The sequence below is a fragment of the Pimephales promelas genome, chromosome 24 (genome assembly GCF_988280905.1).
Source record: "Pimephales promelas chromosome 24, fPimPro1.hap1.1, whole genome shotgun sequence".
NCBI classification, from domain to species: domain Eukaryota; kingdom Metazoa; phylum Chordata; class Actinopteri; order Cypriniformes; family Leuciscidae; genus Pimephales; species Pimephales promelas.
In genome coordinates this window covers 3,023,358-3,089,843 of record NC_142792.1, presented here as the reverse complement: position 1 = coordinate 3,089,843, position 66,486 = coordinate 3,023,358, and the positions used below count along the sequence as shown (strand labels likewise).

The window sequence follows — 66,486 nt, the reverse complement described above, 5'->3', positions numbered from 1 at the left end:
ACCAAGGCATTTATTTTTGTTTAAAAATGCAGCCGGATTTTTTTGTGTGTGTGTGAAACATTATTACAATATAAAACTGTTTTCTATTTAAATATAGGCTATTATGAAATCAAAGTTGAATTTTCACCATCATTACGCCATCTTCCAGAAATCATTCTATGCTCATTTGATTTATTTAAATTAAATGCATGTTTTTTTTTTAAAATGATGTAACGCATCAACTTTAACACCCCTAAAAAATAAAGGTAACACTTTACAATAAGGTTCATTTATTTAACATTTGTTAATGTATTAACTAACCATGAGCAATACATTTGTTACTCTTTTTGTTAATCTTTGTTAACGTTAGTTAATACAAATCAATGTTAGTTCACGGTGCATTAACTAATGTTAACAAGATTTTAATAAAGTATTAGTAAATGTTGAAATTAACATTAACAAAGATTATCAAATGCTGTAGAAGTATTGTTCATTCTTAGCTAATGTAGTTAACCAATGAACCTTACTGTAAAATGTTACCATAAAATACAATAAATTTAAATTTAGAACGATTTCTGAAGGATAATGTGACAATGAAGAATGATGCTGAACATTCAGCTTTGATCCCTGGAATAAATTACATTTTAACATCTATTCACATAGAAAACAGTTATTTTAAATAGTAGTAATATTTCACAATAATTCAGTTTTTACTGTAATTTCTGATCAAATAAATCTTTCAAAAACAGAACGTCCATGCTACAACAATGCATATTTTGCATTTCCATATTGTATATTGTTCAAAAGAGTTGCATATTTGCATCCATTTTCTTTTCACCGAGTTGCATGCTTGTTTGCTAGGCTTTCATTATGTATTTACAGTAAACATCTTGCATTTTGTTTGTGGCAAATCAAAAGCACGGCACCGGTAGACAAACTCCTGATTATCTAATCATCGTCAGCGTGTCGTGCAGAGACTCCAGTCTCACAGAGAGATTTCATTAGCAAATATTTGAAGAAAAGCCACCCTGTAGATTCCTCCAGCGCTTGTGTACACACTCGCTTCAGTCTCGACAGCATTAGTGTGCGAGCGCACTTCCCATATCAGCAGCTGGAGTAACGTATCCGCCTGCCACTGAGGTATCCAACATTAAAAAAGTCTTAAACTCTTCAATAATGCAGAGCACTCGGTCTCAGAGCGAGAAGTGGAAAATCCGATGTGACAAATTATGTAAAGTAACACACATGGACCTTTTTATAGCTTTGACTGACTGTGTCACTATGGCAACCGACCGCCGTAATCGGCCTTGACTTATAGCAGCGGGAAAATGCATTCATTGAGTTTTTAATGTGACGTGGGACGTATGGATTTTCACACATACATTTGAGTAACCAAATATAGTTCAGTTTAAACCACTTTGGAACCATAAAATTGGAACCATTTATAATGTATAGAAGTTGGATGTAGTTGAAGGTTCTATCAGCGCTACGTATTTGGAACCCCTAAAAGGTTCTATACACTCTTAAAAAGGGGTTCCATATAGAACCCTGGTGTTCCATACTTGGCCAATAGAACCTCTTACGTGTACCAAAAAAAAAAAGGTTCTATATAGAACCATTTTGGAGTTCCATATATGAAGCGGGGGATGGAACCATTTCTGGTTCTAAATTAGAACCATTTCTTCTAAGAGTGAGCATTGATTTAGAGTATGCAACTCATTTTGTCCGCATTTCCATAGGTTCTGGACAGCAGCGAATAACTATACTACCCAAAATTCCCGTCAGTCAAAGAAAACATCCCACCCAGCTTTGATATCCCGCCATTCCTTATATTTAAGCCTCTCGCTCACGATTAATCCATAAGGCATTAACACAACACAACGTAAATACATTTTCAGGTGGAAGTCGACAAACTTTGCATAATAATGAGGATTTGTGAATCCAGGATTTGTGGTCTTGTTTCCGGCCCGGAGAGGCATTATTCAGCTGTAGCACACTGACCTTTAGCCTCTGGAATAAATATTTACAATCACCTCACAGAGACCTCTACACCTGTGCTTTTATCAGAACACACTCATTTCCCATTCCAGACACACACACACCGGATACACAACGACAAAAATAAACAATGTGTGCACTGAAAACTAACCGCAGGGTGAACAATGAACACTATAGCAGATGGAGGAAGAAGTAGGGCTGGACTTTGAAAAATATTTCTCTCAGTACTACTTAGTATTCAAAACACTTAAGCCTTTTGACAATTTTTTATATAAATATAAATCTATATATGTATATTTATATGTTGATATTTATGTATATATGGTTTAAATAAAAATTGTTTTTCTTGTTTCGAAACACAAGCAAATAAATGAAAACAAGATACACTATTTAATCATTTAATCACATTCATTGGTAATATAACATAGTGATTTTATCGACACTATGATGGTGAGATCAGATCACACCGGCTGTTGTCAGACTCCTGGTGCGTACAGAAATCTCACTGGATTATTGCAAATAATGGCCAAATGAATGTTTGGAAATGTAAACTGATATTTCTTACTGACAGACTATAGCAAAATATGCTTAAAACTATTTTTTGGGATGAAATACTAACGGTACTGTGCAAAAGTCTTAGGCACGTTAGTATTTTCATTCCAAAAAGTGGTAGCATAAGCATATATATATGATTTTTTTATGATTGCAAAAATTCATAAAGCATCCAGCCCTTTCAGGGAGATCGATATGAAGACAAGAGGTGTGTGTTCAATAATCTTTGTGCCAGAATAATAATGCTGATGAGCTAGAACGGTTCAGTCTCATAAACTCGTCCCAGCATTCAAATCTCTCCGCAGTGTTGTAGTCGAGACCACCTCACTCGAGTCCGAGTCGACACCGAGACCAGAGAGAGTCGAGTCCGAGTCAAGACCGAGTCCATAGAGAGTCGAGTCCGAGTCGAGTCCGAGACCAGAGACGGTCGAGTCCGAGTCGAGACCGAGACCAGTGAGGGTTGATTACCTAATTTACTTTTATTTACTTAGAGAAATCCTTTTTTTTTTTTTGACTGAATTTACTTAGAGTTTAAAAAATATGATCAGTTTAGGGTAAAAAGGCCACATAGTAGGTGGTGTTAAAAGTAATTTTATTACAATTTGTCATGCGCAGTTGCGCACTAGAAAATCACCAATCACTGGGCGTGTCAATCAATTTAAAGAAATATTTTATTAACATACATTAATAATCATGAAAAATATTTTTAATTGAACTCTAGTGGACTCGGGAATAATTCCGAGACCTAAAAAAAAACATGTTCGAGTACGAGTCAATTCCGAGTCCAAATGGACACGAGTCCATGACAAGACCAAGACCATTAAAATATGGTCTCGAGACCGAGTCCGAGACGAGTCCGAGTCTCAAGTACTACAACACTGTCTCTCCGTATGACCTTCTATCTCAATGATGTGATCCTTCAACAGCTGATCCAGGATCAGTTTGACATGACTGCAAAAGTGACTTTCTTATCGCTACATTTGCGGTATGGAGAGCCGAAAGACTTCTGGGTCTGGAGACGATGACAGCACAGGCGCAATGAGCCGGATCGCTGTCGGACGAACAATTAAAAAACAATTATCATTGATATCAATTAGCCAGCGGCAGACAGAAATGAGGATACGCAAAGAGAACGGCCTCCAGTTAAGTCCAACAAATCTGTCAAATATAAAAATTCTCTAAATGTGAACATCTGTTGTGGAGCTCTCCATATTGAGGTGATAGATGGGAACAGCTTCACTGGCAGGTGTTCCATCCCGTTTTATCTTTGCATCTCCATAGTAACCAGGCTACTTGCTTTACTAAGTACAATACTGAAGCCTTGAGAAGCTGCTAGTTCAGTTTTTATTCCATTGGCTGCTTTGAAAAGACTGTAACCCCATGACTAAACTGAACCCATGAAGGTCAACACATACGCACACACTCTCAGGATTTCCCTGGTTGCCATAGCACTGTGAGTGTGTGTGAAGGACGCAGCTGAATCTGATGGAGACTCGTGTGGTGGAGGTCTCATTCTCTTGGCCATTGTAGTCAAATCCAGAATGTGTTTTACGCTTCTGAATGACTTTAAAATGATTCACTTAATGGGGATTGTATTGACATCATTGAAAACAATCAATATGAATGTCCTTTTACAGACACTGAAAATGAATATAAAGAACTAGGCATTCTGTTGCTATGCGGTTGCTAGGGTGTTGCTAGGGCGTTTTTGGGAACTGTTTGGAATGCTGCCATCCCCCTCCTAATTGCTTGCTATGCAGTTGCCATGGAGTTGTTAGGGGTTCTGAGAACTGTTTGGCTCTTCATACTCCTCTAGGGAGTATTTATGTGGTTGCTAAGGTGTTGCTGTGCAGTTGTTAAGGGTTCTGAATGCCTTATACTCCTCTATAGGGCATTGATATGAAGTTTCTAGGGTGTTGATGTGAAGTTGTTGGGGGTTCTGAGAACATTTTGGCATGCTGATATTCTCCTGCTAGTGCGTTGCCAGGGTGTTGCTATGCAGTTGACTTGCAGTTGTTAGGGATTCGGATAACTTTTTGGCATGATGCCATTCTCCTGCTAGTGCGTTTCTCAGTTATTGTTTGTCTCAGTGCTCAGATTTACCAAGATAACTTTGTAACCAAAGCTCTAATGTCTTAGTATGAACTTCTTATCAAATGAATTGATCTGCTATCTACATCCATTTAGATATGACTTACTGTCCTATCCTTACTGTACCCTTACTGTGCCCTTACTGGATGACAATTATTGACTCATTTGGGTCTATTTTAAGAATTTTGGAGATGAAGGTGAAACTGATACATTCATAAAACATAATTGAGAAAAAGTCGGAGCAACAAATCCTCCTCTGGGGTGTTGTAAATATTTGCTGTGTGATTTTTAGACACCAATTATAACAGCCCCTGAGACCCTCGAAAGCAGCATTTCACAGGCCACCACCAAAGTGAACAAATGCAAATAAAGGCAGAAAACGCCTCAGACACACAGTCAGACTGAAAGTCACCCGGTGTGCCTGAACGCTGGAACTGGGATAGATCTGTGAGGACAGAAATAGTCTTGCAGGCTGTCAGCAAGACTGATGACTTGGACCTGACGGACATACCCAGAAAACAGCCCAGAGGAAAACAGGCCATCCAGAGATCTCACACACACACATTCAAAATACCACACACTCATCTTATCCCTCATTTATGGCTTTTTAGATAGTAATCAGTACAAACTGCGTTCCGGAACAACCACGATTCGACAGAAAAGGTCACTTTAACTTTCATGACTAAAGATTCAACACTGGATTTGCACACCAACATCCTATACAGTGCCCACATGACGGACGATGATCATCAAGAAATATGCTAATTGATAAGTTAAAGGAATAGTTCACTTTTAAAAACTTTTGCTGATAATTTGTCATCCAAGACGTCCATATCTTTCTTTCTTCAGTCGAAAAGAAATTAAGGTTTTTGATGAAAACATTCCAGGATTTTCTCCATATAATGGACTTTACTGGGCACCAAATGGTTCAAGATCCAAAAGACCGTTTCAGTGCAAACTGTTCAAAGGACTTTAAACGATTCCAGACGATGAATAAGGGTCTTATCAAGCGAAAAGATCGCTCATTTTTTTTAAAAAAATAACAAAGTTTAAGTTTTATAAGCTCAAATGGTCGCCTTGCTCTGTTATGTGATGCGCGTTTGTGACTCTCCTGTTTGAACTCGCTCATCAAAATGAACGAATCTTTTTTCATGTCATTTGGTTCATTCAACGAACGAAATCAACTATTTGACTCGGGAAAAGATTTGTTCATTTTGATGTACGAGTTCGAACAGGAGAGTCACGAACATTCATCACAGAACAGAGCAAGGCGAGCATTTGAGCTTATAAAACTTAAACTTTGTTATTTATTTATTAAATGAGCGATCGTTTCGCTTGATAAGACCCTTATTCATCGTCTGGGATCGTGTAAAGCCCTTTGAACAGTTTGCATTTTGCACTGAAACTGTCTTTTTGACCTTGAACCGTTTGGTTACCAGTGAAGTCCATTATATGGAGAAAATCCTGGAATGTTTTCAACAAAAACCTGCATGAGCTGTAAAAATGTAATATATTATCTAACACAAATCCTGGCCATTGACTTCATTTTCATTTTAGGGTGAGCTATCCCTTTAGAGGTAAAGTGTGTAATTTCTTCACCAAATCCTAAATGCAAAAAAAACCCCAAAAAACTTTTTTCCAAATTGATTTCGTAAAACTTTCAATATTTGGGCAAACAAAAGAAAATAAAGTGCAAATAAAGTGTGTGAATCAGAATAGAAATGGGAATCAGTGCTGCTCCCCGTGTAGGATGCAGGTCTACATTAAAATAAAACAGCCGACATTCTAAACACCAGCATCTGCTGTTTTTCGATCGCGTGTGTGTGTGTGACAGGTGTGTGCGCATCGCTGCATAAAGAGTGTTTATCTGTCACTGATTCTGCCATCTGTTTAGCGATATTCTCCTCAAGCAGTGTATTCTCTTCCGTCAGCCTCTGACATTCATATACTATTTTTCATGAATATTTCTTTCTGCGATTCGTTAAATTAGATTCATTAAGATCAATTGCTGGGAGCAAACTAAGTTAACTGTACTATGAAAACAGCCTCCACAGACCAAAAAGAACATTCATGAGCTAACTAAACTACAAAAATAACTCAGAAAATGCAAATAAAAGCATTATTTCACACGTGAAGAGGCGTTTCCACAGAAGTCTTAAAGGTACAGAAGCAAAAAAAAAGAGATCTAACTTCGGTTCAAGATGCTAAAAACGTATGATAGAACCTTGAGCCGTATGCGAACTCATAGAGAGCTTTGAGATAACAGGAGTGATCAGTTTTGATTTAGTCTGTGTGTGTGTGTTTAGACAGTGGTGTGTACTGTCTTATCTCACATGCATTAATGGGTTGGTCACGGCTCAGAAAGCAAACAAACGATTGCCTCGTACACACACCGACCTTCATCATCATATCTGATGCTGAGAGGTGTGATCTCTGGGCAGTGCACTTGTTGAAGTTGTGGCAATATTGTGGGAAAATCCTTAATTAAGCCTGACACACACACAGCCCTGTTCTGACCTAGACGTGTGTTCAGAAATGCAGGCGTGTGGCTGGGGTGACACCATCCACTCTTAGAAGAAAAGGTTCCATCAGTGCTACATATTTGGAACCCCTAAAAGGTTCTATATACTCTTAAAAAGGGTTCCTCTGGGTTCTATATGGAACCCTGGGGTTCCATACTTGGCCAATAGAACCTTTTACCCAAAAAAAAAAATGGTTCTATATAGAACCATTTTGGAGTTCCATATATGAAGCGGGGGATGGAACCATTTTTGGTTCTAAATAGAACCATTTCTTCTAAGAGTGCTGCTCCATCTAAAATAACAGTCTCCTAATCATGTCCTAACCTAACCTTTTTGAAACCCGAATCAAATCACTCATATCAGATGAATTTTGGGCGTTAACACTAACCAGCAATAATGATGGCTGACTCTTCACAGAACACAAATGTCTCTGAATGAAGGAAATAATCCCAGCTAAAGGAGATCCACACACAGACTGAATGTGGAAATGGCATCGAGGAACAAATAAAAGCTGGAAGCGTGTGTTTGCACAGAGAAACGTCGTGCAACAGCGGTTTCAGAGCATTAAACTGGTCCGCCCCCGATTCTCTCTGCTATAAAAAGAAGGTGTTAATGACAGCGAGAGGCAGATGGTGTCCTCCTCAGGCACGGCTCCTCCGTATGGCACAGCTCAAAATGATGCCCGTTGGCATCAGAGGAGACCGTCGCGGTAATGAAGCACAGACACGCTGACCTTAAACCATTAGTGACCACAGGAAGATGAGAGAATATCATATATCAAACTAAAATTCTCATCCCAAGGCGTCATATACTGAGGCTTTCGACATTTCGTCTACATCCAACGCTTCCTTTAGCGTTAGTATGAGACGCAGATATATATGGGCCAGATGGCGCCTCCTAGTGGTCTAACCCTAACACTACCCCAGACCTAAACCTACCCATAACCGAAGCGTGTTATATTGACGCTAAAGGGTGCTATGTGTGTTGGATTTCGAGGAAATTTTTGAGTGTTTCAAAAATGTCAAAAAAAAAATTAAATTAAATAACAAAATAAAATGGACAGAAAAAAGCAAGAAGCCAGATTTGTGGTCAGTTCATATTGAATCCATAAATAATAATTTAATAATAGGCCATTTGTAAGAGGCTGATCTGAGCGTCTGTTCTTGACCTGATGATCTGACACACATGACGTCCATCACTGGACTGATGCCGTTTTCTCTTAAGGCTCCTCTTCAAAAACACTTCAGACCAGACAAATGTGTGCGCGCGAAAAGACAGACGCGCAATTCTTCAAAACTGCCTTTACAAATGGCATGTCAATGAGTGACGCACCTCTGTGTCTGACCTCAATGAATGTGAGACCCGTCCTGATCAATCATCTCTATATTCGTCATCTCACACATTTCCTTTTCTAGACACAGTGGTACCACGTATCAAATGCACATGTTACAGGTCAAGATTAAATACCTGCATGTCTGACCTTAATTAAAAAAAATAAAATACTGCTGGTGAAAATGGAAATCGTGCGGGAAGGGAAAGCCAGGGAAATAAAGAAAGTCCTTTTATGGACTCAGATCAAACACATTAGGAGTCATTAACAGTGATCTCATGTTGAATCAGTACGGATCCGGCATCGCCATCTGTGATGACAAGATGACAGTCAGAACACAAACACGCAGACGCGCCAGCAGCCGGTCGATCTCTGCGACAGAACCGGAAAATCTCTTACCGCTCCATGCACAATGCTTTCGCAAGAAAATACATATAAATGCAGAGCATTGTGCTACATACTGAATAAAATTGTACACTTTATAGTTTACTGCATGGGTGAATCTCACAAGAACATGTTTCCATATATCAAAATTAAATTAAATTATATTTGTTGTTACAAAAATGTTATTATTGTCCCAATTCAAAAAATCTTAATGCAAGATGAATTTCTAAAATACTGGCAAAAACTGGATTTGCAATATATAAACTTTTTTTTAATATAATTTGAATCAATCAAAATCAAAATTCAAATTCAAAAAAGCCTATATATATATATATATATATATATATATATATATATATATATATATTAGGGCTGTGCAAAAGTTAATTGCGATTAATCGCATCCAAAATAAAAGTCTGTGTTTACATAATATATTTGTGTGCACTGTATATAATTATTTTGTATATATAAATACCTATGCATGCATGTATATATTTAAGAATTATTTGCGCTTAAATTCTGTATATATTTATAAATACATAATCTATATTATATAAATATAAATATGTTATATATAACACATTTTCTTAAATATATACATGCATGTGTGTGTATTTATATATACAAAATAATTATATACAGCACACACAAATATATTATGTAAACACAGACTTTTATTTTGGATGCGATTAATCGCAATTAACTTTTGCACAGCCCTAATATATATATATATATATATATATATATATATATATATATTTACAATTTTAGTCATCAAATGTTTGAATTTCTACAAAAAAAGCCTATTTTTTAAATATTTTATATAATTTTAGTCATCAAATGATTGAATTTCTACAAAAAGCCTATTTTTTAAATATTTTATATAATTTTAGTCATCAAATGATTGAATTTCTACAAAAAGCCTATTTTTTTAAATATTTTTACAATTTTAGTCATCAAATGATTGAATTTCTACAAAAAAGCCTATCTTTTATATATATATATTTTTTAATTTTAGTCATCAAATGATTGAATTTCTACAAAAAAGCCAATTTTTTTAATATTGTATACAATTATTGTCAACAAATGATTGAATTTCTACAAAAAAAGCCTATTTTTTAAAATATTTTATACAGTTTTAGTCATCAAATGACACAAGAAATTCTTCCTGTTAATCGTGAAGCGGGCTTTTTCCAATGCTGATAATCTCAAAGTGGGCAGTAAATCAGTCCATGCCACTGATAAAAGGATCATTTGAATGCTCTCCTCTCGAGTGTTTCTCTCTAAAGCCACTTTACTTCTAGTTTCTGCAGAAGCAGGTCCGTGAACTTTATGCTGTATTCGGCAGGTCTGGTGGCACGGGTGAGACTCGTAGGGTGTTTATCCCGTCCCGTGTAAAGATCTCACAGACGTCTGCTCGAGAATTCAGCCGGAAAGGACAGACACACACTTTGAGTCTCTCCTCTCTCACATCCACACGGAGGAAGGTAAAGTATTTAAGAAGCTTCATGAAAGTTTCAGTCTAAGTCTTCTGGAGCGAGCGCGCTCTTTTAAAGCATTTTGACAGAGAGCAGAATCGAGTTGTTCTTCTTCTTCCATTAGGAGATGATCACGTCAGCTCTGATGCAAGAGCTGACTTCTTAGACAACATTTGAAGATAACATTGGCGCACTACAGGCCTGAAGGAACTTTAAGAATCGCATCAAAAATGTATATCAACAAAAACAGTCAGCAAGAGAGTCAGATGTTCGTTCACTAACATCTCTGAAAGTTTCATCAGACTAATTCAAAACAATAACTTGTGTGTATTTTGGATCGATTCCTTAAAAGAACCGCTCGTAAGAATCATTTGTTTATGAATCAGTCTACACAGGTTGAGCTTTGTGTTTATTTTCTTTGGCATTTTCTAATTTTTGTCTTCTCTTTACACTTAATTCAAACTTACAATTCTAAAATATAAAATTGCTTTTGAAAGAAGTCTCTTATGCTCACATAGCCTACATTTATTTCATCAAGAAATTTTTTTTTTTAAATATTTCCGTTTTCACCAAATCAGCATGATTTTTTAGGGATCATGTGACACTGAAAACTGGAGTAATGATGCTGAAAATACAGTATTAATCACAGGAATAAATTAAATTTTGAAATATATTCAAATAGAAAACACTACTCTGTATTTTTGGTCAAATAAATGCAGCCTTGGTGAGCATAAGAGACTTCTGTCAAAAGCATTAAGCTTAATTATTCCAAACTTTTTTAGAGTTTCAAGTTTACAGTCTGAATTGAAAAAAAAAATAATAGAAAATAAAATAAACAAATGAACAGCTCAACTTGTGTAGACTGATTCAAATACTCATGAGTTATTGTTTTGAATCAGTCTAATGAATTACTAACTGAATCTTTCACAGCTGCTAGTGAATGAACAACACTTGTGTAAATGTTTCAAATAAAAACTATAGATTCAGCAACTGGAAGAAACACTGACCTACGTAAAAGCATGTTTACAGTGTCAGAATCATATTTTAATATGCATGAATAAGTGTTTAATTGTCTTTATTCCCATGCATATGCATGAACTGACTCACATCAGGGAATATTCAGCAGCGTCTCGTCCGTTCTTTGAGAAACAGCGAGACCGAGTCAATTCCTCACAGCCGGCGGGGCGGATCGTGCGCTTACCGACCCAGGACGTCAAACACTTTTAGCTCAGGACCGCACAACCGGCTCAGACACTCGCAGAAGACTTCAACTATATGACCTTGCCTGAGATAAGACCCTGTCAGATCACTAGGAGAAGACATCACACATCTGACGGCCTGGATTTAGTAAAAGGTCACTCACAATGCCTAAAATTCCGCCTGACCTTTCCAAATCCCAAAATAAGAGGCTAGAACAAGCTGGGAACACAAACGTGTCTTTTATTCTGTCGTCTTTCTACTTTAATATAAATCGTTATTTCCTTGCATCAGATTGTAAAATTAAATCACTTTGGTTCCTTTAGTCCAATAACAATTAAATAAGCATTTAATAATACATTACTCATTTTTTAAAGATCACACTTTATTTTAGGTCCCAATTCTCACTATTAAGTAACTATTAACTACAACTTTTGCCTCGATAATTGCTGCTTATTAATAGTTTGTAAGATAGTTGTTGGGTGTATATGGTCACGCAAAATAAAGCATTAATAGGTACCAATAATCAGCCAATATACTAGTATATGCATGCTAATAAGCATAATTGGTCTCTAAACTAAAGTGTTAACATGTTACCAAAAGCTGTAAAATGTTATGGGACATTATTATTAACTAGATGTGCATTTCACGCAACAGTAGAAATCTGGCTTGTTTACTGATGTAGATTTTATGGATTCTTTTCAAAAGTCCAATTCAATATTGATTAAGAAATATTTCAAACTTATGCTGTAAAAATGCAGGTAACCTTCTCACATTACTATATTAATATAATACTAAAGGTTAAAACCCAAACTAACCCAAGCTATGTATTTCCAGATATACTATTTAACACTCAAGTATACACAAATTGCACATATATTCAGCCTTCATCTCTCTGTCGTTCACCGCTCCGGGTGATTGTGTTCAGATAGCATCTGAAATGGCACTTAGATTTCCCGTGACTGTGAAAAAAGAAAACGCTTGCAGAAACTCTCGAGCTATACGATTAGACACACTTCCATTGGCTGCCCAAAGATTTGGCTGCTTTCACCAGCACTAAAAATAATGCAAATGCAATATCTTCTTTCTAGACCACTGAACAAATACATTGAGCAGTTTGAAGTGGACTTTTTGAAAACTATGCAAACCTGTGCTGAAATGGAGGTTTAATGACACTTTAAAGTTTCCACACATGATGAGACACCAAACACTCTTCATCATGACCTGTGTGTCCTCTGGTCTGACGGGGACAGGAGTGTGTGGAATAATAAAGTGAAAACGCTGATAAAACTAAGGATATTAGAGAGGCTGAATGAAGCTAATTAAAGTCATTTACCCAGAAGGCTGAGCAGGATGGAGAACAAACATCTTTTAAACAGCTCAAACTTCCACACAATCTAATTACACTTTGACTTGTGAAGAGGAAGGACGGACGCTGCTGTAATATCCCTCATGGGTCAGTTAGTTTCATGTGTTTCACGTGCTTCAGCTCAATTAGCAGAGAATAACACGCCAATGTGTCCGGCCCAGTCAATTCTTTCTCTTTCTTTTGTCATTGCTGCTAATTTACAATCAATAAAACTTCCATCGATTTCTGTGGGGTGTCATTAACGTGATGCATGAGCCGAGATCATTCACTGTTACTGTCAAACACAATACAAGTGTAATACTAAAATTACCTGATCATATCAAGCTTAACTTCTTCTGTAATATCATAAAAGTATATGCATCATCTATGTCTAGTGTCAATCAAAAGTTTGGGGTGTGTATTATGTTTTAATGTTTTTGACAGAAGTCTCTTTTGCTCGTCAAGGTTGTGTTTATTTGGTCAAATGTAAAAACAGCAATTTTGTGAAATATTATTATAATTTAAACAATTTAATAAATATACATATATTTAAAATGTTTTATATATTTTATGTATTATATATTATACATTTATATGTAAATACATATATTTAAAATGTTTTATTATTTTCAGTAAAACTTCCATCAATAGAAATGTCAAAATAACAGCATTTGTTTAATATAGAAACATTATTTACTGTCACTTTTTATCTATTTATTGCATCCACTGAACAGACGTATTATCTTTTAAAAACAAAAAATATGAGCCCAAAATGCTTAATCTAGTCAGTAGTGTATTGCAATTTATACTAAATAAATTTGTTTTTAAATATGTTATGTTTCTAATGCAGTAAACACTAAAGGAAAACTAAAAGTCTTTGTATTTTGCAGGCTCTCAGGAGGATACGGATGGACGGTCAGGACGATTTGTCCTCAACCGGAACGGCACCTCCCTAAACTAATGGACCTGGAGGAGAATCACATCTAAAAGCACAATAAAACATAAAGTGTCGCCCAGTAAGAGCCTGAGGAGATGCTTTATAAAAGACTTCAGCATCCAAACACCATCAGCACAGAAAGCTATTCACCATTAAACCAACATTCACCTCTAAGTGTTTACCAGGGCCTGAAATTAACAGAGGTTTGGGGCAGAATGCCACCAAAAGCAACAAAGCTGTTTACAATTTTAGGGAGGAAATTAATAAACACTGCTAAATAATGATTTGAAAGCTTCTCCACTTGCAACCAGAAAGTGCTGGGTTTCTTCAGAGTACGAGTAACTCTACTGAGGATTTATTGCTGGAGGCAAAGCCACATGAGCTCACGGGCGTATCTGTGCCTGACTCACCCTGTGTGTAAAGAGGCTTATTTTAAAACAGCACATCAAACCAGCACCTCACAGCGAGATGCTGACGCCGACACACGGCCAAAACATCCCGCCTGACAGCATGCGGCGCATTAGGGGGAACCACCCTCCATTAATCCAAAACTCCACATACATATGGCACGCCTGCGGATATTATTATTATCCGGTATGACAAAGTTCAAATCTTAACTTATTAAACAGACAGACAGACAGACGGATAGATAGATAGCTAGATAGACGGACGGACGGACGGACGGACGGACGGACGGACGGCCGGCCGGCCAGACAGACAGACAGACAGACAGACAGACAGACAGACAGACAGACAGACAGACAGACAGACAGACAGACAGACAGATAGATAGATAGATAGATAGATAGATAGATAGATAGATAGATAGATAGATAGATAGATAGATAGACAGACAGATAGACGGATAGACATATAGATAGATAGACAGACAGACAGACAGACAGACAGACAGACAGACAGACAGACAGACAGACAGATAGATAGATAGATAGATAGATAGATAGATAGATAGATAGATAGATAGATAGATAGATAGATAGATAGATAGATAGATAGATAGACAGACAGACAGACAGACAGACAGACAGACAGACAGATAGACGGATAGACATATAGATAGATAGATAGATAGATAGATAGATAGATAGATAGATAGATAGATAGACAGACAGACAGACAGACAGATAGACGGATAGACATATAGATAGATAGATAGACAGACAGACAGACAGACAGACAAACAGACAGACAGATAGATAGATAGATAGATAGATAGACAGACAGACAGACAGACAGACAGACAGACAGACAGACAGACAGACAGACAGACAGACAGACAGACCGATCAATCGATCGATAGACAGATAGACAGACAGACAGACAGACAGATAGACCGATCAATCGATCGATAGACAGACAGACAGACAGACAGACAGACAGACAGACAGACAGACAGACAGACAGATAGTAGATAGATAGATAGATAGATAGATAGATAGATAGATAGATAGATAGATAGATAGATAGATAGATAGATAGATAGATAGATAGATAGATAGATAGATAGATAGATAGATAGATAGATAGATAGACAGATAGACAGATAGACAGATAGATTTTGTGAGCGGACTGATTCCCTGTTTAATCACGTCTGAGTGAAGTGTTAACAGCGGACCGTAATCATGTGAGTTTTAATAACACAGACACACTAACCCTCTCTGCTGGATTCTGTGGTGTTTCCGTCATGAAGCGGTTACCTGATGTGTCTACACTAATGGAGTAACAGCTCTCGTTTTTCACACCAGTCATGCTGTGATATTGCACCATCATTCACATAAAATCACCACACATCATCTCGCTGGCCATAATTGCTGTTACTCACCGCCACAATGGAACAAGCTTTAACCTCTTAGATGACAGACACCAAAATATCATGTGAGGAAAAACAATACTAATTTCGCATATTATTTATGTAGTTTAATCAATTATTCACTTGAATTAATGTTTGTTTATTTATTTATTATTTTAATCAATCATGGAATTATTTTATTTTATTTAATCATATTATTTATAAAAATATATAGCTATATGATTAATTATTTAAAGAAATGTGCATTTATTTCATCATTTAATCACATGCCTTTAGTTTAATATTATTGGTATTATTAACTAAAACATTTGGAAAACCCCTGTGCAAACTCACCGGCACCAGAAGATCAGTGAATGATCTGCACAAAAATACATCAAGAAGTACAGTATTCCTCATGCTAATGCTCTCAATCACCTGAAACTGTAATATACAATTGTTTAAGCCTGTTTTATTACATTAAGACGAGGGCAATTATTTCCTAATCATTTCACCCAGCACGTCATGGCAGCGTTTGCCGGCATTTCAAATGTTAGCGGATGTAAGACCAGATCCGTTTCAATGACTGTTTGATTACAGTAATTAAAGTGCCTATAAAAGTGTTGCGTTATAAAAGACAGCGAGGCAGCCGGCGGTGGCATGAATCAGAGACTCACACGGGGAGATACGTTTCCATATGCAGCAACACAACATCACGTTTATGATTCTGTTCTGAATATATGAGAGCTCTGTTATTCTGAAATCTGTTTCAGATGCAACATTCAATTTCATAATGATGTAATGTAATGCAATCAAGATATAGCTCTGGCTCAATGATTGTGTGTGTGTGCTGACCTTGAGAACTGAGACACAAACACACAAACTGCCTTCATCATGATGCTTCCTGTAATGAAGCAGTCCGTCTCATAGCAACAGATTCAGATTGCCTGTACAGTGTCTGGATCCAAATGTTGCTGTGGGTGAGAGTTTACAATTTATGACACTATATGTGTGTTTTATGTCTTCAGAATTTGAAATTTATCCCTGTTAAGAGTTAATTCATGTAAAAATCTTATTTTCCCCCATTGTATATATATATATATATATGCACATTTTAAATTTGGTTACAATTGTTTATGAAATGATAAGGCATTAAAACGTACTTTATGAATGCCTTTATAATGCATTATACATAAAGGCTTCAAGTGTTACATAACTTTCTTCTGCGAAACACAAATGTCTGAGGATAAGTTGGAAAAAACGACAACAAGAAAGCATAAAACGGGTTCATGATTAAGTCACAAAAACAGATTTGAATAAGAAACAGACCAAAAAAAAAAAATAATTTGTCATTATTCACTAAAATTCATCCCCTCCTCCCTCATACTGAAACATGCCACATTATGATTATTAACAATACACCAAAATATTTGTCTTGACTCACAATATTTTTATCGTTTTTAAGGTTGACTGTGTTTGTTCTGATTTAATTTTCATTTAAAAGGAGTACGAACCTTGATATGAGCAATAACTTTATAGTTTTAGTCACATGTAGATAAACAGATCATATTCAATATATGATTTATATGTACATGTACAGCCAAAATTACCATTTTGTCAGTTTCCCCTCAAGCACAGTCTTAAATGAGTCAAAAAGTGAAGAGTTCAGATGCAAAAGCCTCTAAATGCCATTTGAAATGTTCTTCTTTAATGATGATTTTTATCAAACTTGTATATTTAAGTTCAGTAATTTCACTTAAATAACAATGAATAGGTAATTATCATTGCCATTTAAGTGAAATCACTGAACTTAAATATACAAGCTTGATAAAAAAAAAAAGATCATTCTAGAAGAACATTTCAAATGGCACTTAGAGGCTTTTGCATCTGAACTCTTCAAGTCTTAAATGAGCACAACGAGGGGATAAAAATGTATCTATATTTAATTAATAAATTATGCAGTGAAGACTGTGAAGTGTTTGATAGCTTTATTCAATGTCTGGATATTTCCTACATGTTAGACTAAATATTTAAAAGATACTGTCTTTATGTTGTTTCTACATTCATTTGGATATTAAATGTAAAATATTATTATTATTATTATACTGAAAGAAATGTAGTAACATCTAAATTAGCTAAGTAGATTTATTCAAGTCAAAAATATTTAGCATCTTACACATTAACCTGAGTCAAACCCAAATGCATTCATTTATACCAATAAAAACATTTTTAGAGGTTAAATTAGGTAGATATATCCCTGTAAGGTAATAATTGCACCAAAAAAGTAACTAACTATATTACCGCCCAGCTTATGAAGATATTAAGATATGACATACATTAACATCAGAATTTTCTGTAAAGCTGCTTTTAAACAATTAATGCATATTGTGAATTGGTCTCGACTTAACTTAGCAAAAATCCCTAAACATACGGCTCTGTCATGAACAAGACTAGACAAACAAAATACTTTTTGGGAGCATAAAAACTGCCCTGACCCTGCGGCGGCTATACAGCGAAACATTTAAAGTCTTCGTGTCCCTGTAAAATATTAAATTGGTCTTATAGTTCCATTAAAGTTTCAGATCCGTGTTGCCTGTAGGGATGCCGGCTGTACGTCGAGTCAGGTAAGTGTCTCTGTTTCTCAATAACACATCAATTTGACATCCATTGACATATCGCAGAACAATTCACAGTGGTGCTGAAGTATCATTTGAGTCATGCATATCTGATTTCCATTTGTGAGCAATCAGACTGCAATAGTACAACCTCCTACACGAACACACACACACACAGAGAGAGAGAAAATGCTGCGCTCACTTCAGCCGGCTGTATTCGGAGGGTAATTCAGCTGTTTTTAGTGTGCCGGTTAAACTTCATTAGAAACGATACAGAGTCACTGACTGTCAGTCAGGCGTGAGTGTTCTTATACAGCTAACAGGGTTCTCAGGTTATCTTCCAGTAATGTTAATAGAACGCTCTTTCAAAGTTATCTAATGTTTCCAAAATTTTAGAAAAACTATTTTCCAATAGATTAGATAAATTCTTAGATAAATATAAAATACTTTCTGACAGTCAATATGGATTTAGATCAAATAGTTCAACATCATTGGCATTAATTGATTCAATCGAAGAAATCACAAATGCTTTAGAACACAAACAGTACACAGTTGGAGTTTTCATCGATCTCAAAAAAGCTTTTGACACAATCAATCATAATATATTAATTAATAAATTGGAACGGTATGGGATCAGGGGCGTAGTTTTGCACTGGGTGAAAAGTTATTTAAGAGGTAGGAAACAATTTGTGAAATTGGGGGAATACTCATCGTCATACTTGGACATTACTTGTGGCGTCCCACGGGGGTCAGTTCTGGGTCCAAAATTGTTTTTGTTATATATAAATGATATATGTAAAGTTACAAATACAGTGAAACTAGTGCTATTTGCGGATGACACAAATATTTTTTGTTCTGGGGGGAATATACAGGAACTAGAGGAGATTACTACTTCAGCAATGTATAAATTAAAAAGATGGTTTGATACAAATAAATTATCATTAAACATTAATAAAACTAACTTCATGTTATTTGGTAACTCTAAAAAAAGTATACAAATTCGGATACAGGTAGATGGGGTGGACATAGAAAGGGTTAATGAAAATAAGTTTCTTGGGGTGATAATAGATGATAAAATAAGTTGGAAATCTCACATAAATCATGTATACAATAAACTTTCAAGAAGTATTTCAATATTGAACAAAGCGAAACATGTTCTGAACTACAAATCACTCCACATTCTTTACTGTGCACTGATATTACCATATCTAAACTATTGTGTGGAGGTTTGGGGTAATACTTACAGATGCAGACTATTATCTTTATTTAAGTTGCAAAAAAGAGTCATAAGGATGATTCATGGTGTTGGTTATAGAGATCACACAAATGTATTATTTTTAAAATCCAAGACGTTGAAATTTACTGATCTGGTTTATGTTCAAACAGCACAAATAATGTATAAAGCAAAAAATAACCTACTCCCTGGTAATATTCAACAACTGTTTTTTAATAGAGAAGGGAGATATAATATTAGGGGTGAGAGCAACTTTAAACAATTATGTGTACGTACAACATTAAAAAGCTTTTGTGTTTCGATATGTGGAGTGAAGTTGTGGAACAGATTAAGTTCAGTACTTAAACAATGCCCAAGTATTACTCAGTTTAAAAAGCATTGTAAAAATATGATATTTGAAAGGTATAGAGAGGATGAAGATTATTAGTTAGGTGATAGTTTATTTATATATTTTTCTCTTTTTTTTCTCTCTCTTATTATTATTATTAGTTTTTATTTATTTTCTCTTATGTAATTTTTATTTTATGTTTTGAAGATGTATATACACATAGGTAGATATGTATGTTGTTTTTGTTTTTGGTGTTTAGAGACAAATAGATCAAAATATTCGGTCAACCGGTTAATTAGTTATAATTAGTTGAAGATGGGGTAGGATTGAATAAGCTTATGCTTCTTCCTACTCCTTTTCGGACATGTATAAGTAAAAAAAAAAAAAAATTGTTGTTGTTTTTATTTTTTATTTTTTTTCTCTTTGTTTTATGTATTGTTTGTTTGTTTTTTGTTTTCTACGTGTTCGAAATAAAAACTTTTCATTTCATTTCAAAATGTTCCCAAAACATTTAAAAAAATTTCTCCTGAAATGTTTTAGATGGATGTTTTTTTTTAAATGTCAAAATGTTACAATGTTTTAAATGTTACAACTTGTTTCGGGATGTTCAATGAACATTCAAAAAGAAACATTCCAATAATGTTTGCAACATGATAAAATGGAATGTTCCCTTAACGTTCGAATATATAAGAAAAAAAAATATGTTTGGAATGTATATTTGAACCTCAAATATGTTTGAGAAATATCATTAAATCCTCCTGACATTAAAAATTCAGAAAATGTAAATCAAAAGTATGGCTTTCTGTTTGTCTTTTAGCATTAAACCTCCCTGTATGCTCAAGTACACCTAAAAGTTGACAAAAGAAAAAGGTAAAAAGTTTCCCTTTATGAATATTTATTTGTCGACTAAAATGCTCAATATGTCAATGCAGGAAAGAAAACGGTTACATCCACACACCAGAGGTTGGCGACGAGTGATGTCATTTAACCTTCATTCAAATGACTTGATTAATTCAGGAACGAAACATTTCAAATTCCTGTTTTTAATAAAGGAGTCACTGAATCATTCACTCAACCAATTCGTTTCAAATCACAGATTAGTTCAAGAAGAAAAAGCGCAGTTGTTTTCATTTTTTCATTTTAAACTATTTTGTAGTGGAGCAAAACTGCCTAAAGTGTATGTTCCTTAATTTTAAATTGTTTATTGAACAACTTAACCATAGTATTATTGAAGTGCTGTATAATATCACACTCACGGTTGTGCTGTTGGTACTTAGCATTCTTGCTCATTTTATATTGCTTAATTTATTTGTATTATAATATACAGTACGTAATAGTTAGGATTTTTGTTTTCACATTATATTATTTCTCATTTTAAAACATTAACATCAAAAACATTATAAATACAAAACGGTTTTGCAATATGGCAAATGGAAAAAAAATATTATGGTATCATCAATTCAGACAAAATCAACAACAAGGATCCCAAATTCCTCCAGTCAAACTCATGTTTTGCATGCAACAGTTGATAATGCAAACACTGCACGCTTATGCAAAAGATGGTGATTTCGGAGGGTAAATAAACAAAACTTGATCTTGTCTAGAAGCTGTGCTCGCTTTAAACGCGCTCGTGTGTGTGTGTGTGTGTTGTGGAGCTGTAGATCACACAGTGGTTCATACAGAGAAGAGTAGAGAGACTGTGATGCAATATTCATGCTGTTCAGTTCAGTCTTCTCAGAAGCGGGTTTGTGCAGAGATGGAGTTGTTATGGATACGGAAACTCCCTGGTCGTTATGGATACAGTTGCTCATGGGAGGCCCGCGGCCTAAAAAACACAAACTCACCCTCCTGATGTTTTGCTTCCCCGCAATGGCAACGGTGTCTGTAGTGACGGGACAGAAGAAGACCTACATATTGAGAACTACATCAAGGCTGACAGAGAGATCAGTATCTCGTCTGGTCATCTGAAATCTAGGTCTATTTCGTTCACCTCGGCAGCAGTGAGGATAAAGCCAGATAACAGGGAACGTTCTCTGACAAGGTTCTCTAAACGCTATGAACAAACATTCTTCCAGAAACGTTAATAGAATGTTTGTTCAAAGTGATCGGGTCTATAATAATGTTCTCAAAAGCATTATCTATGCATCGTTCATGGAACGTTTTTTTTTAAATGTTGCTACCCGTTTCGGAATCTTCAGAGAACATTCAAAAGTAACAATTCCATAAAGTTCTAAGAATGCTAAAAATGGAATGTTTCCTAATGCCTTGTTCAGATTACACGATTTTAGCCCGATTTTGGCACGATCCGTTTGACGTAGGGTGTCGTGGGGATTCGTAAACGACAACGGGCGTCGGGACGCAAAATTCGATCGTGTCATCTCGTATAGTGTGCCATAGTGGTCGACAATCTACGTCGCGTCCTCCAAAGAGAACTTGAGGTAAAAATATTGTATTGTTTTCTTATATATTTTTCCTTTTAGTTTTAACGTTAGCACCATCGTCTCTCTTTCGTTTCGCCATTTTTGAAAGTTGTGTACGGAAAAGCTTCTGTGCTCCTATTGGTCAACCTCATACATTTGACGGAACCGTTAAAAAAATTAAACATGCTAGTCTTTTTGTCGTGATATTGTGAAGCATCGCAGACGCGACGTAGGTTGTTGCCCACTATGACACACTATACGAGATGATACGCTCGAATCTTGCGTCCCGACGCCCGTTGTCGTTTACGAATCCACACGACACCCTACGTCAAACGGATCGTGCCAAAATCGGGCTAAAATCGAGTATTAAAAATAGCTATTTTGATGCTATCATAGAAGTGCCCCATGAACATCCCAATCTTAAAAGTGGCGTTTCCCTTATGCTTTGACTCAAAAGTTTGACTCGGGTAGATTAACAAAAAGAGCCAGGTTCAATTTTGCCAAGACGTCCACGTCAGAGAAAATTCAGAAATTAAAACTTTAATGGGAATGTTAGCAAGACGTTTTCAGGACAGAATTTTTGTTAGCTGAATTTAGACTTTTGCTGAAAGTCTCAGATGTTTCACACACTTCTCTCCTCGAGAGGTTCAGAAAGTCTCGTCATCTTTACTGAATGTCAAAAGTCTCCTCGTGAATGTCAGGAGAAACATCTGATTAAAAAGTGAAAGAAAACTCTGAACTATGAAAGAGCAACATACAAACATTGCTGGCTCTTTGATAAATTGCTTGTGTTCCTCTTTGAATAAATGCAGAGATGTAAATCTGAGCGTTATAGTCCAGGTGATGCAGCGTGGTTTAAAGAGAAAGAAAAGAAAGCTGTTTGTTTGTTTTTTAACAATGTTAATATGTTTATCCGACTGTCTCACATGGCATTGAACTATACATATTCTTCAGACGTGGTCTTTACATTTTGACCATGGGTCTTTGCATGCACTACAAAAGGCTGACAAAAGACTCCACAATACATGTTCAAAAGTCGAATCACTGAAACATGAAAACACTCCAGGTTCACAGTCTGCACAGAGTGGACGTACAGGTACAGCGCGGGACAATGAGACTCTTCAAGAGACACAAAAATACAAGATCTAAGTTCAAAAATATATACCTTTACATTTTGTCATTTATATTTGAAACGGTGCCCTGACTTCATAAAGCAGCAGATAATATTAACATGAAGAATACTATCCTCTTAAGTTCTGTGGGTGGTGGGAACACACACACACACACACACACCATCAAGAACATGTCTGGTTCACATTACAGATTCCAAAGAAAGAAAGAAATGCTTATTTTCATTAAAAATAAGATTTCTTGTATTTTTTTAGAGACAATGATTTATTTTCACTATGAAAAAAAACATTTATAATGTTACAAACAATTCCTCCAATAATCCTAAAGAAAGAAGTAAAACTAAGCTGTTTCAACGATAATAACCAGAAATGTAACTTGAGCACCAAATCAGCATATTAAAAATGATCATGACACTGAAGACTAGATTAATGATGCTGAAAATTCAGCTTGGACCTCAGGAATAAATTACATTTTAAAAGATATTTAAGTAGAAAACCGTTCTTATATATTGCAATAATATGTCACAATTTTTACTGTACTTTTAATCCAATAAACGCAGCCTGGCTAAGCAGAAGAGACCCCAAACTATAGTCTATTTATTTTTCATTATATAGAATTCATGTTGGAATTAGCACTGCTTTTAATTTAGAAATAGCCTTGAATATAATAAAGTCTTTCTGGTCTTAAAACAGGCTTCTTTTTGTGACCTGGACATGTTCTTGACAGATTTCTCTCTCTCTCACACACACACACACACAGACTGGCTGATATGACAGCTCTAATCTCTCCATGGCTGAAAGAAATGAAAGGATCTAATTAGAGCGAGTGTGTTCCCGGCGCGTGCGGCTCTGCTGTCACGGACTGAACTCAAATCACAGTGTGAATCGGTGCAGCTTTGTTTCACATCATTATTGCACACCACATCTGATTGTTGCACTGGGCAGATTTTCCAGGAAACGGGGATGGGAAAGAGAACTGCGATAAATCAACACACACATTCAAAGACCCCATGACATTCAAATAGAGAGTTTTGTGGCATCATATATGCTAGTGCACTCTTAAAAGCTGACAAAATCAACTTTTAGAAGATTAAAAATACAAAAATAAAAATTTAGCTTGATATGTAACTTAACTGGGCAACAGACCAATGGCATGTAAACTACACTCTTAGAAGAAAAGGTTCTATCAGTGCTACGTATTTGGAACCCCTAAAATGTTCTATACAGAACCCTATTTAAGGGTTCAATAATAAGAACACTTTAGATTCTTTGTAAGCAGGAAAAAGGTTCTAATGGAACCTTTTGGGTTCATATTATCATTTGATTTTGTCCTTTCTGGATTAAATATTTCATATAATTGACAAACATCGAGACAAAAATGTATTTGTGAATGCATGTGAATACTCACAAAATTTTAAATATGGGGGTTAGGAAATGTATATATTTATATCATTTTATGTAGTTAATCAATATCACACGAAGAGTGCCGTTTCAGTTTTTCTCCTCCAAAAATCAGCATGATTAAAATAAGTTACTAAAACAGTTTAATAAACAATAATTTAATTACAACTACAAAATGTTACAGAATAATGTAATATATGAATGAATAATAGCCTATTCTTGTCATTATAAAACCTTTTTAGCATAAAAGGTTCTTTGGAGTTGAGTAAAGAACCATATGCTTCATATATAGAACCCTTTTTTCCAAGAGTGTATAAGGTATATTGGTTATTTAAAAAAAAAAATGAAAGAAAGAAAACTGCTTTCATGAGGTCTTTAAGTGTCCCATTTGAGATGAACATCTTTCACACACACACACACACACACAGACAACAATGAATCCACCAGAGATACTAGAGCAGATAAAAGCATTAATGACTGGAGGTCACATTTATTAAACGGATCATGTTTACTCTCTCTCTACTCTGTAGTTTAGTATAGTCGATACACCAATACTTCATTTTTAAACACTTGTGCCTCTACACATCTTAATACACTTATTGCAACGACAGAGGCCTTGGAAAGGGGTTCGAGGGGGTGTTGGATTTGCTACCTGACACAGAAGGGAAGCCACGGGTAGATGTGTGTCCTTTATACAAATGCGACATTTAAATGGAGAGCCGACTTGTTTTAAGCAGGAAACGTTTCACTATCCATTTCGTGACTTTTTTGTGTGTGTGTGTGCCAACTGGCTTTAGTCTGTTTCCACACAGAATCGGTCGCGAGGAGTCCGATCGTTCGAGATGTCCGTTCACAGAGCGTCCGCTTTCAGAACCGTCCAATCACAGGCTTATTCTATTCCAGACTGTCCAATCCAATTCATCAAATCCATCCGAGTCTCTGCTGGCCCCGCCTTCCCCGTCTCTGGCCGATATAAACTGTACGTCAGCCAGAGGTGATACAGTAGCTGCGAACGCAACAACACCGGCTGCATCAGTAATGCACTTCAATATGTGCAATTTCTTCTTTTTTGAAAAAAAAAAAGAAACATTTATAGGCAAAATATATTGCATATTTGAACAAGTGAATCTCATAAATAATGTCAAAAAACATCAGGGTCCAATTTCACCCTGAAATAAAAAATAAGAAATCGTATTTTGCATGAAAATAAGGGAAATTATACAATTTTAGGACCGTTAAAAGAGTAGTTTACTTAAAAAACTTTTGCTGATAATTTACGAAAAAAATTACGGAATCACGAAAAGAAATTAAGGTTTTTGATGAAAACATTCCAGGATTTTCTCCATATAATGGACTTCAATGGGAACCAAACGGTTTAAGGTCAAAAAGACAGTTTCAGTGCAAACTGTTCAAAGGGCTTTAAACGATTCCAGACGATGAATAAGGGTCTTATCAAGCGAAACGATTGCTCATTTAATAAATAAATAACAAAGTTTAAGTTTTATAAGCTCAAATGCTCGCCTTGCTCTGAGCTGTGATGCGCGTTCGTGACTCTCCTGTTTGAACTCATTCATCAAAATGAACAAATCTTTTCCAGAGTCAACTCGTTTAATTCGTTTGTTGAATGAACCAAATGACACGAAAAAAAATTCGTTCATTTTGATGAACGAGTTCGAACAGGAGAGTCGTCACAGGACAGAGCAAGGCGAGCATTTGAGCTTATAAAACTTAAACTTAGTTGTTGTTTTTTTTTAAATGAGCGATCGTTTCACTTGATAAGACCCTTATTCATCGTCTGGAATTGTTTAAAACCCTTTGAACAGTTTGCAGTTTGCACTGAAAAGGTCTTTTGGACCTCGCACCGTTTGGACCCCATTGAAGTCCATTATATGGAGAAAATCCTGGAATGTTTTCATCAAAAACCTTAATTTCTGTAAAAAACCTTAAAGACATGGACATCTTGGATGACAAGGGGGTGAGTAAATTATCAGCAATTTTTTTTTTAAAGTGAACTACTCCTTTAAGATTTGAAACTGTTAATTGAAATACATATTAATTACAATTCACGTACTAAAATAACAAAACTGTGCAATGCAAAAATAAATACAGGTTATATATTCTTTATGCAAAATATAATTTCTTTTGATTTGGGGATTAAATGTGACCTGATATTTCTTTGTGAGATTCACCCTAACATCATAACATAATAATTCATCTCCGAGTACATCTCTTATTGCATATATGAGCATATATAAACATTACAGCTTTTCAGTGATTTACAATCAAGCATTCAGGAGTGAGCAAACAGCATTTCAGGTGCACACTTACAGGACTCTGTATTGCTTGCGAAAGCATGTCAGGTAACACACTGCGCAGGGTGTGACACAAAGTGGCAAATGAAGTTTATGCTGAGGATGCGTGACAGAAAATCTCCCTATGCCAGTTGCCTAGCAACCTTCCCTTCTAGATTTACTCACATGATGCTCAGGATAAATCTCGGAATTATCTCTCGATTAAAATCCAGCATAATTAACATTGGCTAAAAATACATATGTATCACACAGAGTTTAGAGGATGCAGATGAATGACTCGGGTGACGTGAGTTGGTTGTCTGGAAACAATGAATGATGAAATATTTTAGATCAGACCATGTATTACATTACTTATGACTACGAATGTGTCTGCAAGCATGAATAGAAATACATGACTCATTGATGCATTTACAGTTCACTAAAGTCAACATGGAATCAGATTTAATAAACACATACTTTCAAAAGTTTGGGCTCATTAAGACTTTTTAAATAATTTTGAAAGAAGCCTCTTTTGATTTTTAATAAAAAATACAGTAAAAATGGTGAAATATTATTACAATCTATATTGAATATATTATATTCCTGTGATCAAAGCTGAATTTTCAGCATCATTACTCCAGTCTTCTCTTCAGTGTCACATGATCCCTCAGAAATCATGTTGATATGCAGATTTGTTCAATTATAATCAATTAAATCATCATATTAGAATGATTTCTGAAGGGTCATGTGACACTGAAGGCTGGAGTGGAAATTCAGCTTTGATCACAGACTGACATCTTACATATTCACAGTTATTTCACATACCATTTTTTCCTGTATTTTTAAATCAAATAAATGCTACCTCACTGGACATAAGAGACTTCTTTCAAAATCATACTGACCCCCTCTGAACCCCTAGTTAGGTAACGCCCACTTTTCACCATCCAATCGATTGTAGTATAAACCGCATTTCATGTTGACTTTGAATGCTTTCCTTTAATAATCCTATCAACATCTGACTGCGATTTGAACAAGTTAGGCCAATTAGAGTCATTCTCTCTCCCCAGTGACATCATCATCATCATCACCACACAGCACGAGAGCGTCTGTTACCTGTGAGTCTCGTCTGGGCCGTTCGCTCCCTTTTAAGACAGAACGTTCCCCTCTGTTCGGCCGAACCCCGTGAACACAAGCTCTGTGCAGTTATCTGTGTGTACAACCAGTGTAATGATGCCGGTTCAGTACGTGCCAAAAGAGGTCATGCATGAGACGGCTCACGGATTCTCCACTGCTTCAATCAGATCAACAACACACACACGTCTCCAGAGCAGTCCATGCACACACCAACAACAGCTCCAAACATGAACATTTATACAGACAAACAGACAATTAAATCCAAACTGACAGTGAGGTCGTGCTTTTCTAAGCTCATTCTGCTCTTGCTTTTGGATGTATCAGTGTGTAAACCTGATGTTTCACATGCTCTATCCCTGAACACATGTTTTGCAATTTAATGCAAGATCAAATCAAATGCATGAAGCTCACGAAAGCAAATGAAGCCAGTTTAAGATCATTTCCATTGTGACATTTTCATATATTGTCATATATTCAAAAGTATCTTATACATATTTATATAATTTAAATTGTAAAGTATGCATCATGGTAGTATTTAAAAAAAATCTGATTACTGTTAAACAATATATATTTAAAATTTAAATTTTGAAACAATTATGCACCATAGTAGATATTTTTGTGATTTAATAACTTACTAATTTATGTTAATTAAACAAATACAAAAAAAAACACTATTTTTTATACTATTATACAAGAATGATTGTGATTAAGGTCCACTTTATATTAAGTGGCTTTAAGTACTATGCACTTACAGTGAAATTAATAATTTGATACAATGGACTTAATGTGTAGCCTACATACGTTTAAACATTGTACTTATATTTCAAAAATACCTGCACGTATTAACAGCTGTAATTATAATTACACAGTTTGTTATAGTATGTATGCTTTGTGTTTTTGGTTCAGTCTTGACTTTACCACTTGATTATGTTCCTTTATTCAACCTTGTATTTATACCATGTGTTCTCCCTCATTCTTTGTCCGCTGTGGTTTATGTATAGTGTGGTTTTTGTGTCTCCTGAGATTTTGTTTATTAAACTCCTGGTATTTCTTGTCTCCTTGTGCTTCTCACAACCATGAACCGTAACACAGTTGACCCTTCCCTTACACCTTAACCCACCCTTATACCGACCCATACCACACACACACCGGTCCTTAACCTTACCCGTATCACACCTCAATAGCAGCAAACGTGATTTACAATACAACATGAAACAGCTTCAAGGCATTGACGATTTGAGAGGAAAATTTGTTTAACTGAAATGTCACAATGCAAAAAAAAAAAACATCTTAAAATAGGCTTCAGTTTTTTACTAAGCAATAAATTATATTCTATTATGATTTTGTGAGATTCACCCAAAAATTTATTTTTTTTACTTTCTCATATCACTCATACAGTTCTATAAACAATAATCATTATATTCACAGAGTATACTGTATAGTGGGCGGAGTCTCATGCGTGAGTAGGCGTGGCCTCAGAAGATGGATGGGATAGGGGAACGGTGAATCGGACAGGGCGAGGTCACTGGAGAGAGATGGAGAGCGGTGCCGGCTATGCTGTTTAAGCTTCGGGATTTCTCAAAGCCTTCAGACGTGAGAGAACGCAACATTAAGAGCACAAAGACACACACACACACACACCACAAATATAAAAGTGACGGGCATGCGCACACAAATAAGACCACATCACATTTACTATGTCCAGCCATCAGAATGATGCCATTTTCACACACTGAAACGTCTAGAACACTTATTTTCATTTATGTTTTTCATTTTGATCGCTGAACATGTTTCGTGTGCAATCATGTGCTCAGTAATTGTGAGAAACCGAATTGTTAAATAATACATAAATAGCGCATTATAATTTTCTAAACAAATTACTATGATACCGATTTTCTCAAAGTTTAATAAAACACAGTTTAATTATGATGATAATGATGAGGAGGAAGATGAGGATGATGATGAAATTCAACACACACAAAAATTCAAAGCCAGTCTGGATGGAAATGCCAACTAAAACTGTACAAAAGTTGCCAAAAAGCTCACAAAGCAAATATACAGAATGCGTCTATTTCTGCCATTCATAGACGGAGTTTCATCAGAGATCAGCAGTTCAGTATGAGAACGCAACATTAAGAGCACAAAGACACACACAACAAAAAAAAAAAGTGTCTCGTGGGACACGGTTACAGACGGGCGTGAGATATGCACACACAAATAAGCAATAATATATATATATATATATATATATATATATATATATATATATATATAGGGAGCAGTGTCCAGTAACAGTCCGTACCATATACGTAATTCTAGAAGGTTGTTTACACATCATGAAACGATGATCAATGCAAGTAAATGATATTGGTAAGCAAGTACAGTATCATGTATATCTGATTGTAATAGTACATTATAAATGGAAGACTCTTGTCCTGATAATATAAACATTGGCCCTGTAATATTTAACTACAGCGTGTAGAGTGACTTGTCATGCACAGCCAGAAAGCAACAATGAGCTTGTTTACATGCAAAGCAAAATGCTCATAACTCACAAAAATCTGCTTATTGAAATAACCTATATAGAAAAACCAATAATCCATAATCGAAATGTAATCTGACTGAGTATTTCACATGTTATGTTTGTTGTGATAAATGAAGCATTAAAAAGCGACTCTTAATCTTACAGACTCATATATTATCCTCTCACGCAGTTTCAGATGCTGCATTTTGACTGTGACACTTCTGCACCAGATGAAAATACATTTTTTATCATTTCTGGGGTCAAGAAAGAGTCAGAGTTTGCAATATACCTCTTCCTCCTCAACGCTCGCTCTGTCTGGATGCAGATTATAAATTCGCCGTGAGGTTGCTTTCCTGTCACGCATCACACACATCAATAAGCCGAAGTTTACATCAGGGTGAGGGGCGAAAATCTAAATGGGACTTTATTCCGATAAAGGAAAACGGGTTAACGTGATTACATGAGTACTGTCGGCTTATTAAGGGTGTAAGGATGTGCATGTAAACAGACTCAATAAGTCTGTTTAGCTGGTGCTAACCTTCTACTGCCCTTTAGCACCGGGAGTGTTGAGGGGACGCCAGGCTTGACCTTACAAACTCGGCCCCCCGGGTGCCTTTGCCCTTGAGCTGGTCCACATTCAACCTCCCAGCAGGGTTATTAGCCTAGCATTTGTGTCTGTCAAACAGTTCAGCCATGTGGTCTTGGGTGCCAACTCAACATCTGCCTTGTTATAGGGTCATATAGTTAAGTATTCATGCAAAATGCAAAAGCAATGCACAGAGCCAGCCAAATAATGATGCATCGGTAGGACGGCAAAACAAATAGACCTTTTGGGCTCTACTATAACAGGTTTCCATGCTTGAATGTTAAAAACTATTTTTTTTTCACATATTCTCCATTGTTGCGGCTCCTCTCTTCCCAGTCTGTCAGTAACGCTCTGTTTAGTTCCTGTCTCTATGAAGCCCCTCCTTCTGAAAAGCACACTGTGCTCTGATTGGTCGGCTGGATCAGTGTGTTGTGATTGGTCGAGCACTTCAAAGTGTGCCCCCCCTTACCATAACCGCCTGTTTCAACACACTTCTAAGTAAGTCGATCAGGCCCCGCCCCTTTATTCAGCGTATTAATTATTTAAATTAAGGAATATTGTGACGTGTTCGTTCCCGGGAGAAATTCAAAACTACAATGGAGGCGTTTCAGAAACACTGACACTGATATAGAGAAAAACTCCCACTGGAGGGACTTTTCAGGCTTAAACAGCAACATTACACACTAAAGAGAGTTGAACATGTAAAAAAAAGCATCATAGCACCTCTTTAAGCAAGCAAGCAAGCAGACTCACATCAAGCATCTGCAGTACACACTTCCGAACAGTTAAAGTTCTTCATTTCCATCCGTGAGTCAATGTTTATGACAATGGATTGACAGATATATGGGATGAAATGGGTTTGAAGTTTAGGAAATGTGATTGGACGTATATGCTAATATGAAGAATGGAAGGCTGTGATTGGACGAGCAGAAATACCTGTTTTTCGAATAGCTGTATCCGCTGTGCAGGTGTAGTCGCTGGCAGCCAATAGGAAGCACGTGCCTTCAGTGTGACGGTCCTGTTCGCGCATGCTGGAGTGACGCATGGGTATCCGCTCCTCTGAAGACATGGTGATGTCACTTCCTGCGCTGCAGTCCGCAGACAACACTGGTGGGAAATGAAGAGCACGAGCGGTGAAAAACAACATCTGCTTATTTGGGACACGGAACAGCTAGAGACAGAGGTGAGAGGTCAATCACAAGACGAAAATAGGAGCGAAATTGGGTTGAACGAATGAGTCATCAGAAGCTGTGTGTGGGTCAGGGTTTATCTACACCGTGGGCATCCAAAACATGAAATTGCCTTGAAAAAAGATCCAAAATAATGTCTTAATGAAAATGTAACAATTCAGACAGACATCTGTGAGAGAGGAGAGAAAATATCATTTACTCGTAATAAAAGCAGCAGAGAAAATAACCGCTATATGAAAGATCTCATAATATTAACAACATAATTGCACAACCATTTCATTAACTTTCAAGACTTTTTTGTATTTGTATGATGCATCATTGACTAACTAATATGTGATATCCATCGGTTCATATCAGTCCATTTGCCATAAATAAAATGAGAATTTAACGTGCATTTTTGCACTTCTCAATCGATCATGAACTACGGAGCCCCTAAAGGGACATGATGGTGAGAAAAATATGAGGTGGGAGGGAAAATTATATATTTCTCTGCTTTCCCTCGACAAAACGTTGTTTTCGCTCATGAAGAAAGTTTTGTGGACGAACGCTAAAGATTCTTGGGGAACGCAAACTTTTGCAAGAGAACGCAAAAGCATTGAAATATACATTTTTTTATAGCATTTATTAATATATTGAATTAGCTTTTTTTGTGTTGTGCTTTTGTCATTTTTATTTTCTTTGGTCATTTATTTACTACTTCACTTTAAACCTATCTTATTTCAGCTCGTGGCCAAAGCAGCATTTTTTTTTTTCAGATTTTATTTACTTTATTTAGTTCTATATTTATTTTATTTCAATTAACGCACACTCAATTTTAATAGTTTTATTTTAGTTTTAGTTAATAATAACAAAACTGATCAGGAAAACATAATGATGACTTTCCCCCCCAACTTGAAAAGTAATATATAGCCTGTATATACTGAAAAAAAATTAATTCGGGTTCACCTGACCCAGATCAGATGCATTTCTACTACATATGTGTTATTTGCTCAAAAACAGTTGGACATCTAATTTAAGGTTCGACTTTTCCCACTGTTAAATCCCGTGAAAACCATCGAACAGCAAAAGCACATCACATGTAAATGACCAACATGCACAGCATCCTAGAATCTGACCAACTGCAGTTTTGTCTCTACATTCAGGCTAAAATATATCGCAGCCCATCTTCAGGCTCCTGAATGCATCTCCGTGGCAACAGGACAGTTCTGCACCCTCTCTTACGCTCCGCTCTGCAAGGAATACTGGATCTCAATCAGCTTTAAGAAAAACACACCTGACTCAGATACTGACTCTTACTTTACAGTATAGTTGAACTTCCTCATGTCGTTCACTTCAGACCCTCCTTCCCACTTGTTTTCAATTCAAAAACAATGATGTCATTGATGTTTCATGCCATTTGGTTATTATGGCCCTGTTTGCGTTTTGGTCGATGGGATCACAAGTAGACGAGGGAGACGGTCCCATTTACACCTGGTGTTTTAATCCATTTCTTTTGTCCACTTTCATCCACTTCTATCCTGTTTTCTTCGAGTGGAGGGTAAGTGTATGGGCTTTTTCAAATCTTTCAATCTAATGGACAAAATAAGCTTGAACAATTGACATGTTTTCATCTATCTCTGGAAGTGGTCGAAAGTGGACAAGCTCAAAACGTTTTAGACCCCGTTTACACCTGTATTTAGTGACATCCACTTGTGATCTGATCCAAAAATGCATTTTAATACCAGGTGTAAACAGGGCATTTGTGGCATATGACTGTAATCACACTGTCGTGCAACAGTTTAACATTCAATAAAATTAACACTTGTAAAAAAAAGTTTTACAAAAATACCATTTCAGTCTATCTACTTCAAATTTCACATTTAATTCAATGTGCTTTTTATTTGTAATTCTTTGTGAAATTTAATAGCATTTTCGGAGTGATTTTATTTATTTATTTATTTATCAGCGAATTAGCTTTTCATCAGCTTACAAACCCCCTGCGGTTTCATTGCCGATCCACATTTGAAAACCCTGTTCTACAGAGTACATCCAGAAAGTGACACTCCACCTTTACATGTGTTATAGACCCTCTGAAGTGCATTGAAACAAAAAGACAGGGTGGGACATATCGATCAGCTCCTTCCCTTTTTAAAAAATAGCCAATGTAGTTTAGTTTATATAAGCTGTTATGCTCGGTAAAGCCACATATCAAAGCGTTTCTCCTCCTAATCTCCATATCACGTATAATGTAGGGGAGGGGGGCGGAGCTTCATATTCTAGAGAGCATTTGATTGGACAGAAAATCTAATGAGAAGCTGAACGTTATTTTTAATTTGATGACCAAGACATTATTTGTTCATGCTTCAAAGATTACCCCCATTTATAAAACTAAAATTTTCAAAATATAGGAAAACTCAGTTATTTAAAAATGTTTTTTTCTTTTAATAAAAAGGTACGTCCTGGCATTTCTTTCTTTTCGTTGTATTGGAAACGCACCGAACAGTGACACCACTGTGTCGTACTACCCAACCAAACCATGAATTTTGGAAAATTGCCAATAATGTCAATATACCGACGATATGAAAGATTATATTGTAATAATTTGGTACAAATTAGCTGAAGTGATGTCATCAAAATCATTGATCCATATCATAAGTGAGAGACTGTGAGTTTTGAATGCTTGCATCTTCTAAATGCGAAATTCGTCATTGTTTTGGACCCCAATGGCTTATAGATGACAGTAAGACTAACATATTCATACTACAAGACAAAAGCCTTAAATGACAGCATGTGTTGAACAGGCTCTCACCTGAGCGGTGGCGCTCTAGTCCTCTGCCCTGCCCGAGGCACAGCTCTCCCTGCGTGCTGTTGCATGCTGTACTCAGATCAGTTTTGCAGTAAGACGGCGAGCCAGTCTGCACAACCTGAGGGATGTGTTTCTTTCTCTTCTTGGGGAGCTTCTGTTTGGCCATGGCTAGCGAGTAGTACATGCCAAAGTTATTGACGATGACGGGCACCGGCATGGCTATCGTGAGCACGCCAGCGAGGGCACACAGCGCGCCCACGACCATGCCAGACCACGTCTGAGGGTACATGTCTCCATAACCTAAAGTGGTCATAGTGACCACGGCCCACCAAAAGCCGATGGGGATGTTCTTGAACATAGTGTGGTGGCTGGCCGTAGGGTCGTTCGGACTGGCCCCGATCCGCTCGGCGTAGTAGATCATGGTGGCGAAGATGAGCACGCCCAACGCCAGGAAGATGATGAGGAGCAGGAACTCGTTCGTGCTCGCGCGGAGAGTGTGTCCCAGTACGCGGAGGCCCACGAAGTGGCGCGTCAGCTTGAAGATCCGCAAGATCCGAACGAAACGCACCACCCGCAAGAAGCCCAAAACATCTTTGGCCGCTTTGGAGGAAAGTCCGCTCAATCCCACCTCCAAGTAAAACGGCAAAATGGCCACGAAGTCTATGATGTTGAGGACGCTCTTGACGAACTCGAGCTTATCCGGACTGAACGTCACGCGCACCAGGAACTCGAAGGTGAACCAGAGGACGCAAACTCCCTCCACGTAGGTGAGCGCCGGATCCGTCTCGATCTCGTACTCCAGACTGTCGTTGCGAGACACGTCCGTCTTGTTGATGATGGTGTTGAAGGCCTCGTGGGTCTCCAGGCAGAAGGTTGTGATGGAAACCAGAATGAAGAACAAGGAGGCGAACGCAATGAACTGGGAAGAGAAAGAGAGAGAGACAGAGAAGTGAGTGCAGTTTCAAACAACGCCACTATATTTACAAGGTCAGCTCTTGTTTCGCTTGAATGCCGCTGACATCCATTAGAAACTATTGGTAGGCTGTGAGCTTTTGGTCTTTATACTGTTATTCAATGTCTAGCAGTCCTTGTTTTTTATTCGTTGAGTCTTAAAAATGCTGTGTTTTCAAGGACACAGTGAAGGGAAGGAATAAAAATTACACACACATACACACATATATATATATATATATATATATATATATATATATAAATTGATTTGGAATTAGAACAGTATTGATTTGCAAAAACAACTAGTGATTTTTTTTTCACAAAATTACTGCAATAAATAATATTTATTTTCTTCCAGGCTTAAAAACTGGTTAAAAATAAACAAAAAAAATATTGTTGATTTAACTTAAAAAATTGAGTAACCTGGTTGCCTTAAAATTTTAAGTTGATTGAACTGGAAAAAGTGAGTTAATGCAATGAAGGAGATTGATTTAATCATGAGAAACTCAAAATAATAAGTTATCTCAACTAAATAAATAATTTAAGTTGATTTGACAAAAGAAAAAAATGTTGTGATAACAAATCTTGAGAATATTTGTTTTACAGTGTACTCATTTTTAATTATTATAAGAGTTGTATATGATATGTATGTATGTATTATTATTATTATTATTATTATTAATATTATTATTATTGAAGTAGTTAATCATGTAAATTTGATTGTGTATAAAAGCCCTTCCAGGGACAGGAGTTGAAAATTAGCAATAGCTATAAACTTCATATGCAACTCTTCAGTGACATGCTTGGTCTTGACACTATAAATAAATAAATACAAATATTATTACATCATTTTGAATAGATTCATGAGCCACCCAAACGAACAGACTCATTCTCGTGAATCGGTTCATAGGATGGCCTATTTCCCAAAGCTTCATATGAGGGAGAGCCGCAACTTTTTGGGAAGGCCCATTTATTTACAGTATCGTCTCAGATTTATGGCTTGTCTGTGGTACAGCAGGATTGAACGTGACATAAATAGCATTGCACTTTTAGTGAGTTTCTCTCCACCACCGTTGTCACGATAATGTGAGGCACAACAAAGCAAAACACTCTTCCAGTATCTTGGCCGGTCATCAGCGTGTAATATTTAATGTCAATAAAAGCCGTCAAATGAGTGAGTCAGACTTTATAGCAGCTGCGTTCAGCCCACACAACAGCACTCCCGTCCCGTCTGTCAACACATCACCTTAATGTCCACACAATTATTTAGAAAGCACACAAACGTACCTCAATATTACTCAATTACTGCACTCGCATCTCACCTCATGAGCCTCTGATGTGCGACTGCTAGAATAACAGATCAGCACAGACCTGAGAAATCTCCAGTCAAAGCATCGCTAAAGGCAGACGCCAGCTCTGCCGAATGTGAAAAGACATCAGCCTGTCCCCTCTGGATAGCGTCTCAAAGGGGCCTGTCTCTCGCTTTTACTCTTGCTTTGTTTTAGCGTCCTAATGAGGCTTTAGCTCGTCTGGAGGGCTATAATCACAGCAAAGCCAGCAGAAATGATCAGGACCAAAGCATTATGGGATCCGACAATGAAAACAACCTCCGATCGCACTATAATAGGGTCTTTGTTGGTCTACTGCACGTGCGGTACACTTGTAAGCAGTATCTAATGATCTTGTCACCCACCGAAGGCTTCAGAAGTCTAATGTGGGGTTTGGCAGTGAACGCAGCTGGCAGGGATCTGTGTGGGGTTTCACATCCACACTAACCTCGCTTTATACCCCGTGACTTCATTAGCCAAGCAAGCAGCCTAAAGCTTAGCTATACTTCTCATGTGTGCACTTATAGGCTACGTTCAGACTGCGGGAAAATGTGGCCCAAATCAGTTTTTTTTTTTTTTCTCATGGCACAAACCACTTCAATATGTGGTCCTAAATCAGATGTTTTGCAATGCAACCATGAGACCTTTACGTCACATGCGCTCGTGGGAGTCACTTCAAATATTTTACATATAGCAGAAATGATTAAGAGAGTCAGTGGAAAGGAAATTATGTGTCAGAACTTGTAAGTGTTAGTGACAGCTCTATATACAAGAAATATACAAGATGCACTCTTTTTGCATCCTCATCTTTGTTTGTAATATTGGCTGCGCATTCATTTGCAGGGTTCTGCGGCAGATCACACTGTAAATAAATGCACAATCGCTTACTTTAATGTCATCCGTGTTTACTTCCATAAATGACGTCTTATCGCAGTTTGAACACAGCCTTATAGGGCTTCATTTGCTCTGATTCTAAACCCTATAGTGAGCTGCTCAACTAGGCTGCATTTTTATGCACCTGACTAATAAAATGTCTCTGCAATTTCTATGGAGACAGATTTGTGCCTCAGTCTAAAGAAAGCAAAAGGTATGTGAGACGTAACATTTTAAATATGAAATAGGGACATTATGAGATAAAGTCACAAATCATATGCATGCATTTATTACAAAAAAGACAAAAATAAAAAAATAAATATATATATTAATGTTTTCTTTGTAATGCATTCATGCATATAATTTAGGAGTGCATGCATGTATACATGCAATATATAAAAATATTGCAATATATAATATTTTACATAAATTAATGTATTCATTAACTACATGCATATATGCACACACACATATTGTATGTACTACTTGCATATGCATTTATACACCCCAAAATTTATATATATATATATATATATATATATATATATGAAGAGTTCAGATGCAAAAGCCTCTAAGTGAAATTTTCTTCTAGAATGATCATTTTTATCAAGCTTGTATATTTAAGTTCAGTGATTTCACTTAAATTGCAATGATAATTACCTATTAATTGTTATTTAAGTAAAATTACTGAACTTAAATATACAAGTTTGATAAAAATCATCATTAAAGAAGAAAATTTCAAATGGCATTTAGAGGCTTTTGCGTCTGAAATCTTCATATATATATATATATATATATATATATATACACACACACACATGACGAGTTCAGATGGAAAAGTGCCATTTGAAATTTTCTTCTAGAATGCATTTCACTTACATGACAATTAATAGGTAATCTTCATTGCCACTTAAGTGAAATCACTGAACTTAAATATACAAGCTTGATAAAAAATAATCACTCTAGAAGAAAATTTCAAATGGCACTTAGAGGCTTTTGCACCTGAACTCATCATATATATATATATATATATATATATATATATATATAGCTCATATGTTCATATGCTCACATAGCTCATATATTTCAAAATGCAGCTCAGTAAGCAAAAAAAAAGCAGTTGCCCAGGAGCAACAATATTTACATTTGACAGTTGCGGTGGACAGATTAGGACACCTTGGGAAAAATAATAATAATAATTCGGAAAAATCTATTTGAAGGAGTTGAGCTCCTTTGAAGAGAGGCTGATATCTGTATTGACGTAGAAGGTGCTTTCTATGCTGATGTAGAGGCTTTTTACTCCTTTTCCGTGGAAAATGGATCAGACATGCATTCTTCTTGCACTCCCCAAAGTGTGTGTGCGTGTCATGCCATAGATAGCGCTGTCTATGTGACAGGTTCTGATGCTAATAAAAGAAAGTTCTGCTTTTTATCCAAAGCTGCTTAAAAATGGTGATTGATTCACGTGTGAAGCACCGTGAATCTGTGCGTGTGTTTTTGGCCGTGACTGAAGGTCACCTGTGGATGATTCTCTCAGGACCCCCAGCTCTTAACATATGGCAGACACGGCACCGTCTCCCAGGCAACAGTGTCAGGAAAAGCTCCAGAGACCCTGGTGTGTCAGACTCCTCTGAGCATGATTATCAGAATACACCATCTGAATCTCACGCACACACACACACAGGTTTATTTGCCATCTAAAGGACAATGCATAGAATCATTTTATAACAAGACAGGCCGGTTCACAGTGGCAGGATGCATGTAACTATGAGACAGAGTGCAATTTCAATCTCACAAAACCTGCCTACTCTTATTTTTCATCACAAAAAAATTTTAAAAATAATAAGAGTACATACTTTTAGGGCATAGCATGAGTAGACGGATTGAGACACAGTATGCATATAATGCTGCACACGACCATGGAAGGAATGGAAAACAGCTTAGTTTCATAGACAGCAAAATAATAGATATAAAAAAGTTTGCAATTTGATGTTTTTATCTTTTAAAAGAACAATTTATCACACAAAAGGTTAGGTTTAGCGCATTGCATTATGGGATACAGTACTCTATGTGGTGTCCTTTGAAACATTCTGCAAATTTAATGTTTGCATCCATGCATTGCATTCAGAAAATCAGCATACTGAAATATGCATCAAGTAATTTGACGTTTCAAATGTTCGCTGTTGCATAATGCATCACATACTACTACTAAACATAGCACGTACTACTGTAGTACACTAGTGAACATAAAACAGTCTGAAGTGATGAATACAGATGCGGTGTGTCATCGTCATTTTAGACCGGAATCGAGTCTTGTCACGGCTTTATTTGCCCGCCGGAGAGACGACACTTCAACGCTGTGATTCAGTCACTCAAATATTATCGCTGACAGCCACATGCACACACACTCGCTGACAGCTCTGTTATTATCCGACTAATGTATTGCGAGTAGTTCACGCACTTATCAGGGGTCTGGACGACATCCCTGTGGCAGGAAAACGATGAATGTCACATGAAGGGTGAAAGCATATCAGAGGCTGCCGCTAACAGCTTTCAGAGGAAATCTCCTCGGAGGTCCAGGTCTGAGATGTGTGTATGTAGGCGAGTCATGTGTGTGAATCGCGTCTACAGGTGTGTCCTATAGTCCCTGTTCAACAGCAGGAGCGGGAAGTCCTTTCCTCGCTCCCGGCATGCAACTTCTTATGTAGGTCATGCACAAAAAAAGGTGCCTGTGGATCTGTTCCAAAAACAAGCAAGCTACACCAGCAGCTCCCTTCTAAGGCAGTATCCTAAGAGGAATAAAAGCTCATAAGTGACTTATTTAGAAGTCTTTACAAGGACAGCAACTCTGCATGACACATAAACAGTTTATCTCACATGGAGACTTGACTCTGCTAAACAAACACCACAATATTCCAATAAAAGAAGCTTGAATGTAAGAAATGCGTTTCAAATAATCATAAAACGGCCACTAGACATTAAGAAGTCATGTTCATTTCAAATACTGATATCACTGACAACAGTAGTCCGGCCAGGATATTCCCATTTAAGAAGTGAAGTCGCAGCTCTCGACTGATGTTGATGCTGATGTTGTCATGTTGTGTTTTGGTCTGATCTACCATCTACCAAGCGAAGCTAACAAGAATTTACTTTAAGAAGCATAAAAATTAATCACGCACAAAATGTTAGTGCATTAATCCAGAGCTACTATTTATAAATTTAGTTTTTTAATTATATTAAATCAATATTTGTCTCATCTAAAATAGTATTTAAAATAGTGTTCGGTCTCGTGTGTGAGCATTTAGAAAGCAGACGGACGCATCGCAGCTTCAACTTGAACACAGCTACTTTCACTGAGCCCGTAGAAATGCAAATGTGTCTCTGTTTACTTTTTTCATAGGCAGAATCTTAACTCAAAAGCAACCTCATAATTGACCACCACAAACTGATTTGAAACAAATAGCATTTCAAATGCTGTTTTTGTAGGCAGCACACTATGTTTCTGAACAGAGCGTGTGCGTGTGTTCATATATAAGCATGCAATCTGGTGTTCTTCTGTTTTGTGCATTATAAATGGCCATCTCTTCTTCTTTCCACAGCAGTTGCTGTTTAATTCATTTCATGCTCTTTCCGCAAAGCTAGATGGGCTTTTGACAGTCAGACCGGAGAGATCGGCCCATGCTCATCTAAACTCCATTAAAGTCACATCACAACGTCATATCAAGTTTTCAGGGCTCTCAGTAAAACACGAGTTCATCAATATGCTGAGATCATGATTGTGTGCTCGAGCTGATTCTGATACTTCGTATGTTGAGAATGACATAACACGCGACTCAAATTGTGGATTAAATCAAGCAACACTCTTAAAAGAAATGGTTCTATTTAGAACCAGAAATGGTTCCATCCCCCGCTTCATATATGGAACTCCAAAATGGTTCTATATAGAACCGTTTGTTTTGGTAAAAGGTTCTATTGGCCAAGGGTTCTATATAGAACCCAGAGGAACCCTTTTTTAAACAATGTATAGAACCTTTTAGGGGTTCCAAATACGTAGCGCTGATAAAACCTTTTAAGGTTCTATATAGAACCTTTTATTCTAAGAGTGAAGGTAATGAGATCACCAAATTTTTTGTCGTATCGGTCTTTCGTCCAGACGGATCCGGCGTTTTGGGACACTGAAACCGCTATTTTTTGAAACGGGTCCCAGGGTGGATAAATCTGTAAACGACACCCTTGCGTTTTCGTGTGTACGGCCAATCCGTATATTACACACTTACCATACTAGTAAGAGTAGTACGATATTAATGATTATTATGGCTAATACTCTATATTCTGCCATATAAAAATATGTAAGAGTACTATTCTACTGTTTCAAAACAGCCATTAAGCTATAAGTCGTTTAAATTATATTGCAGTGAAATAATTTGTTCAATATAAAGATAAGTCTATAAATGTATTTTTTAAATAAAACCATTACATCCAGTCACGTTAATTCAGTTAATGAATCAGTCAAAATAATTTGCCAGCGATTCATTAAAAGAATCGACTCATAAGAGTCATCTGCTCATGAATCAGATTATAGCGTTTATTTTCGCATAGCCAGTAAAAAAAACCCGACAGAAACGTATGTTGTCATTATATCATTCCTTCTGACACCAAAGAGCGGCTCAACAAACACTGATCCGGAGACTCTACTGACAGATTCTGTCGTGTCTCTCTCGTAAACGCCTGAGAAGTGTCTTTCAGCGAGTCTGATATGATCTGTGCTCACAGTCGTATTAGCCATCTGTTCATCACTCCTACTCCTAAACGGCGTGTCAGTGGCGTCATCGGCCTGGTGGTTCCTACTGTACTGTACAAACACACACACCGTCCCGCTGGCGTCCCTGCAGGTAGTGGCAGATGTCCTGATCATGTGTGTGATCTCACGGCAGGATTCCCGCTCCAATGACAGACACGCGCGCCATGAAAAACCTTATAAACAACCAACACACAAACCCCATGAACACTAGAACATAGATGGCCATTAAAATACACAGCAAATTTTGAAACTTTTTCTTTTCACTTAAAGTAACACCAGGGAACTTTTCAACCTTCATAATATATTTCCAAGTCGTGTGATGATAGATCGACTTACAATAGGTTGAATGACACGTCTGCCATAGCCTGACGGGGTCTGTAGCGTTTTTAATCGTACTTTTAAACTTCGGGTTTCGGGTAGTAACCCCGCGAACAATATTCGACTGCTTGACGGCCAATACGTCACTTCCACCACCACCCTCACGTCCTTGAAATCAGACGTGCGAGCCAAATGTTATAGTCAACGGCTCTGTCATGCCCGAAGCAGCACAAAAAAACCTTAATTACAACATAAACCTTTAATATTGCCTACAACAGCAGTCTAAAACAACGACTAAACTGTTATTTTGCTGTTGATTGCCATTATGTTTTGTGTGCATTGACCAATCATCCAAAATAAGCACAGGATTGTGTATTAAGTAGGGCTGTCAAACGATTAATCGCGATTAATCGCATCCAAAGTAAAAGTTTGTGTTTACATAATATATGTGGGTGCACTGTGTATAATTATTTTGCATATATATAAATACAGACAAAAATGTTATTTATATATAAAATATTTATATTTATATATAATATAATTTATATATAAATCTATATACAGAATATACATGAAAATATATCTTAAATATATACAAGCATGTGTGTGTATTTATATTTATAAAATAATTATATACAGTGCACCCACATATATTATGTAAACACAAACTTTTACTTTGGATGCGATTAATCGCGATTAATCGTTTGACAGCCCTAGTATTAAGCGATTCAAATGGTTTAAAACGTTCATGTTCACTTTATTAAAGACACAGTGCACACATTGCATGCTAGAATATGTTGTAGAATTGGGCTAAAACAAGAAATGTGCTTCCTGAAATGTTGCTCACACACACACACACACACAGCAGAGCTTCTCCTTCCCTCTGTGTTTTTGTAGGTTATAAAAAGCCGATCGTGTGTCTCCACAAAGACTGTCATTGTGTTTTCTTCTCATATCAGGGGTACCATGGTAACCGCACCCCATCTCTCTCCGCCGTAACGAGGACGAGGGGCGAGCGAGAAGACAGGCGGAACGGGAAGAGTTGGGGAAGATGGCAGGGAGAAAACAACAGTGTGTTTGGCACAGAACGCAGGGATTTCCCTCACAGATGCGCTCACACACACAGCGCCGGATCCCACAGATGCACATTTAAACAATGAAAGGTCATTCTGTGTGTCCGTGGGACGAGGGCAGAAAGGATGGAAATAACAACAGATGGAGACGAACTAAACTGAATGCAAATAACACACAAACCCTCAGCACATGACAGAGAGAGAGAGAGAGAGAGAGGAGTAAATCTCTCTCGCTCGCTCTGACAGGCTGTCCGGCTCGCTCGGGGAAGCCGGTTAAACTCGTGCGCTCGGCACGCTGCCAACAACCCACGTAAAGTGGAATATCAAACACTTCCAAGCCTTCGCAACTCATCTTAATAATTCAGTGTAACTTCAGCACTCGTGAGACAGTCTTGATGTGAAAATGCTTTAAATGCACTGACATCACACTCTCACACAATGCTGCCCTCCTAAAAGTGTGTATGTGTGTGTCAGTGATTTGTGTTTGCCAAGTCAAAATTAACTATTTGTTTAACTATTTAAGCAGTCTGCAACATTTATGATAATTTATAGGGGGGCTCTTAAACTCATTATACCCCTTTTCTGTCCCATATCCCATATTCTCCATTGTTGCGGCTCCTCTCTTCCCAGTCTGTCAGTAACGCTTCCAGTCTCTATGAAGCCCCTCCTTCTGAAAAGCACACTGTGCTCTGATTGGTCGGCTGGATCAGTGTGTTGTGATTGGTCGAGCGCTTCGAGTGTGTTTGGGAAATGTCCCGCCCCTTTCCATAACCGACAGTTTCAACACACTACTAACTAATTCAACCAGGCCCCGCCCCTTTATTCTGCTTATTAATTATTTAAATGAGGAATATTGTGACGTGTTCCTTCCCGGAAGAAACTAAAGACTACAATGGAGATCTTTGCAGATCTTTTCCAGACTTAAACAGCAACATTAGGTTTCCTTCTATTCTTCATTGTAAATGTATAATCAAGTGATAGCCATGATAATAATACAGACTGTAAAACAAATGAGGAATTAAATATTCTTTCCGCAAGCTGACTCAAATATTAGGCTAATGGTGCGTTCACACCGGATGCAAAAAAAATTTCTTAGGCGCGAATGAGGCATAGGGTGTGGCGCGGTAGATGCGAATACGCTTTGTTCACGCGAATTGAGCATCTGTCGCGTTAAGCGTGTGATTTAGTTAGTGCTACTTGTGCTTTCACGTGTTTGACGCGTCTGCCACTCAAGTTGAAAAATCTGAAAATTGCCGTCAATTTGCGCCGCATTAACCAATCAGGAGCCTGCTGCTTGCTCACGTGGTGAAGGATCTGGATGCTTCAATAAATTATTTTGTAATATGACTAAATGCCTGGTGTAGTTCTAATGCACAACAAAGCAAATATTTTATCACTTAAAACTTTATTTCAATATACAAGATATGTTCATTTTGTATTGAATGTTATTTATTCCATATCTAGATTATATGAAATATTATTGATTGATGAATGCTCGATCAACATAAAAAAGATGGCCGCCAACGGGTTTCGATTCTGACGGGCGTGAAATTCGTAAATTTCTTCAAACTTTTGTTTTTACGCACGTCAGTTTCACTCTTGACGCGCAAATTAACACAAATTGGTCAAGCGCGGTAGACGCGAATTTGACGCGCTATTCTCGTCCGGTGTGAACGCACAGTAATAGTGATAACACACGACTCAACATTAATAAAACACAAGATGTATACAAACCCAAATGTACATAGCTGATTTAAAACATAATTGTTTAAATAAAATATCTAATGTAAAGTCTCACAGGAAGAATTGTTACAATATCAGCTTACAGTTTTCTCAGTAAAGTTGAAGATAACAGTTCATTTTTGCCTCAAAGTCAGTAAATTTAACAGTATTTTACTGTAAAATTACTTAAAATGTCCTATAAGATCTATTACAGTTTTTGTACTAACACTAATGCTAATACAGCATAAGCAATAGTAACAGTGTGATACTAGCAACATTTAACAAAGCTCATGGTTTCGAATAAATCATCAGGGCTGCTTTGGGCTGATTTATTTTTTAAAAAGACTTGCATTGAAAGCGTGAAGCGCGCGCTTAGGAAAACAACAGACGACGGGTATTTAAAGATAATTAGGCTGGGCATATGGAAGATGAATGAATTCACGTTTCTGCCTGATGCAATTATGAAAGGAGGCGCTGTCGTATCCCTCCGACACTCCGACAGTTCTAGCACAGATGTGTCATTTCTTTCCTAAACGGGAATAAATGCATGCAAGAACACATAAAATACATCCTGAAATAGCAACAGTCGCCTCTGCTCGGCTATTAATACTTCTCTGAAACAAAAGGTGCGATCTCGCTTTCAGAGACTTCGATGCGATCTGCACGCCACTTTGGCGCATGAATTTTTCAGCGTTTTTCAGACGGCTTTTGTCGTCAGTTCTTATCTGGGTCCATTGTCATCTTCTTTCTCTTTGGTTTTGGTCCTCACAAGGAGCCAAGGCTAGGGATTCAGCTGTTGCCATGGTGACCGCATTACGCAAGTTGTCATAGAGATATGGCGGGTAGACGAGCACAGGTGTGACAGCGTGGTGCCGTTGTTGCCAAAGCCTTCTGACCTTCTGATGAGTGTAAGCTCACACACGTGACTGTCACACACTATTACTGATGTACGTGAAAGTTTTGCTCTAGCGTTTTGGCCATCAGACAGACACTCACTCACTCACACACACACTCACAGCGTTTACTTGCTATTTGCTGACTGACAACTGGAGGGTCATTGGTATTTAGTCTGTCATACACATATTTCTAACATCATAAACATCACATATCCGGTCAAAATTCATCCCATTTCTTTCAGACACTACATTAACTCCATTAAAGCAGCGGATCCCAACCTTTTTCTTAAGGAACCCCTTATTTTATATTATGTTTCACAACCACCGATATAAAATGTATAATAATGATTTTTTTTAATATATGAAAAACATAAAATGTAAATATTTAAATATTAACATTTTTTAAGAATTTACATGATAACAAATGTATGCATGTTATATACTTTAATTACCAATATTGTTACTTATTATCTTACAATATATTTCATATATATATATATATATATATATATGAAGAGTTCAGATGCAAAAGCCTCTAAAAGCCATTTGAAATTTTCTTCTTTAATGATGATTTTTATCAAACTTGTATATTTAAGTTCAGTGATTTCACTTAAATCATTGCCATTCAAGTGAAATTACTGAACTTAAATATACAAGTTTGATAAAAATCATCATTAAAGAAGAAAATTTCAAATGGCATTTAGAGGCTTTTGCATCTGAACTCTTCATATATATATATATATATATATATATACATACAGTATATACACATATATATATTACATAAATGTTACATATTTACATATGATATAATATATGCAAGATATTATCCTTTCAATCTGTTCCTTTAAAATTGCCTGTTTGAATGACCAAAATTAAGACGTGAAAGGTTTTTGAGCCCAGATTGAACAAAAGAAATTTGTTCAGAACAGTTGAACAGTTGGCTAAATCAGTTATGAACCATATTTAGTGTGAAAAATTTGCTCTCAAAAACTATCAAGGCACAAAGAATCCACGAGTAATGATGTATTGCGGTGGCACAATCTCTACAACCAGAAACCTGTTGTGTCCTCCCAGTCCTTACGGGCCACTACATCATGTGTTCCCGTGGCTCTGGAGACCTGATGAATCATGAATGGTGGTGTTTTAGTCTGGGATTGGGGGTAATTTGGCTAAATGGATATAGATGGTGCGTCCGCTCTGTCTCTGCTCCATTATTAAGAGAGTTCGGAGAGATGGATGGTGAAATGAGCGAGATGCCCGAGTGAAAATCTACCATCATTTTTTTCCCAGTCTGCTCCAGACGGGGTTCCTAATGGATGGGAGTGTGTGTGTGTGTGTGTGTGTGTGTGTGTGTGTGTGTGTGTGTGTCCGAGGTGAGCGCAGCGGCACGTGAAGGGGAAAACATTATAGGGTGAATACAAATTGTTGGGTCATAGTGAAGCTAATAGAGAATACATAATATTGTTTTTTAAAAACTTGAACTGAATTGAGCTGGATGACGACACTATTGTCTTTTATAGAGCTGCTTACAGCGGACCAATCTTGCTATACATATATACACTCATATATGACTTGACTACTAAAGTCACAAAGCAATAGTCTTATTTTCAAAAAAACATAAAAGAGTGAGAGTGTCTCTGTGTTTTTTTTTCCAATACAATGGAAGTCAATGGGGTCCAATGCTGTTTGTTTCCAAAGCGTTCTTCTTTAATGGGTTTCAGTTTTTCTAATGAAAAAAGTATGTTCATGAGCTGTTTAATTCATAAAATTTCATTAAAATAAAAAATGAATTAAAACTAATTAAACCTAAATAAATAAAATGATCTCATGATTCTATACATGAACGTTAACCCTTTAACGTTAACCCTCACCCCCATGTCATCCAAGATGTCCACGTCTTTCTTTCTTCAGTCGAAAAGAAATTAAGGTTTTTGATGAAAACATTCCAGGATTTTCTCCATATAATGGACTTCAATGGGAACCAAACGGTTCAAGGTCCAAATGAGAGTTTCAGTGCATCTTCAAAGGGCTTTAAACGACACCAGACGATGAATAAGGGTCTTATCAAGGACTCTTCGAGTCATGACTCGAAAAAAGATTTGTTCATTTTAATGAACGAGTTTGAACAGGAGAGTCACGAACGCTCATCACAGAACAGAGCAAGGCGAGCATTTGTGCTTAAAAAACGTATTTTTTAAATGACCGATCGTTTCACTAGATAAGACCGTTATTTATCGTCTGGTGTCGTTTAAAGCCCTTTGAAGCTGCACTGAAACTCTCATTTGGACCTTGAGCCGTTTGGTTCCCATTGAAGTCCATTATATGGAGAAAATCCTGGAATGTTTTCATCAAAAACCTTAATTTCTTTTCGACTGAAGAAAGAATGACGTGGACATCTTAGATGACATGGGGGTGAGTAAATTATCAGCAAAGGTTTTTTTTAAAAAGTCAACTACTGTTCAGAAGATAAGTGTCCTGTGCCTTTAAATGAGATCAGACTCATCTGTGGAACAACAAGCGAGACAGAAACACACATCCATAAGCAGGCCGGTCTGACAGAATGAGGAGAAGCGTGAAACAACAACAGTTCTTGTTATCATACAGACAGACAGACGGATTCCCGAAGGCTTCGCTCGCTCAGGTTCTGAATCACTGATGCCCTTGCCCTGGCCTTCTGAATTTCACCCCCGTAATCAAACCACACGCACGCGCTCGATCCCTCATGGGCGCAGGAGAGACTCTCAGAATAACACAGAGGAAATGAATCCGCCCGAAGAGCCTCGCGAACCCTTTCATTGTTCCAAACCCACTCAAGGTCAGGGAGGAGCGTAAGACTATCCGTCTGCGAGGAGCACAGGAAAAATGTTCACTTTATGATGCTTTCAGAGAACGTGTTCATTAAAGAAATCATTTATTCACCCTCATAATGCTGCAAACTCATGACATTCTTCAACACAAAAGCAGAATAAAACTGACTAAAAGCACAAATGTGGTCAATATGAGTAAGTCTTAAGTTCAACATTAAGAGCAATTTTAGCATGTTAATAGCAGTCAACACACTGACCTGGAGTTGTTAATGAACATTTTTGGGTGAAAAGTCTAGAATGAATGTCTAACATCATTAACCCTGTAAGCATCAAAACATTTCAACATCCATCTTAGCAGTGTTGTAGTACTCGAGACTCGGACTCGTCTCGGACTCGGTCTCGAGACCATATTTTAATGGTCTTGGTCTTGTCATGGACTCGTGTCCATTTGGACTCGGAATTGACTCGTACTCGAACATTTTTTTTTTCTAGGACTCGGAATTATTCCCGAGTCCACTCGAGTTCAATTAAAAGTATTTTTCATGATTATTAATGTATGTTAATAAAATATTTCTTTAAATTGATTGACACGCCCAGTGATTGGTGATTTTCTAGTGCGCAACTGCGCATGACAAATTGTAATAAAATTACTTTTAACACCACCTACTATGTGGCCGTTTTACCCTAAACTGATCATATTTTTAAAACTCTAAGTAAATTCAGTAAAAAAAAAAGGATTTCTCTAAGTAAATAAAAGTAAATTAGGTAATCAACCCTCACTGGTCTCGGTCTCGACTCGGACTCGACTCTCTATGGACTCGGTCTTGACTCGGACTCGACTCTCTCTGGTCTCGGTGTCGACTCGGACTCGAGTGAGGTGGTCTCGACTACAACACTGCATCTTAGAAAAACCACTGCCATCACCAAAAACTGCTAAAGCTTGTCAGACAACACAATTCATAAACTCGTACATCAATAAACCACATGTACCAGGCATTACATATTTATCATAGATCACTGAGATTTCCCACATTAATCATGCATGGCTGTTTGGTATAAATAAATTAGACTGATTGGATACAATTAGTGCTGTCAAATCGATTATTCGCATCCAACATTAAAGTTTGATCAATAGTGTGTATTACATAAAGATGCGATTAATCGATTTGACAGCACTAGATACAATATGATATAATGCTAAACCCGCTGAAAATCGACTTCACAATAAAACATAAAGATATTTTAAACGGATTGGCCAGCTTTAACATATCCAGTTGTATAGCAGATCCAACCCATGATAGTTTTCTTCTAAACATAACTGGACTCCCAGATTGTGTGTAATTTCACATCACGCGTGAAAGTGGCAGAAAACATGCAGCGCTGAGTAACAGCAGGTGTGTGTAACATGCTGAGAAAGAGTGAGCGGACGTATGTACACACGTGTGTGTGTGAGAGAGAGAGAGACGGCAGCTATTTCTGTCTGCAAAATGGCTCTCCAGCCCAGACCGCTGACAGCCCTCCATCAACACATTCATGTCGGCACTCGAGAGGTCAGGAGAGCAGATCCATGAAACACCCTCACAGCTGGAGCCCAGTCAAGTGAATGGACTGACTTTAGAAACCGGATCACGTCATTTACTCTGTGTGTGTGTATACAGGAAGGAAGTGTGCCAGTGGGAGAGAGAGACAGATAAATGATAAATCAATGTGATCTCATTCTGTCACTTAAAGTAAAGTTATCTGGAAAAAAAGAAATCATTTATTTCATCCTAACAAAATAATATTTGAGTCTGTAATTCAAACAGCACACACACATTCAGAAGATACAGCACCAGTGTCAGCTTTTACACATGATTCAAGACCAATAGTTGTTATGCATTCGCTGTGAAGTTTTTTAGAGGAACCGTCATTTCCTCCAACCGACGGACCTTGAACCGTTTGGTTCCCATTGAAGTCCATTATATGGAGAAAATGCTGGAATGTTTTCATCTAAAACCTTAATTTCTTTTCGACTGAAGAAAGAAAGACATGGACGTCTTGGATGACATGGGGGTGAGTAAATTATCAGCAAAAGTGAACTACTCCTAACTAGCATTTTTGTCAAAAAGAAAATCCTCTCCAGGTCAAACTGACCGTAAAATCAACACAAGGGTTAAAGATCAAATACAGAAATACCAATATACATATGAATTATCAGAGCTAACAAACATGAAACCAGCCAGTGTCCAAGCTCTCCTAGTAAACAGAAATGTAAACTGATCTTACTGGATTACATAGAGTAAATCAACATCGATAAAGTGATACTGAATCTCTGTAATAAACCCAGCAACGTCTCAAATGGATCTTCACAAGCGTCTGATATGAAACACTCAAATTGAGTTTGACATGAGTATAAAAATACATACACTGTGTAAATATAGGTACACACACCCGGCCAAACGTGATATCTGGATGGGTTAATTATTTTTAAGGACCCAACAAGTTTGATTAAACCATCTACTTATGAGGAAAATATTTCTTATATATATATGTGTGTGTGTGTGTGTGTATATATGTATGTGTGTGAGTGTGTGTGTGTGTGTGTATATATATATATATATATCTCAAATATGAGGGAACCTGAAAAAATATTTGAAAAAAAAAAGGCTAACTAGAGCAACAGGTTTTATTTTACTATGCAAATAAATTCATAGAAAACAAAAAGCTCACCAGGAAAAATCATACACTGACTACAACATAATCCTATTTTGTTGGTTCTGGCATGTGTTCATAATTTATTTCTGAAAGCCTGGCAAAAAAAGGATGTCCATACAATTTGGCATGTTTATTTGTGTTATTATCACAAAACAATTGACTCCAAGCACAATTACATAATCTTCTTACAAAATCTTTAACCAATGTTTCATAATACTTAAAGGGTGAAGATGTATTACTTTTGGCCACTCTAATATATATATATATATATATATATATATACAAAAAAACATTGTATTTAAGTACATTGTTTCAGAAAAGAGCTTTGAGTCAGTCTGTTCCACAAATAAAAACTACAGTGACCCACATATCAAATGCATTATTTGAGGAATCAGTGCACAAACTGAATCTACAGGACTTCAACGGTCTATGAGCGTGTGACGACGACAAATCTGACTGCCATACAGATGGAAACGGAGCAGGCCAACACACCCACAGTACGAGAGAGAGAGAGAAATCACAGTCTAGACTCATATTATTACTAAACTGCACTTATGCATGCGGCTCTTATACGTTCATTTCCTTGGCAAATGACTGTAATTATTATTACTCAACAGCAGCGAGTTACAAATGTCATCTGACATGCAGCGATGAAAAGCTTCATATTAAAGCGTATGGAAAAGATCATCATAATAACACTGTTGACTGTAAAGGTCTCTTGTTGTTCATAAAAAGTTGCATAATAGGATTTTAAGAGGCTAAATCATCTTTGTAATTGAGCTCATTAATATATGACCACCCTTATTTGCACCCTGGCAAGTTCAGCCAATCACAACAGAGCTCATTTACATACTTAAAGGTACAGTAGTAAAACAGCTCCACAGTGTGAAAAAAGTTTTTCTAAACTGTAAATGAATGTAAATGAACAATTTTAGCTTTTCTACTTAATTTAATGTTCAATTAAATGCGTTACTTGCTATTTCTTTGCAATTGTTGGTCAAATTTACTAGCAAATTCGAAGTGAAAATTGTTACACAGTAAATCCTAAACCATTTATTTTTAATGAACTTTGAAAACAATTTTCCTTCTCAGCTGTTCAACTCAAACTCAAAAACTCATTTTTCATTATCCGATAAATTCCACAAAGTATGAAGTTTTAAAAAAGAAATTTACTCTGAAATTGCCACTAAATTTGACAAATAACAAAGAAACATAACATTGAATTAAACTAGAAAAACTAGTGTTTACTTGTTCCAATAGTCTTCGTTTTATTTGAGAAATCATTTTTTACAGGGTTGCAAATGCCATTTTCATGGCAACAACAGCAAGTGCTCAGATTTATCTATTTCACAAACTCAATCTAGTTCAACTGTGTGTCTTAATTTAGTCTGTGAAAGCATGTGTGCACGAGACAGACGGGTTGACTAACAGATGCACTAGAGAGCGAGACGGGTTTCTTCTCATGGCTTCTGAGTGCCATTCAGACGAGGACATCTTTCCCGCTCGGCTGAAGTGACTCCTAATAGTTAAACCTGGACTAGCAGCCCGGCTCAACTCAACTCAACAGGATAATTGCGGCTGCCGGCGTACAGTAGCACAGTGAAGAGGCCTTCACTTAATGGAGTATACAGTATTTACACACCAACAGAGAGTGAAGAGCCTTAAATGTCAGCGCTTAACATCGCCGCTCCACGTAAACTGAACCGTGTGAGTTAGACGTGTGACAGCTTGAGTGTCTAAACCATTTAACCTTGCACCACACAAGCTAATATTTTCCAATTACGCTCTCCGAGTGACATACCAAGTAAAGTTTCACGTTCATAAAGGGGCACGACACCGGAGACGGTCTGATCAGCGTCTTGAAGGTGAGTGTTTTGTGGAGGAATGTGAAATAGAAATCCGTTTGCTGTGGTTTCACAGCTTTCTGGGAGAAAGACGAGCCGTTTTACAGGCAAAGCTGCATCGATTCTGCATCTGATGAAAAAGGACACGCGGGTCAATCGGATAAGACGTCGAGCTCCCGGTGACTGGGTCGGTTTTATCCAAGATTGGAAGTTCAAGAAACGATATGATCCAGAAGCCTGCAGAGAGGACACACACAGTCCAAAACATCGCCCCCAAAAACATGAGAGAGCAAAGGAAAAAAGGGAGAAAAGATGAAAGCTAATAATACTGTTCCATCATTAATGAATAAGGACACAGGAACAAACGATAACGCAATATTAAAGGATTAGTTCCCTTTTAAAAAAACTTTTGCTGATAATTTACTCATCCAAGATGTCCATGTCTTTCTTTCTTCAGTCGAAAAGAAATAAAGGTTTTTGATGAAAACATTCCAGGATTTTCTCCATATAATGCACTTCAATGGGAACCAAACGGTTCAAGGTCCAAATGAGAGTTTCAGAACAGCTTCAAAGGGCTTTAAACGACACCAGATGATGAATAAGGGTCTTATCTAGGACCCTTCGAGTCATGACTCGAAAAAAGATTTGTTCATTTTGATGAACGAGTTCGAACAGGAGAGTCACGAACTCTCATCACAGAACAGAGCAAGGCGAGCATTTGTGCTTATAAAACTTAAACTTTCTTATTTATTTTTGAAATGAGTGATCGTGTCGCTTGATAAGACCCTTATTCATCGTCTGGTGTTGTTTAAAGCCCTTTGAACAGTTTGTAGTTTGTACTGAAAGTGTCTTTTGGACCTTGAACCGTTTGGTTCCCATTGAAGTCCATTATATGGAGAAAATCCTGGAATGTTTTCATCAAAAACCTTAATTTCTTTTCGACTGAAGAAAGAAAGACATGGACATCTTGGATGACATGGGGGTGAGTAAATTATCAGCAAAAGTTTTTTTAAAAGTGAATTACTCCTTTAACACTGAGGTTGAATGAGATAGATCATTATTAGCTATTCAGTAACTATTGTTTTCATACCTCCCAGAGAACTGGATTACTATATACAGATTCAAAATGAACAAAGTAAAAAATAATTATATACGGTAACCCACTAGTAATGACTAAAGGAATAACTAATTGTTTGGATCAATATTGTAAAGTGAACATCATGATACCTAATACTGTAAGTCATTGTAGCTTTTGAGGTTTTTGTAAGGTTGAATAGTTTTGGGAACACTTGAGTCATTAGTGTGTTCCCATGATCTTCACTTTTGAACATTACAATCTACTATCCAAATAATTATTACACCCTTTAGAAGGATGTACAGTAGTAACACTTGAGTCATTACTCTCCAAAACCTTACAAAAACCTTGGTAACACTTTACTTGAAGGGGTGTGTATAAGACTGACATGACACTTTCATAACCATGACATGACATATGGAGTAGGGTTTATGCATGTTTATGACAACTGTCATTAAGTGTCTTTTGCTCAATAATGACATTTTGAATGCAAATATGACATTGTTTGAGATGTATTTGTTATGACACCTTGACATAAACCAATACATCATAACCTGTCTGTGTCTTTTTCATGACACCTTGACATTAAATTAAGTTAAACCATCATGTAGTTGGTTTTGACATTGGCTGTCATGAGGCATTATAACTGTCATGAATAGTTTTCGTGACCTCAGCTACAGTGGTACTAATTGAATTTTTCATTAAAAACTTATAATGGCTTCATGACGGCCAATGTCAAAACCAACCACCTGACAGTTTAATGTAATGTTAACCAATAAAGCTAAGTGGTTTCTTAAGTTTGATAATTAATCTGCTATGTCATGTTTATGACAGGTTGTGTTGTCTTAAGTCGTCATGAAAAAGACACTGACAGGTTATGATGTATTGGTTTACGTCAAGGTGTCATAACAAAGATGTCATATTTGCATTAAAAATGTCATAACTGAGCGAATGACAATTACAGTTGTCACAAACATGCATAAAACCTCCATGTCATGTCATGATTATGAAGGTGTCATGTCAGTCTTATACACACCCCTTCAAGTAAAGTGTTACCAAAACCTCAAAAGCTTACTGACAATCAGAGCTACCAGAGAAAAACAGAAGAGATTGACAATAATCCATATTTAAAAAAAGAAAGACGAGAAAAGGCCAATGAGAGACACACTAAACGTGGAGACACTGGAGTGTGAGTTTCACATCCCTATTGAGTTTGAGTCTGGCACACACTGCCCTTGAACTCAACACAGTGTGTGTGTGTGTGCGTGTGTGTGTGTGTGTGTGTGTGTGTGTGTGTGTGTGTGTGTGTGTGTGTGTGTGTGTGTGTGTGTGTGTGTGTGTGTGTGAGATGAAGACAGCATCCCATTTTAGCTTCAAACTAACTATTTGTACACCTGAAGTAGCACACACTCTTTCCTGCTCAAAGTCTTTCTTGTGTCTGTTATTGCTGCAAAGGTATGAGAATGACCTCTCTATGACCTCCCATGAGCATGATGTAGTGCTCTATTTTTACTCCTTATTTGAAGAAGAAGCTCAAGCAAAAGTTACATCCATGTGTGAGGAGAGTTGACAACGACAACAGGCAAAGAGGACATGTTTAAAGATGAAAGATGTCAGGATGAGAAGAGTTTGTACAGTACGATCTCATCTGAGCGGATGGAAATGTAGACATGTAGACATCTCTTGATCCCCGGCAAAAGAAGTTGACAGCATGTGTGGTCCGTACAGTGATATCTGACAAGAGAATGCGTCCATTGAAAACGGCTTAAGCAGTGGAGTGATGAAGTGTGATATTGGTACTGTATATAAAGTTGTGGCGAGAGTAGAAATGTCAACGTAGAGTTTTTGCTAGACCATATAGAGAGCCTAAGTCCCGCCCCTTCGCTTCCGGCTCAGTTGTCAATGGCGAGAGACAACTTATCTTTTTATTCCATCTGACCTGTGCCCTCAATTACACATATGATGTTTGGCAATTTAAAAGAAAATTCTGAAAGTCAAAAACGTCACAGAAGAGTAACATTTAGTTTTATGTGAAAATCGCTTAATGAACTACATCTCCCAGGAAGCGAAACAATGAGCGAGATCCGCTGCTCGCGTGTGTGCAGTCTGGAACAAAACACTCAGGTATGACGGCATAACGTTACGATTATAACGTAAGACTATAGAAACAATGACAGACATTAGCCTCAGTAAAGTGAGCTTCATTCATTGAGAGAAAATGTGCGTCTTTGAGGTTTGTAGTCTTTGTAATTACATCTTATACCTCAACTGCGACTTTCTTTACTTTAAAATGTATCTTTTAAATTGACAAACATCATATGTGTAATTCAGGGCACAATTCAAACCAGATCAAAATATTTGTTGTCTCTCGCCATTGACTACCATACAATATTTTTCCTGAATAAGGTCCCATGGTGGTCGACCGGAAGGGGAGGGACTAAAGGCTTGTTCTCACCGGGACGAATTTCACGCGTGTTATTCGCCGACGTTTAACACCTCGTGATTAAACAAAGGGCGCCAATGTGACCCGACGCATAAAACGCCACGTGTACAGGCATCATTTAAAAAAAAAAACGCCTCAGGTTTGTTTTTTTAGTTTGACGCGCTGCGTCAAAAACAATCCAACCAATGAGATTGCTGCTTTTACTCACGTGTTTGGAGCTTCTGAAGTTACAGCAAAACACAACTTGGGGGCGCTCAAACACAAAACGGTCTTGCTGAGCACACATATGCAACGGCGAAGAAGATATACGGCGTCGCCGTCTACACATGCAGCCAGGAAGAAATAAGACGAGGACGAAGGCAAAATGAATGTAGAGCTACTGTTCTCGTTGGTGCTAGAACATAAAGAACTATATGACAAATGCGACAGCGACTACAAACATCTCAATAAAAGAAAACTGTTATGGATTGGTGTTGCAGAGCAAATTGGCGCCATCTAATGTCAGGGAATGAATTTGCATGTTCATTTGGCTCATCGTCAGCGAAAATTGCTTGGGTGTGAACACAAAAAACGCGTTGAAAAATGCTGACGAATAACGCGCGCTAATATTAGTCCCGGTGTCCACCAAAAGCGTTTGAAAACGCTAGACGCTCTTTGGGCGCTTGAGAGCGTTTTGGCAGCGCAGAGTTTTTTTGCGTTGAGACGTTTCGTTGCTAAGATACAGAATATCCGCAGCAGTTTGAATGTTGACAGTTGGTCGGTGTGGTATTAGTCCCGCCCCTCCTCCACTGTGATTGGACGGCTGGGTAAAAAGTGACAGTGATGAGCGCTGCGTTTTATCCAAAGTTGAACATTTTTCAACTCCCAGCGACCAGTAAAAAACGCTCAGTGCCTCGTCACGCTCATGGCGTTTAAAAAACGTAGCGCTCCCATTGAAAACAATTGCAAACATACGCCAGGGGGCGTGGAAAAATCCTTTGGTGGACACACGGGCTTAGGCTCTCTATTTGCATGGATTGTGGTGGGTTTACTAATGTAGATACACAAAGACACATGGAGTAGGCTAATGCAAAGATAGAGCATTCAAACAATCATTATCATAGTTATTTCAGCTGAATGCCAACAAAACTGCTCGTACAGTGATAATATTTTGCACTCATTCTTTCAAAACATTAAACTCTATTAAACACTCACGCGCTGAAATGCTGTCGAAGCACGTCTTGAAAGTTTTCCTCCGTTAGTGAAAGATCAGTTTCAGTGTCATCTAAAGATAAATGTAGGCGAATTATGTCTCGATGCTTTTTGAAAGTCGCAGACTCAATGCGACAGGTTGGAGTGTGTGTGTGTGTGTGCACACAACATCTGTAGCCTACAAAAGTTTGATTTGCCATTTAATCAGCGATTAGTGAAAGCAGCGTGTGTGTGTGTGTGTGTGTCCTCGGTGGTCTGAACGGCTTCATTAAGCCTGTGTTACTCTCTCCAGCGGGGCGTTTGAAGCCGTGGACCGGCTCAGCCAAGGACTTGAAAGCAGTTTGTGCAGATACAGGAAAAAGCCTATGCAATTATCACAGCACAAAAGACAGTCCAGGCCGAAATGAGCACGCTAATGCATGTGTGTGAGATTCAAACGAGCTGAACATGAAAGCCAAACCCACTCTCGTCTCGTCCACAGTACACAAAACATCAACATCGAGCGGCAGCTTGTTTAACAAGGCATCCTGCATTCGGTTTAATTTCTTCACACATCTTTCTCTCTCGCATTTTACACCAACAGTGGTTCGCAGTGTCCTCCCGTCAGCTGCGAGGAAGACAGATCTGTAATTACTGTCTCGCACTAAAATGACACACAGAGCCTATAAACGGTACACTTCAGGGAAGATGCTAATGTTGGACTTTGGAGTAAAACACTGGTCAGTATGTCTCATATGCATGCATGTTTGTCTCAGTGCATGAACACAAGCACTATATGAAATCACAGGCAACTGCTACTAACGTAAATGCAACAAGTGTTTCAGCAATGGCACTGTAGTAAACAATGACCGATTTGAAAAAGCAGCGCTTCCGTTGAACATGATTGAAATGCCTCCACGTCCAGAGGGAACAATTCTCAGAAGTGGTTTTAAAGGGATACTCCACTTTTTTTGGAAATAGGCTCATTTTACAACTCCCCCAGAGTTAAAATGTTGAGTTTTACCGTTTTCGAATGCATTCCGCCGATTTTCTGATATTTAGAAAAATATCAGTAACCAGACAGTTTCTGAAGTAGGAAAAAAATATATACTATGGAAGTCAATGAGACCAAAAACGGTCTGGTTACTGATACTTTTGTAAATATCAGAAAATTGTCTGAATCCATTCGAAAACTGTAAAACTCAACTGTTTAACTCTTTGTAAACAGTTGTAAAATGAGCCTATTTCCAAAAAAAAAAAGTGGAGTATCCCTTTAATCAACTGCAAACTTGCATAATTTTGTCATTTTTGGTGAACTGCTCCTTTAAGACTCACACTACATATTCTTGTTAGTTATTCTGCTTCACTCCAAATTTAGAGACACATTTTAGATGCACAATGACTTCATCATCTTCAACTCAAGGCTCCAAAATTTTTCCTTTAAGACTCATTGTATCATTAATTATTATGTTTCACTATGGAACAAAAACATGTTTTTTCATGTTTGAGCCAAGCAAGAATATACAGACATTTTAGATGCACAATGACATCATAATCATCATCAACAACTCATGGCTAGTTTTTAACCCTAAAACCGTATTCTGGACAAATGCGGGCAAAATAGTTTTGATTTATTTTTAAAAAATACTTCCCTTGACCTGAGCGCTACAAGACTTGGCTACTTTTCCTAAGTTTGCCTCCTGAACACACACAATTTTTTTTTTTACTCAATTCTACAATGTTAAGTGGGTGAGAAAAACTCCTCAATCTTGTATTTGGGTCAAAAATCGGCACCCATAGAAATAAATGGGAAAAACTGTAATTTAGAGCATTCTAAAATAAGCCAAAATAAGACACCAGGTGACAGCAAAGTCACTTCATCTTTAGGTTTTAGCTCTAAGAACATATTGGAATGATATTTTAATAAAAAACGTAAAAATAAGCATATAGAAAAATATGGTACTTTTTGAAGTAAATAAATTCAAAAATACCCCCAAAATAAAAAAAAAAACATAAATGGATAGACAAAACTTTATGGAAGACAGTGATATAACATTTATAATAAATAAAAATTAGGATCACACCCGAGTCCTCTGTGCCCACATTTGTCCACAATCACAGGATTAAGGGCTATAAAGTGAATACGGTTTGAGGGCTACTGACATCATTGTTCTTCAAAATGAGTTTTGGAACCTTAATTGTGGCTGAAATGTTCCTTAAAAGATCCACGGTTCATTACTGTAATCGAACAATACGGACACTAACATCCCACGAAAAAACGCCCACTGCCTCAACACATGCTAAACTCAAGGAGATAATCAGCACTCAGCGAGTGATCTAAAGAAAATGACTGACAACAAAGTTTAAGCTGCCGGCGTCAGTATTCGGCTCATCTGTGCCCATATAAATACACATAATCTGTATGACCGTGTTATTTTTCCCAGTGCATGAATCATCCACACGAACAATATGTCACACGCACTCATTTCAAACAGTGCCAGAGGATACGAGCAGATGCACACTGTGTTTAAAGGCAGGTTTGTGCTTGACTGAATTCCTGAAATCAATCGCTGCTCTGAATGAACATGATGAGCGATAAGGTCACCATGGAAACGGTCTCGGCGCAGCATCTTCAGGCGTGCGCCAGTGTTAACCTCTTAAGTGGCAACGGCACGCTCAGCATCACAACACACACACACGTCAACATGAGCACAGCCTCCGCTATCTTAACAGATGGATTAAAAGAGGCAGAAGACATCATGGGAGCACAATGAAGCAAACTAGAAACAGCAAGGTGAATTCTGGGAAATGTGTCCTGCTAATAACACGTCTCTGTTGGAAGAAATTCACACATATATAATCATATACCATGCACAAGAAACTTAAAGGGTTAGTTCACTCATAAATTAATTCAAATTGTTAAATTGTTTCAAACCCGTAAGACTTTCGTTCATCTTCGCAACAAAAATCTGAGAGCTTTCTGTCCGTCCATTGACAGCTACACAACAAAACATCAAAACGTTCATAAAGATATTGTAAAACTAATTCATATGAACTGAGTGTTTTAGTCCAAATTTTCTGAAGAGACTATTTACTGAACAGATTTAAGTATGCCTTTTATTCACATATAAACATTGATCAGCGAACATGAACAAAATATCATCCGAAACTGCTTGACGCGAGAGAACAAACCTCTTGCTGAAGCTCAAACGTGATGCGTAACACGAGGATGAACCTCATTGGTTCTTGAGAAGCTCAAACGTGATGCGTAACATGAGGATGAACCTCATTGGTTCTTGAGAAGCTCAAACGTGATGCGTAACACGAGGATGAACCTCATTGGTTCTTGAGAAGCTCAAACGTGATGCGTAACACGAGGATGAACCTCATTGGTTCTTGAGAAGCTCAAACGTGATGCGTAACATGAGGATGAACCTCATTGGTTCTTGAGAAGCTCAAACGTGATGCGTAACATGAGGATGAACCTCATTGGTTCTTGAGAAGCTCAAACGTGATGCGTAACACGAGGATGAACCTCATTGGTTCTTGAGAAGCTCAAACGTGATGCGTAACACGAGGATGAACCTCATTGGTTCTTGAGAAGCTCAAACGTGATGCGTAACACGAGGATGAACCTCATTGGTTCTTGAGAAGCTCAAACGTGATGCGTAACACGAGGATGAACCTCATTGGTTCTTGAGAAGCTCAAACGTGATGCGTAACACGAGGATGAACCTCATTGGTTTTTGAGAAGCTCAAACATGATGCGTAACACAAGAATGAACCTCATTGGTTCTCGCAGAAGCTCAAACGTGCAGCGTAACACGCGAGAAAGAGCAATTGAAGAACTTTTCGATTTTGGATGAACAATCCCTTTAATATTAGTCAGTTCGTCAAGGTCACGGTTACTTCTCATAGAAAATTGAGAGAGCAGACAAAGCCTGAGATGACGTACAGAAACAATTAATTATTGATTTGATCAACAACTCAACCTCGCCTCCTTGTTTGGTCCATCTCTGCAAAATTCAATCACGACCAATTAACCAACTCAGTTAAACTCCCAGTTTACTACCAAACTTCCAATTTGACAGCCAATAATATTGTGAAAATGACATGATATGGTTTAGGTTGACCATTAATGTGAACATCAGTCTAAAACACTTTCTCTCATTGTAATCATTTCAATTGAGCTTGTTACTCTAAATAAAGAAATCTTTTCTTTAAACAACTGATATTAGGTAAAAACTGGAGAAAATGTGTCATTATAGTTGAGTAACAACAATATGAGGATTTTAAACTAAAACACAAGTAGATGCACCAGAGCAAAATGAGTTAAGACATTTACTCAGAAAACAAAGCAGGAAAGGAAAAGATCTTTAAAACTGTATGCCTGATTTCTGCAGGGCATCTGAATTAGCCTGCAATAATCTCAATAATTAATATTTTTCTTTCCCACTGAGGTTCTCAGCCAACCCATCGTTTAATTAAGACTATTTCAAATGCCGTCTCACGGAAAAGAAGCTCCATTATGGTTCTGGTATTGTGTCACGTAAGTGTGGGAGGGCTGTGATTATTTTCTCTCCCTTAATCAGGCCAAATTTAAACAAGAGTGTTTTAACAGAGGATAAAATGCTTGCACTTGAGAAACAAACTGAGATTTAAAGGACCCGCTGACACCTGTTCCTACTATAAATCTGGAGATTACGCGCGTTCAGGTGTATAGGCAAGGTCGCGTAAACACAGATCTTCACGCATACATGCATGCTGATATGTTTGCTTTGTCAAGATTTGAGAGTTATTAGCCTAATATGTGACACCTGCCTTTCCAATACGCGTTTATGACCATTACGCACACCAGCACGAGCGCTTACGAGAACTCATTTATGATGCATGCACGAGTTGTGATGTCTTTACTAAGTTTGTTACAATTGTAACAGGTTTTAGGTGACAGGGACGCGCTCTCGTCCCTACCCTGTCACGTTTCCAGCACACACTATGCACATGCTTAGAAGCATGCGTGAGCACTTAAACGCAAAACAGACTTATCTGCACGCACGCCTGAGTTTAGACGTTGTTTGGACGTTCTATTTAAACACTGGAGGAGAGTCGCACGCGCGCGCAACCGTTTGGAGACTCCGCGGTGCGCTCTTACCCGGGCGGCTCTAGAGGAGTACGGGTCCTCGAACAGGTTCCAGATGACCGGCTGCCACTTCCTCCACCTGCTGACGGTGCCGTCTGCGGACACCACATCCTCGATGCCCAGTCGCTTGCCGTACTCGTCGTCCTCGTCGTTGTCCACGTTCATCTCGAACACATCCAGCGCCTCTTCAGCATCCCGGTGCTGTCGGTAGGTCATCCAGCAGCACGGCTCCACGTCCGTCTCATCGATGCCCCAGAAGGACAGCTCCTCCTCGAACAGCGGACCGCACACGTCCGCCGGGCAGTGCAGCTTCCCGGTCCGATAGTAGTTGAGCACGTACGCGAAGACACCCGGGTGCCGGTCGAAGAAGTACTCGTTGCTGCGCGCGTTGTACTCGATGAACCCCGGAACTTGTTGCAGCTGGTCCAGAACCGACTCGAGGTCCGACTCGGAGGCGAGCAAGGCCAGACGCGTGCCCGGCAGGGTCTTCAACGTGGTCCGGTAAGTTTCGTGCCTCGTGCCCCCGACGTTGAGGATTACCCTCTCGTGCTCGTCGAACTTGCCCATCTCTCAGAGTGAGACATGACGCGAGGGGAGTAACGTTACTCTACGATGCTGTGGCGATGCTTGAGTACTCCAATAGTTCACGAACAGCCTCATTGAACTGACGTGTCGAACCGAAGGCTTCGCTTTATTCCTGGAGAGGAGAACTCACTCGCGCTCCCAAAGGCGCGTCTCTGAGGGTAATGAGCGCGCGCCTCCGACCAGCCCTGAGCGCGCAGACAGGTAAAAGACACGGCGCGAGAGCTCTTCCTTCTATCGACCCATTATCACCTGAGAGCAACAAGCTCGCTCTCTCTCTCTCTCTCTCTCTCTCTAGGACACACCCTTTCTCTTCAGTGGCATTCGGCATAAATATAGCCTATTCATATAAATATGATGTCATATGATGGTTTTCACACCAGCTCGAGATGTTCAAATTAGATTCGGAATATTTTTAACTATTCACAGGATTGAATCTGTCTGATGCGTCTTTTCCTGAATGAACTCGCTGAATCAGTCAAAGCAGTCAATGAATTAACTTTAAGCTACCTGTACTTTCATTGATGGAATATTTTAATAAAATACATTTCTTTCAACAAAGAAACCCTAACCTATTTGTTTACCATAAAAATCTACAGGCAATAATAAAAAAAGTGTGTCGTGAACATTAGAGGCATTGCATATACTATTAAAAAACTAAATTTACTCAAAGTGAGTAATACTGGAAAGAAACATCCATTTCATAATTTAAAGGTGGATGGTGTTTTCTAAGTGTGTAAAACAGAGTTTCCATTCTCTAGGGCAGAAAAAAACAGCTGGACTGAGTGATTCATCATCTCTGACTCACATGCACTCATTACAGTCTCCACTGGTCTTTCCCACAAACAGAAAATAGCCACTGATTCTCTCACAAGCGGGAGCTGTGTTTTACCGGTTGAAGATCTGAAAGTTTGTGCATTCAAACCCCAAAAATATTTATTGGCCGATAGATGGATGGACGGACGGTCGGGTGGATGGATATATTGACGAACGAACGGACAGATGGATGGACGGGTGAATGGATGGAAAGATGGACCAAGACAGATGAACGGATGGATGTGCAAGACCTCTGAATGAATGGATTTAACTTAACTATTTATTCTTTCATTTATTTGTTTATTTATTTATGCGTTCATTTATGTATTTATTTCCATATTTATTGATTTATTTTTACTTTTCCATGTGCAACATGGAAATAAAGGAGGCGGTCTTTCATCTATTTATTTATTTATTGATTGATTGATTGATTGATTATTGGATTTATGACCTCAGTCTCAAAGCTGCTTCTCATCGTTCAGTTTCTACGAAAACATTGACACTGTGTGTAAAAACAGACAGGATTCACCTGTGCCACAACCCCCAGAGCAAAGATATCAGCAGTCCCACTGAGAAGAGCATGTTTGCATGAATAAAACATGCATGAACACATGCATTCCCACACACCAGCGTCTTAATCCTGTTTGCAAATACAGAATTAAAAATAGTATCAAGACTGGTTTGACATT

The 66,486-nt window shown here is 37.6% G+C and overlaps 1 protein-coding gene across 3 annotated transcripts; it reads right to left on the bottom strand.

The window, feature by feature from the left end:
• Positions 1-25,208: 25,208 nt before the first annotated feature.
• Positions 25,209-65,278, bottom strand: kcnc2 (potassium voltage-gated channel, Shaw-related subfamily, member 2). Of its 3 annotated transcripts, none has more exons than XM_039660804.2 (5): positions 64,412-65,278; positions 35,265-36,180; positions 32,223-32,393; positions 28,156-28,249; positions 25,631-25,757 (listed from the first exon to the last, which is right to left on the bottom strand). In XM_039660804.2, exons 1-4 carry the CDS (start codon positions 64,964-64,966, stop codon positions 28,188-28,190), a joined length of 1,704 nt encoding a protein of 567 aa, XP_039516738.1. In that variant the 5' UTR covers positions 64,967-65,278; the 3' UTR covers positions 25,631-25,757; positions 28,156-28,187. The 3 variants fall into 3 exon arrangements, with proteins under 3 accessions (XP_039516736.1, XP_039516738.1, XP_039516737.1); XM_039660803.2 differs by lacking the exon at positions 25,631-25,757 and adding an exon at positions 29,603-29,761 and having other exon boundaries at positions 28,151-28,249; XM_039660802.2 differs by lacking the exon at positions 28,156-28,249 and having other exon boundaries at positions 25,209-25,757; positions 64,412-65,277.
• Between the last annotated feature and the right edge of the window lie 1,208 nt (positions 65,279-66,486).

What these genes read in the sequence shown, in the direction of transcription:
- kcnc2 (XM_039660802.2), bottom strand. Translation starts at nt 64,966, where the DNA reads ATGGGCAAGTTCGACGAGCACGAGAGGGTAATCCTCAACGTCGGGGGC. An exon ending in ACTCCTCTAGAGCCGCCCGG is followed by an intron (nt 36,181 to 64,411) that starts GTAAGAGCGCAC and finishes TTCTCTTCCCAG; the next exon opens with TTCATTGCGTTCGCCTCCTT. An exon ending in ACTAGAGCGCCACCGCTCAG is followed by an intron (nt 32,394 to 35,264) that starts GTGAGAGCCTGT and finishes ATTTCCCACCAG; the next exon opens with TGTTGTCTGCGGACTGCAGC.